Here is a 59,276-nt window from a genome sequence, read left to right as displayed (position 1 = left end):
CTTGCTAAATTACCACTTCTTAAATAAGTCTTTATTAATTTATCTCAATACTCCATCTCCGGACCGGCCTCACTTATTTAATTGAAAAGGTAACAATTAAACTACAGCGTAAAATAAATAAATTAAAGAAAAGAATTTAAATATTGATGCGATAAAAATCATTTTAATTTAGATACTAGAATTATGCATGACTTATACGTAGTCTAAATTACGGGTTCTACAATCCTCCCCCCTTAAAAGAAATTTCGTCCTCGAAATTAGAACTCACCGAATAGCTCTGGATAGCGACTCCTCATCTCTGGCTCAGACTCCCATGTAGCTTCCTCTTCTGAATGGTTAAGCCATTTGACTTTGACTCGTTGTACCAATTTGTTCCGAAGCTTCTTTTCATGTTTGTCTAAGATCTGCACTGGTCTCTCCTCATAAGACAGGTTTGGAGTAAGCTGCAATGGCTCGAAGTTCAGAACATGCGAAGGATTTGCCATGTACTTCCTCAGCATAGAGACGTGGAACACATTGTGTACTCCGGCTAGATTCGGCGGAAGAGCCACACGATAAGCTAGCGTCCCAACTCTGTCGAGGATCTCAAACGGTCCGATGAATCTCGGACTGAGCTTCCCTTTCTTTCCAAATCGCATGACACCTTTCATAGGTGCCACCTTCACAAAAACATGATCGCCCACTGCAAACTCTAAATCTCTCCTCCGCTGGTCTGCATAACTCTTCTGTCGACTCTGAGCAGTCCTCATCCTATCACAGATCCGGGCTACTACATCAACAGTCTGCTGAATAATCTCTGGACCCAATTCTGCTCTCTCTCCTACTTCATCCCAATGAACAGGAGATCTGCACTTGCGACCATACAATGCTTCATACGGAGCCGTACCTATAGACGACTGAAAGCTGTTGTTATAGGTGAACTCTACCAACGGCAAATTCGACTCCCAACTCCCAGAGAAATCAATAACACAAGCACGGAGAAGATCCTCTAAGATCTGAATAACTCGCTCTGACTGACCATCTGTCTGTGGGTGGAAAGCTGTGCTAAACAACAAATTCGTACCCATGGTCGAATGTAAACTCTTCCAAAACGAGGAAGTGAATCTAGGATCTCTGTCAGATACGATCGAAACTGGAATACCATGAAGTCGGACTATCTCCCGGATATATAACTCTGCATACTGAACCATGGTGAAAGTCGTCTTAATAGGCAAGAAGTGCGCTGATTTGGTAAGACGATCCACAATCACCCAGACGGCATTTGATCCTCTGATTGACTTCGGTAACCCGGTCACAAAGTCCATGGTAACATTCTCCCACTTCCACTCGGGGATAGGAAGAGGCTTGAGCAAACCTGTTGGTCTCTGATGCTCCGCCTTCACTAACTGACAAGTCAAACACTCGGATACAAATCGTCTGATGTCTTTCTTCATACCAGGCCACCAATACAACAACTGCAGATCTTTGTACATCTTCGTACTCCCAGGGTGAATAGAGTACGGGGACATGTGGGCCTCTGATAGAATATCTGCTCGAATAGAACCACTGCTAGGAACCCACATCCTGTCTCGGTATCTCACAATACCATCGCTGACTGAATACAAGACACTGCCCTTGGCTTCGTCTCTCTTCTTCCACTGTGCCAATTGTTCATCTTCTGACTGACCACTGCGAATACGGTCTAGAAGAGAGGACTGGATAGTCAAGGTAGATAGACGAAGAACTCTACCTCGAGGATAAGTCTCTAGATCAAACCTCTGCATCTCAGTCTGAAGAGGTCTCTGCATCGTCAAATGAGCCATCACTGCAACTTTTCTGCTCAATGCATCCGCAACTACATTAGCTTTACCCGGGTGGTAGCTAATGTCACAGTCATAATCCTTCACAAGCTCCAACCAACGCCTCTGACGAATGTTCAGCTCCTTCTGCGTAAAGAAATACTTGAGACTCTTGTGGTCGGTAAAGATCTGGCACTTTTCCCCATACAGATAATGCCTCCAAATCTTCAAGGCAAAAACCACGGCGGCCAACTCTAGATCATGGGTAGGGTAATTCTTCTCATGAGTTTTCAGCTGACGAGAAGCATATGCTATCACCTTCCCATGCTGCATCAATACAGCGCCCAAACCGAGCTTCGAAGCATCGGTATAGAGAACAAACTCACCGGGCCCTGACGGCATGGCCAAAACTGGCGCTGAGATAAGAGCTTGCTTCAAAGTATCGAAGCTCTTCTGACAGTCCTCGCTCCACACAAATTTAGCATTCTTCTTGGTCAATGATGTGAGTGGAACGGCAATAGAGGAGAATCCCTGAATGAACTTCCTGTAATATCCTGCTAGTCCCAGAAAACTGCGGATCTCAGATGCATTCTGCGGCACAACCCAATCTCTGACTGCTGCGACTTTCGCTGGGTCTACCTCAATACCACTGCTAGAAACAATGTGGCCTAAGAACGCCACCTTCTCTAACCAAAATTCGCACTTGCTGAACTTTGCGAATAACTTGTGCTTCAGCAAGGTCTGCAGCACTGTGGTCAGATGTCTGCTGTGATCCTCCTGATTCTTCGAGTAGACGAGAATGTCGTCTATGAATACTATCACAAACTGGTCAAGATACGGCTGAAATACGCGATTCATGAGATCCATGAAGATCGCTGGCGCATTCGTCAGCCCGAACGGCATCACAAGGAACTCATAATGGCCATAACGAGTCCTGAAAGCAGTCTTGGAAACATCCGCATCTCTGACCCTCAACTGGTGATAACCGGAACGCAGATCTATCTTGGAGAACACCGAAGCTCCCTGCAACTAATCAAATAGGTCCGCAATCCGCGGAAGTGGGTACTTGTTCTTCACTGTAACCCGGTTCAACTCCCGGTAATCAATACAAAGTCTCATCGTGCCATCCTTCTTCTTAACAAACATGACTGGCGCGCCCCAAGGTGAGAAGCTCGGGCGAATGAACTCCTTGTCAAGTAGCTCCTGAATCTGCTTCTTAAGCTCCGCCATCTCTGTTGGCGCTAATAGGTACGGCGCTTTGGATATCGGAGCCGTACCTGGCATAAGCTCAATAGAAAACTCCACCTCTCGCTCGGGTGGCATACCAGAGACGTCTTCAGGAAAAACGTCTAAGAAATCTCTAACAATCGGAACATCTGCGGCTGACTGACTGGGTGCCTCGGGGACAGCTATAAAAGTCGCTAAAAATGCCCGACACCCTCTATGCATGAGTTTCCTAGCCTGGACATAAGGAATAATGCGCGGTAAGGGGAAGTACCTGTCCGGCTCAAATAAGAACTGTGTCATCCCAGGCGGTCGGACTAGAACAGATCTCCGCTGGAAGTCTATCAACACTCTGTTCCGCAATAGCCAATCCATGCCTAGTATGATGTCAAACTCTGGCATCGGTAAGACAATCAGATCCGCGTAAACAAGGTTGCCATGAAGCTCCAGATCTAAGTCTCGAATCACATTGGTGGCTGTCATCTCCTCACCGGAAGGTAATACTACTGAATAAGCTATATCTAGCCCAACGGTCTTGACCTTGAGAAAATTAGCGAAGGTCTCAGAAATGAAGGAATGAGTAGCCCCTGAATCTATCAGGGCTTTCGTAGCTGACCCCGCTATAAAAATTCTCCCTGAAAGTTTGGAACATCAAGCTGAAACCAAAAATCTCAAGAACTATTCTACGGACATGCATAGGCCAAATTTCTTCTAACTAAAATTACCAAAGTAATACTGAGTAGAGCATGCAATCCTATAACAGTTTCTAAGTTCAAAATATAAATTCCGGTTCCCAGAACGGTGAAATTCAAATAATAACTTAAAGCTTAAAGGTACCTGTCATCAACATAGTATCGGGGTTCGTCTCCGTCGCATGGAGAGCAAACACTCTGCCCTGGGTAGGCAGGTTCTTCTAAGGGCAATACGGCAGCGTGTGGCCTGGGCTACCACACTTGTAACACTTCCCTGAGCCGAACATACATGCTCCAGGATGGCGGCGTGAGCACTTGGGACAGACTGGGTGCTCAAATGGCCTCGGGACTGCACGTCCCTGCTGCTGCTGCTGGGGTCCTCCTCTGAACCTGGGCGGGCCGTGATGTGGCCTCTTGTTCTGGTGTTGCTGCTGCTGAGGAGGAGGAGGGCGGTGTGGTACCTGAACTGGTCGCTTCCCCAAGCGATCCCTCTCAATGTCGATCAGATCCTGCTCTGCAGCCAGAGCTCTAGAAACAGCAACTTCATAGATAGTAGGGCCAGCCACCCTAACATCACGGCGCAAGATCGGTCGTAGTCCATCAAGTGCCTCAGCTTGGCACCCGCATCATTCGCAATCAGGGGCACGAAATGCCAGCCCCTCTCAAACTTACGGACAAACTCCGTGACAGCCAGCTCTCCCTGTCTCAGGGTCATGAACTCCCTGGTCAAACGTGAACGCACCTCATCAGTAAAATATTTGGAGTAAAATACCTCCGTGAAGCGTGTCCAAGTTAGCGTGGCCAAGTCCAGGGCTACTGACGCTCCTTCCCAACATAAGCGGGCATCTCCACTGAACAGATAGGTGGCACAGCGTACTCTGTCTGCATCTCCAAGCTCCATAAACTCAAAGATAACCTCGAGGGACTTGATCCAGCCCTCGGCAATCATGGGGTCTGTCGTCCCTGAAAACTCCTTAGGACGCATCTTCATGAATCTCTCATAAGTAGCCTCAGGCCCGGTCGGCCTAGCTGCCACAGCGGCATTGTTCCCCGCAAACTGTGCGAAGAACTGGTTCATCCCAGCCAACATCTGGGCATTCATATCAGGAGGAGGGGGTGGAGGTCCCTGCCTCTCTTGTCTCTGATCATTCCCGTCCTCACGACGGTGTACACCACCACCTCTCGGACGTCCAACCTGGCGTCTAGGAGGCATACTGTTCCATATAAAACCCATACGTAACTAACATGCATAATTCCATAATTTATTTTAAGTAAACACTGAAATAATTACAGAATCTGAATGTAAAATATTTCATGGAGGCATGCTGTTAAAATAATTCATGTTTTAAATAAAATGCCGAAAGGTAAAACTTACAGACCGAAGACGTGGCTTCGTGAGCTTCTCGTGGTCAGTAGTAGTGTAACCCTTTACAAGAACATAGGCTCTGATACCAACTGTAAAGGCCCGAAAATTCATGCTTGAAAATTTACGGAAAAATTTAAAATTTTCTTTTTAAAATAATTAAAATGTCTCGATCATAGGTTAAACTGATAAAAATGTTTGATATTGAAAATAGCAGCGGAAGAAATTTAATGTTTGCAAAGTAACAATTTAAAATAATTCAACAAGAGATAAAATGTTTGAGCATTAAAAACAAAATGGCAAGTGCTGAAACTGAGGTCCTCGGGTTCCACTACTGCCGACCCAAGCTAGCTCACTGGTCCCCGCCCTCGGCCCCGACAGCATCAGTACCTACAACAATCAAGTCTAGTGAGTCTAAAGACTCAACATGCATATATCGTAAATAACAAGTAAATAATATAGTAAAATTTGCATGAGATAAAAATATCATGTCATGAGGCATACGTGAAAATAACTTGTCATGAGCAATTATAATACGTGCATAACTGAACTGAAAATCGTAGTGAAAATGTTTGCTTCTTGGAGCCCTGTACTGAAAAAACATGAAATAATTTTCTGTTGAGATTATGGTCTACGCAAGTGGTCTCTGAACTGAACTGACCGGTAACTGGCGACCGGGCCTGTAACTGGCGACAAGACTTAGTAATGTACGTCTGATCAGACCACTGCCACAGTACTGGGTGAAACAACTGAACTGACCGGTAACTGGCGACAGGACTTAGTAATGCTCTCATAACCGGTAACTGACGACCGGACCGGTAACTGGCGACCGGATTTAATCAAGATAGTAAAGTGACCACAAGCAATATCGCATAAATCTCAAAATGAATATTTTTGCATGTAATATAATTAGATAACATCATTAAATATGAACAATTTTGATCTTCTTGCATTAAAATCATGTAATTGCGATAATTAAAAATACCTATATGACTTGATTGAAGAGTGAAAGAAGATATAAACATGCCTTAGTTAGTTTTGACAGAAAACAAACGAAATAACGACGCGGCACGGCGGAGTCGAAGTGCTCTTCACTTTCTCACTTAATTCCTTTAAATTAAGCATGCACCATAATTATTATAATAGTTTTAAAAAAAAATCGTAAACGTGATGCATGAGCATTTAAAAATATTATGATTTGTGCTCAGGGCGCTGCCAATACCAAAATCTCACCCCGGGTGCAAAATGACCATTTTGCCCCTGGAAACCCAAAAATTATCGTTTCCCCTGGACCTCTAAAATTGACCCGAAGCTTAACAAACTCCTTAAAATATCCCAAAACATTTTTTTTTAAAAGTATTCCTAGACGTAAACTCGAGCCCGTATCATAACTTATCTAATTCGTTTTAAAAACTTGGACCGGGGTCCCGGTTTTAATCCGAATAAATCCAAAACTCAACCAAATTTTTCCCAACTTTTTAATATAAATTAAAACACTAAATAGGTCCTAAATCCATGTCATTAGCTCCCCAAAACCCACGGCCAAATTTCCAGAAGTTTTTTTTTTTTTTTCAACTCTCGGCCCCCTCTTGCATATCCATCACCCAACACGTCACTACCCCTTAAATAATTTGGTTCGGTCCTACCCTCCATCACGTGTCCCTCACCGATCAGACAATTAACAATCTCCTAAACTAAGCTTAGCCGAAGCATAAATCTGTTGACAATTCCCGAAATTCCCAAAAATTCTCGGCCCTACCTTGTTTGCAATCTATTCATCATCTTCTCCAAAACTCACGTCCCTAGCCTACCCCGACTTACCAGCCATGAACCAGCAGTAAATCTATCTTCCCTAGACCATCCTAGGACACCTCTGAACCTGCTGAACCCACCAACACAGCCCCATGAACGCTGTTATTTTCTAAGAGCCGAGAAACATCCCAAAAATTCCTACCCGCGGCCTACCCGACTCAACCTGGCTCGATCAACTTTTCCATCGACTCCAGCATCTAAATCTCATCACCTTCGACCTTAACAGCTCTCTGTCAACCTATTACAGCAGCCCTTTACACCACAAGCCAGAAAAGTCGTGAGTGAACAACAAAATAATAAAAGAAATACATTATATCACCGAAATCTTTCATGCACAAGGGGGGATCGAAAGTTTTCTTCCATGTACACATTCAACAGCATATAAAGCGTGTGTGATGCATAAATAAGGATACAAAGCATGCCTGAAGATTATAAGAACAACCGATCGAAGGACCCGAGACGTGGGAAGAAGCTTGAGGTTGAAGGAAGAGAAGAAACCGAAATCTTATGCTGCTGCACTCACGAAGAGCTCAACCGATTGGAGGGGAGTGGGCGGCTGATACACCATTAGGTTTAGGGTAATTAGTGATTAAGGGTTAATTATATAGGTAAAATATTTGTTAATGGGCCACATTGTATTTTAAAAGTTTTTTTTTGAAAGAGTTACAAGCCCAATAAGTCCAAAAGTGAGCCCATTACATCTAACCGCAGTCCCGAAAATATTTCATGTTGGAAAGTTTTCGAAAATATTAGCCTAACCCTCAAAACGACTCCCGATTCGATAAAATTTATGTACCGATTAAAAATAAAATCTTACGGGTAAAAATACTCAAAAATTCCCATTTTAAAAAAATACACTTAAAACGCTCCCACTTAATTTATAAAAATAAATCGTGAAATAAAATAAATTTCCTGAAAATTCCCCGGTCTCCGACCCTCGTTCGAACGTGAAATGCAACTTAAAAATCTTAATGCACGAACTTTTGAAATGTAATGAAACAAATCCTATCATAAATGAATTATGCCTAAAATGCATAAAAATAATTAAACATAAATAAATGAAATGAACTTGCTAAATTACCACTTCTTAAATAAGTCTTTATTAATTTATCTCAATACTCTATCTCCGGACCGGCCTCACTTATTTAATTGAAAAGGTAACAATTAAACTACAGCGTAAAATAAATAAATTTAAAGAAAAGAATTTAAATATTGATGCGATAAAAATCATTTTAATTTAGATACTAGAATTATGCATGACTTATACGTAGTCTAAATTACGGGTTCTACATTCGCGCTCGAGCGGTAGAAAATGACTGCTCGAGCGCCGAGCTCTCTGGAAAATTGTCCCCAACATTTTTTTTGTTTTGTTTTTTGAAAAATGAAAACAAAACAATAAAAAAGAAATATAACATAACTAACATAACCAAAATATCGAATTAAATGAAAAATAAGAGAAAAAAGAGGTAGTTCTCAATTTATAGTCGAGAGCTTGACTGTCGGTCAGTTTTAGTTCGGATTGTCTTGGAACCGGATGATTCCAAGTTGTAGCTCAGCTGTGCCACCCATGTAGTGCTTCAATAGCTGGGCATTGACCGTAAATGTCCCATCCTTGCCATCTTGCAATTCAACAGCTCCCGATGGGTAAACTTTGGAAATCACGAATGGACCAGACCATCGTGACTTCAATTTTCCAGGAAAGATTCGCAATCGGGAGTTGTAGAGTAGGACGTTTTCACCTTCCTTGAATTCCCTCTCGACGATCCGCTTAATCATGAGCCTTCTTTGTTTTCTCTTTATATGACAGTGCAAGATCATATGACAGGTTCCGGAATTCTTCCAATTGATCCAGTTGCATCAGACGTCGTTCAACTGCAGCAGTAAAGTTATAGTTTAGTGCTTCTGTGGCCCAATATGCCCGATACTCTAACTCTACAGGTAGATGACACGCTTTTCCAAACAGTAACCTATATGGTGTAGTGCCTATAGGTGTTTTGAACGCAGTCCTATGTGCCCAGAGAGCATCATCTAACCTCACTGACCAGTCTTTCTGACTGACACCTGCAACTTTCTCCAAAATTCGTTTTATCTCTCGGTTCGACACTTCCACTTGACCACTCGTTTGGGGGTGATATGGGGTAGAGATCTTGTGTGTGACACCGTATTTTCTCAAAAGTTTGTCAAATAATTTGTTGCAAAAATGGGTGCCACCATCACTAATGATTGCTCTTGGTGTCCTAAACCTGTTAAAAATATTTTTCTTTAAAAATTTCAAGACCACTTGAGCATCATTAGTGGCATACGCTTCTGCCTCTACCCACTTAGACACATAATCAACCGCAACCAAGATATAATTTTCGTGAACGAACTGGGAAACGGTCCCATGAAATATATCCCCCAAATCAAAAACCTCATACTCAAGAATATTATTTAATGGCATTTCGTGACGGTTAGAGATGTTACCTGACCGCTGGCATTTATCACATGCTAGCACATAAGAACGAGCATCTTTAAATAGAGTTGGCCAATAAAAGCCATATTCAAGTACCTTCGATGCTGTCCTTGTTGGTCCAAAATGACCACCTACCTCACGGTCATGGCAATGGTTGAGAATTTGACAAAATTCTTCCTCTGCAACACACCTTCTTATCATGGCATCTGCACAAATCTTGAACAAAAATGATTCCTCCGAAAAATAATATTTCACGTCAGAAAAAAATTTCTTGGTGAAACGATAGATTTGGTGGAGGTGTGCCCGTGACAAGAAAGTTAGCAAAATTTGCATACCAAGGACAATGTTTAATCTCAAACAGTTTCTCATCAGGAAACCAATCATCAATAGCCTGATCTACACAATCATTATTAATAAGCTTTAGTCTAGACAAATGGTCCGCCACCACATTTTCTACACCTTTTTTATCCTTTATTTCGAGGTCAAACTCCTAGAGAAGTAATATCCACCTAAGCAATCGTGGTTTGGCCTCTTTCTTAGCAAGCAAATATTTGAGGGCAGAGTGGTTAGTAAACACAATTACTTTCGACAAAACAAGGTATGAATGGAATTGGTCAAGTACAAATACTACCGCAAGTAACTTTTTTTCGGTGGTAGCATAATTTAATTGTGCTTCATCTAGAGTCTTACTTGCATAGTATATATTGTGAAATACCTTGTTCCGCCTTTGACCTAGGACGGCACCAACCGCAGTATCACTGGCATCGCACATGATCTCGAAGGGTAGATCCCAATCAGGTGCCACCAAGACAGGAGCTGTCACCAAGCGCTCCTTCAAGTCCTCATATGCCTGTACACATTCAGAATGAAATCAAAAGGCATGTCTTTCATAAGTAAGGAAGATAGAGGTTTGGCAATTTTTAAAAAATCTCTGATAAAACTCCGAAAGAAACCGACATGGCCTAGAAAACTTCTAACTCCCTTTATGGATGTCGGAGGTGGTAAGTTCTTGATAACTTCTACTTTTGCCTTATCCACCTCTATTCCATTCTCCGAAATCTTGTGCCCTAGGACAATTCTCTCTTGTACCATGAAGTGGCACTTCTCCCAATTAAGCACCATGTTCGTCTCTTCGCACCTCCCCAACACGAATCTCAAATTCTGCAAATACTCATCAAACTTTGCACCAAAGATAGAAAAGTCATCCATAAATATTTCAAGAAAGGTTTCAATCATATCATGGAATATAGCAGTCATGCAGCGCTGAAATGTGGCAGGTACATTACATAGACAAAAAGGCATACTAAGAAAAGCAAAGGTTCCATGAGGACAAGTGAAAGTGGTTTTCTCTTGGTCTTCAGGTGAAATCGTGATTTGATTATACCCCGAATACCTATCTAGAAAACAATAAAACTTATGCCCCGTTAGTCTCTCAAACATTTGATCAATAAATGGAAGGGGAAAGTGGTCCTTACGGGTGGCATCATTCAACTTCCTATAGTCAATGCACACTCTCCACCCTGTAACAGTTCTCGTGGGAATAAGTTCATTTTTTCCATTAGTGATAACCGTAATCCCACCTTTCTTAGGCACACATTGAACATGACTCACCCATGCACTATCTGAAATAGGATAGATAATACCTGAATCAAGAAGCTTAATAGTTTCAGCCTTCACTACCTCTTGCATCATTGGATTGAGTCGTCTTTGAGGTTGCAAGAGGGTGAGTATTTTCTTCCATCAAGATTTTGTGCATGCAGATCGATGTACTGATTCCCTTTATGTCTGCTACCTTCCAGGCAAATGCCTTTTTGTGCTCTTTGAGAACTTGCAACAATCTTTCCTCCATAGCATCTGTCAAAGCAGCAGAAATAATGACAGGTAAAGTGTTGTTTTCACCTAGGTATACATACTTTAGGTGCGGAGGCAAGGGTTTGAGCTCAAGCGTTGGTGGTTCCTCGATGCTTGACTTTGGAGGAGTCAAATCTCTGCCCTCTCCTAAATCTTCCACTCTCATCCTCATTGGCTTCCTCCATGGATGGTTGGCATTAAAGTATGCTACTATTTCAGCTTTTTCTTCATCCAAGTCATCATCCTCCAATTCAGTTGTGAGTCTGGCTTCCAATGGGTCTTTCATGCCCTCCTGCACAAAATTACACACAAGCGAATCCACAACATCAATTCTAAAACAATTATCGGTGTGCAGTGTGTGCTTAAGAGCAGTAAAGACGTCAAAATTAATTTCTTCCTCGTCCACTTTTAATCTCAACTTCCCTTCTTGAATTTCAATCAGGGCCTTGCCAGTCGCAAGGAATGGTCTCCCCAAAATCAAGGGCATCTCCACGCCTTCCTCCATGTCAAGTACTACAAAATCTGCAAGAAATGTGAATTTTTCCACCTTTACCAGGACGTCCTCTATGACTCCTCGCGGGTATTTGACAGATATGTCTGCTAGTTGCAAGGACGTCCTTGTTGGCTTAGATTTTCCTAATCCGAGTTTCCTGAATACAGATAACGGCATAAGATTTATACTTGCTACAAGATCACACAAGGCTGTACGAAAAACAATATCACCAATCACGCAAGGAATAGAAAAACTCCCTGGGTCTTTTAGTTTCGGTGGTATCTTGTTTTACTAATGCAGAGCTGTTCTCAGTCAAGTTTACCGTCATATGATCCTTCACCTTCCGCTTGTTAGCTAAAATGTCTTTCAGGAATTTAGCATAGCTCGGCATTTGCATCAGAGCATCAGCAAAAGGAATATTAATGTTCACTTTTTTGAATACCTCTAAGAACTTACCGAATTGCACATCCAATTTCGCTTTTTTTAATGCTGTAAGGAAAGGTGGGGGAATTGTAATTGTAGATTATGTAGTGGGTGCGGGTGTAGATGTGGGGACCCGAACCTAATTCATTTCTTAATCATTATTAATATCAAATGAAATCAATTAAGTAATGTGGGGACATCAAATTTCTGTTTAAATGCAAATACAGAAACGTAATGTACTCGATCTGATATACATGTCAATACAAAAGTACAAGTCTTGTACAGTGTTTATTAATTTCAAACTCAATTTCAGTCAATATCTCACGTATTGAAAATCAATCTATTCTAAGTCCAGATCTCCACGCTAATTGTAATCTCTCATCTTCTTCCTGATCCTGATCCTGCCCCACCTGTTGTCATGCACACATACAAACAAGACAACAGCCGGATAACTTCGGTGAGAATATAATCTCAGTATAAATAATGTAAACATGCAGTCATATAAAAGCATATATAAAAGCATGAAACACATATCAATAGCATGTATCAAATCTGAAAGACATGTATCGATATCAAGTAATACATAAAACTCTAGACTCGTCACTTCAGACTCTACTCATTTCTAATCTAGGGATCCCGGTTGAATAAGAACGCAACGTTCTCCCACCTACTTTCCCCAGCCAGATGGTGGTACGTCCTTATTCCCAGACTTTGGCTATCTAAATCGAATATCTGCAATAGAAGTCTATCTACTCCTAAGCACATCGATATATACCCAAAAGTCCAGTGATTTGGCGGTTCTGCCAAAGACTAGGCATATCTGCCCAAGACTCTAACTCATGCTTTGCTATAATCAATAGAATAAGCATATCAATATCACACATTGCAACATATCAAGGCAATGGCAATTCAGTATGTGATTTTGGGAAACTCAAGCTAAATCAAACTCGAGTTGTGCAATCCCGAATCAACATTGATTTATACCTTTCGTTCTGTAAATCTGACTCTGTCGAAGTCTCGGATTCAAAGCCTATCAATACTCAATCTGGCAATGACAATATTGAGGAGTATAATATCAATACACCGCTTAAATCAATACTGGATATAATTAGAACTAAATCAGATTCTATTTCAGCGGCATAACTGCACAATCTCAATGTACCCCACAATACAAATATCAACTGATATCAATCTTAACTCGTAATCGATAAAAACACAAATCTGATACCAAATCTCAATCCAATCAACTGAGAAAATCATAACAATTCTGTATGGTATCCGTTCTTCAATCTGGTTTCGATTATACGATGTCAAACATATCGTAAACACCATATATGAATCATATCCGATTCCTTCAATAGCATAATATCAAATCATATCAGAACATAATAAAACTTACGTTCAGTTGAAGCTCTCGTCGATAGAAGCACAGTACTGAAGTCGGATTACAAATCAGATGGACGAATCGAAATATAAAGGAGTAAGTTCTACGAACTTTTCTCGTTCATTTCCTTTCTTTTTCTGCCAAAAGAATGAAGTGTATATGTATATATATAACCAACTTGCATGTCTATGAAACATGGCTCAATTTTCTTGAATTCCAGTCGGCGCTCGGGCGGTCAAGAAGTACTGCTCGGGCGCGGAATGTTCTGTCCAAATTTTTTCTTATTGCACATTGGCGATCGGGCGGTCACAAACTACCGCTCGTGTGCCGCATCTTCTGCCCGAAACATATTCTTGTTGAACTCTGGCGCTCGGGCGGTCATTTCCTGCCGCTCGGGCGCCAATAGTTCTATCCAAAAATTACATAATTCATATTCTTTGCCCAATCTGATCTCAGAATGGTCCGTCTATAATAACATCAATTCAAAATCAATAATCTCAGCTTAACAAAATCAAAATCTCGGGCATTACAGTAGATTTAGAAGATTAACCTGTAGATGTATCAACCGCTCCCTCTCGTTGATCTTCTTTTTCAAGCACTTTTCCGCTCCTCAACACTATGGCTTTCACATTCTCTTTCGGGTTGGTTTCCGTGTTGCTTGGCAAGGTGCCTGGTTCTCTGCTCGTGATCATTTTAGCCTACTGACCTATCTGATTCTCCAAGCCCTTTAGTGATGCATCCTGGTTTTGTAGTCTAGTCTCGGTTGCTGAAATGAACTTAGACATCATTTGCTCCAAACTAGATTTCTCATCTCGAGGCTCACGTCGATACATCGGTTGCTTACTGTATTGTTGTCCTCCTTGTGGTCGAGTCTGACTGCCTTGACCACCCCATGAGAATTTGGGGTGTTGTCTCCATCCAAGATTGTATTTATTTGAATAAGGATCATTCCTCGGACGGTTTTGAACCCCCACTTGATTCACCAATGCCTCCTCGTTCACATAAAAAGGACCACTGTCTTGACAGTCCTTAACATACTGTTCTCCTCCGCATTTTTCACAAAATATCTCTTGCAGGCGCATTGTTGTCCCATTTGCGTTCATGCTGTCTATTTTCCTGTTAAGTGCTTCTAATTGTGCATTGACAGATGAAAAATTAGTTACCTGATGTACTCCTGCATTCCTTCGCTGAGTGTTCCTCTCAGATTGAGGGTGATAGGTGCTAGCAGCCATCTCCTCCAGTAACTCGTATCCTTTCTCGACCGTTTTCCTCAACAGATTTCCACAGGCCGCAGAATCTATCATGGTACAGTTAGAGGAAATTAACCCATAGTAAAAAGTTTGGACAACTAACCCAAGAGGTAACTCATGGTGTGGGCATCTTCGCAATAAATCTTTGTAGCCTTCCCAAGTCTCATAGAGTGACTCCTGCTCAATTTGAGAGAAGGTGGTTATGTGTGCTCGCAGCTTCATGGTTTTTGATGGAGGAAAGTATTTCAAGATGAATGCCTTGGCCATATCTTCCCAAGTTGTGATTGAACCTACAGGCAAACAATTCAACCACGATTTAGCTTTATCACGCAAAGAGAACGAAAATAAACGTAGTCTAACAGCATCATCTTAAACTCCATTAAATTAAAAATATCGCAAATTTCTAAGAATTTGGCGATGTGAGTGTTCGGATCATCTAGCGCATTTCCCCCAAGTTGGACAGTGTTCTGGATCATTTGAATTATGGCTGGTTTGATCTCAAACTGGTTTGCCCTGACGGTTGGTCGCACTATGCTTGGATGTGCTCCATCAAGCGACGGTTGCGCATACTCAAGCATGGGTATGCGCCTTGGCTCTTCGACCCTTAGATCTTCGTGATGCTCCTCCTCACGCTCGTTCATGTTCATTATGTCTTAAAGCCTCTGCTGTTGTCGTCTCCTGCGTAAGGTTCTTTCAATCTCGGGATCGAATATCTCTACTTCAGAATCTAGAGACCTTGGCATGCACAAGAGAGATACTTGTGAAGAAATCGAAGGTGTCAAACAAAGTAAAATAGAGAATACTAGAAATGACTAAAAATAAAATTATGAATTAACAGTCCCCGACAACGGCGCCAAAAACTTGATCGAGCAAAACTTGCACTGTGGAATTCTTAATAAAAATATGATTTTGTATGCTCAAAAATTAATCACAAGTGCACGATGTCAAGAAATAGTATAACGTACGTGAGTACGAGTATCGTTCCACTGGATACTGTATTTGACAATTATTATTTTTCAGTTATTAAATCTCTAGCAAAGAAAATTGATTGATTTATTATTACTACTATGATCAAATAAACAAGCAAATAAAACTATTCAAGAATTGATTAACGAAATCTAATATTTAAAATGGTTGATTAAAAATTCAATGAGAAATGAATTTCTTGGGAATATCGGTTCACCTACCTCTCGTTAATTAATTAATTCGTTCGATAATGAATGAATGCTTCCGACAAGATTTCCTATTCAATTGAACACACTCTCTCGAGTTATGCCAAACTAATTCTACTCAATGAAGTAATTAAATGTCTTTAATTATTTATCAACAGTGAATCGCATGTCGATCTATGAAATCTCCTAGTTTTCGCCCTACCGGACAATGACTATCGGTGCGTATCCAATTTCATATATCTATGTAAATCGTAGATCCATGGATTATACTACTCGTTCCTATCACAAGTTATTCTCTCGAACTCACTCACAATATAAAATTGTTATTAAAGTTAGCTATGCTTTAACAACACGATAAAACAATAGTATAATTAAGAATAAATCAGAAATCGATATGTGAATTACTTTAAATCAAAGTTCGGGATAGGATCTCCTTAAATCCCAAAAAATAATTATGTTTAGCTACTCGAATTCATAATAGACATAAACAAAACAATATTTAAAAGATAAAAACTAAATTAGAAATACTAGATTTGACAAAAATTGCGAGGAACGACGTTCAAAAATCTTCGAATCTTCAACTCCAAGCGCAAAATTCTTTCCCAAGCTTGCGGCGGCTCTCCAAAGAAGTCTGAATGAATAAAAAACGTCCAAAGATCCATTCCATATCATCCACATCACAAGACTAAGGTGAGGAATCGGCAAAGAATTTTTTCCAAAAATAGGTGGCGCTCGGGCGGTAGAACATTACCGCTCCAGCGCCACATATTCTGTAATTTTTCTTGAGGAATGCAGCATTCGTGCTTGGGCGGTAGAATATTACCGCTCGAGCGCCACATGTTCTGGACATTTTTTCTTCGGAGGAGAAATCTCGCGCTCGGGCCGTAGAATATTACCGCCCGAGCGCCACATCTTCTGTAATTTGGCTTGTGAGTCACTTCTCGTGCCCGGGCGGTAAATTTCTACCGCTCGAGCTCCAGTCTTTCTGCCCATTTTTGCACCTTTGCTCCGATTTCGGTTTTCCGGTCATTTTACCTGCAAATTTCTCACGCCCAAGTGAGAAATGATCAAATGCATATGCTTACTCTAAAACGAACAAAATGTAAATGAAATGTACGCCTGCACAATGCAAACACACACAAACTAATGCAATAAAACATGTAAAAACCACACATATCATCTAGACATTAACGGCGTACATTAATCACATGCCGTCAATATTATTATTCACGACATGCATATTAGCAAGCTGCGACAAATGGGCGAATTTTTTAATTAGCGACGGTTTTGGTTAAACCATCGCTAATTTAAAAGTTGCGACGGTTTAAAACAAATCGTCGCTGATTTTAAATCCACGACGATTAGATAAAAAAAAAACCGTCGCTAAATCAACCGTCTCTAATATCCGTATTAACAACTGTCGCTAATTTTAAATCAGCGACGGTTTAATTAAAAACCTTCGCTAATAGCGATGGTTAAACAAAAAACCATCGCCAATTGTCTATAAATATCTACATTTTCGATCCATTTCCTCCATACCACTTCACAACACATACAATTTTTCTCTTTTAGACGATTTTAGTTTCGACTTAGGATACGTTTTTTCGTTTCAATTTTTGGTTAATTTTTTAAGTTTTAGTTAAGATCATAAAAATTATTATCATATTCTGATTGTAAATTTTTTTAAAAAATTATTAAATTATATAAATAATTAATTTAATAATTTTTTTAACGAAAAAATTAGCGACGGTCTTTGAACTATCGCGAAATGTAGCGACAACCGTCGCTAAATTTAAAGACCGTTGCTAATTTTAGATATTTTATGAATATTAACGGTGTGGATAATTGAATTAACGACGTACATTTGCACGCTGCGGATAATAGTATTATCAGCGTGCACATGTACGCCGCAGATAATCTTGAACTTTCAACAGCTTGAAGTTGTGCAGCGTGCAATGTGCACCGCGGAAAGAGAATGTGCACGCTGCTAAAAACCATTGTTGTTGTAATGAAGGAACGTAAAACTATATTTCTTAACAATCATGGAAATAAATTACATATATCCTAAAATATAAATAGCAAAAATAATCAAAACACAATAATGCAAATATCTGTGGCCAAAATTCGGAGCAACAGAACAATCAATAAACATTTTTTATGAATGTAATCTTCAAATGTCTCCAACATGTAACGACAACATAGTAAAATTACGATGCTTAGTCTCTACGAATTCTTCAGAAAATTTTCTTGTCTATTGTTTGTCTCGCTTCTTTAGCAGCTTTGACCGACTGCATCTACTGTGTATCAATTATTCTTTAATATATATAGGCATGTCAGGATTTTGATAGGCTTGAATAGATTCCTACAAAATAAATAAACGAGTTTCTTATTAGGCTTGTCAGGATTATGATAATTGTTTGAGTTTAGATTTTTCGTTTTACTTTTACTTCATGAAATTAATTCTTTATTAACAAAAAAAATATGCACGTCGTGAATAAACCTTAATGAAATGTGTGTATCACCCATCGTGAATAATCTTCATACAAACACCTCAATAGTGCGCATGTTGCGAAAAATCATAATACAAACACCTCATCAGCAGAGCACACTGTTTGTCGTAAATAACATTTACTGTGGCACACTTTCACGCTATGAATGATCTGAATATAAACACCTTATTAACCGCACACTTTGCACGCTGCGAATAATACTAAATACGGCGTGTCATGCACGTCGTGCTAAATATGAATTGCAGCACATAGCGCAAGTCGAGAATAATACTAATGGCAGCTTACAGTCAACGCCGAAAATACTATCAATTGCAGCGTATATTGCACACCGCAAAAAGTATTAACTGCAGCACACGGTGAACGTTGTGGATATATTCAGACTTTCAACAGCTTGTGATTGTACAAGTCGCAATGTAAGATGTGGATAGCATATATGCATGCCTGCGAAAACCCATATTTGTTGTAGTGATCAAATATAGATTTTAAGAAACTAAATTTTCTAGAAAGACAAAACTCTTATGCACAATCTTATCAAAAGAATTTAGGAGATAAATTTTTGTCTTGCCATGTTTTCTTTCAGGTTTATACTTTACTATGAGACTTATCATTTCCGAAGTTTATTTACTAAACAAAGTCGGTGTCGAATACTCAGGGCGCGGGATGTGACAGTTCGGTCCAAACAATGAATAATTAACTATCATGCCGAATATAAATGTTTTTAAGCTATATTCGGCTTACAGTATTTTTTCCTTATTGTTTGTAGGCCTCCAAGTTCTAATGTATAAATGACCAGTTTTGAGAAAAAATTTAAATCCGTAATACCTTTATCGCTACAAAAAATTCGTGACGGAAAAGCCGTTACTAATGTTGTGTTCCGTTGCTAATTCTGAACATTGGAAGTAACATAACGTCCACACACCTACGTACATTTCCTAACACAAATTTAGTATGATCAAGAAATTTGTTTGGACTGTATGAAGGAGTGAGGAGTCCAATAGATTAGATATTTTTCTTGTAATAACGAGTCGTATATCTCATGCTGCAATCTATATATGACTGAAATAAAATAAGGTCACAATAACTTTTTGCTCAAACTCATCCAAAAAAGGACTATTCATAGCTTTCCACTGACCATAATCGTAGGCTCGAATTCTAGTATCGCGTGATCCTTCCGTAGGTTCACAATTTGGTCCTCCGGCAGTGTAACCGAGACAGTTCGCCCTAATCCGGGTTCTCTTGCAGGCATCACCATAATCAAACCTTGCCCTTCCTCATTCCCCACACTACAACTCACATGCACCGGCACATTCCCTTTGTCAAATCTCGCGGCATACGCGAGCGACTGCCCGTTATCCACATCAAGTATGTGTTCCATGTTAATGAATGTTAACTCGGAATCACACATCCCATAAGGTTTGTTATCTCCCTTCAGATCCGCGACGTGTGAGTGGATGGAACTAGCCACTTCTCCGATATCACTGATGGTCAAATCCTCCTCGTCTACCGAGAGTGATGAGAAACGCACTGCATTCCCAAAATAACTAAGTGGAACGGACTTAGGACCACGATTTCTCGAGTCCATGCATATCGAAAGCGAGCATTTCCGGCCATCAAAAGATATCGGCTTCTGCCAACTCGTGATGCGCAACCATAGCAAAGCCACTAGGGCGTCGAAGGGATCGACATTTGGGCACTGGTTTCGAACTAGTGACATGCATTTTTCGACAGAGTTGCTGGAGAACAACATTGTTAGAGTTGCCATTTTTCGAGGGATTGTATGGTTCGGCACGGTTTCTAGTGGAGGGATCCAGTGGACCGTGGAGGCGTCGAGAGTTGGAAGATAGGGGGATGGAGGAGCGGCTGGCCGCGGTGAACATCGGCCCAAGATTTGATCAGTAGGATTGCACTTGTTATGTCTGCATGCATGTGATTGCATCTGAGGGCAATAGCCATGCCTCCACATTCAAAATTGGTTATCTGCATATGAATATTCAAAGTAATAATATTAAAATTATTGTTTCACTTAATGTTTTATTTAAATTAGGAATTTCAATAATAAAAGAAAAATATTTTGCATGCTAGGTGAATTAGAAATTTACAAAAATAATTTTTATTTTTAGTTAGATGAAAGAAGAGATGTTTTTATGATCGGCTTGCTTAAAAAAGATCAAAATTAATTACTTCTCTTAGTCATATAAAAAATTATTGTCAAACAAAGATTTTATAAACTCTTTTTGGTAGAACATAATTTCGATTACATAAAAGATCAAAATTGTAAAAATCAACATAAAAACGAGGAGGCCATATTTAGAAATCGAATTATATGGAAAGTTATCTACCAAATTTGTCCCATTTAATTCTACCCTAGCCAGCAATATCAAAATTATATTAATAATAACAATAAATTAAACATTTAATCATAGTATCCATTTTTTAACCCAATTTTCCCTAATTAATTCGACCCTATGTCAACAATTAAATTGTCCACAAAATAAAATAAAAAACATAGTATCCATATTTACCTGGATCCGAAAGGGAGACCAGAAGCTCGGATTTTGGGGCATGTCCTCCCACACCATCAGATCTTGTTCCTCCTCGGCATCCGCAGATCTCAGCCATTCATCCATCGCGGTATCCACCTTGGCCCTAAGCATCCTAACCCCAGCATCATTACACTTGATCTGCCACCCGCCATCTTCCGAGTCACGGGTCAAACGACCCGTAACCACCGGGTATTCATTCAGCAACTGGGACAACGAGACCCGGAGATTATCGAGCTGGTCCGACATCGGCCCGTGGATAAATGGGTTGGACTCGTAGTAGAAAATAGCTTGGACCTTCCGTAAGCCCATCTCCTGATCCAGCTTCGAGAATTTGTGGACCTTCCCGGGCTCGATGGCCTTGCTCGAGACCACACTCAAAAGTGACGTCATCTTCACCCTGCTGCACTTTCTCGATCCTTCCATCTTCGGGGAAACTTTTTTCACGTAAATTTGCGTGTGTAAGTGTGTGGATTTTGTCGAGATAATGTTTGAAGATCGATGGGGATGGATTTAATAGGGGTGGATGGGGATGGTGTTGGTTGGAGGTTATTTAATGAGTGAATTGATTGTGTATGCTGACCTTGTGGACCCTTTGATCAAGGCTCGCCAATTAAGATCTTGTTACATTTAGTTTTTATACATCTTTTATGATAAATGATCGGATATTTGATCGTCGATCGGAATAGAAAGTTGGTGTGATTGTTAGAAAGAACTGTCAGAGAATAATGGTTGTATCGATAGTATAGCTATTGTAGTTTACGTAGTTTCTGGTCGATATATATTTTAGACTTTGTCGGTTGGCTTGATTGACGAAGACGATGTGAATAATTGTCATTCCCACTTATTTGATCAATAATCTCGTCAGGTTACAAAATGCAATTGAGAAAACTATAATGCAATTCCTTCTCTAGCTAGGACCTATAATTGTATAATAAATTATGAAATAGCAAATTATTTAACAATAATTCCATTGTTGTATGTGTTCAATAAATCAACTTGTGGCTTGTGTTTATTCACTTTTTTTGAAAAAATAATCTTTATTTTAATAATTTTTACGGTTTATCCAATTATAAATTTTAGTTTATTTCTATACTAATGCAAGTTGTATAGATAAAATTATTGAATACACTATAAGTATCATGAGGTTCACAAGTTATGTGGACCATGAAATTCGTTAGTATGTGTATTGTATATTCTAAATTTATTTTTAGTCGATTCAGCCGCTTGAAACAAAGATAAAGGTCGCTCGAACTCGAGACTAACATCTCCGATGCTAACGTCACGTTTCATTGGTATGAGCATGAAGATGTCCAATCATGAAGATAAAATAATCATATGATGATTACGCTGAACAATCCTCCCTCGAAATTTTCAAGTGGTTATTACTTATAGAGTGGATTAGCATGTAGTCATGTTTGTACAATATTAGTCATTTGACCCGGGACAGCATGAAAGCTCTACATACTAAAACTGCACTTTGATTCATTTCTCCATGGGGGTCATCAGGTGACGAGATTGGATATAGCTCGACAAACGTAAGAGTCGATGAATTGTAGTCGGAAATTCACAGCTCATCTACGAGCGTTGATATCCTATTTAATCCGATGAGTTAATTAGTGCAATGAATCTCTGGCCATAGTTAACATGTGCATTATGAAAAGCTTTTTCCTTATTTGCAAATACGATTCCACTATGATTACTCAAAATATATCACAACGTTATCAAGTTTATTTGCAACTCTCGATATATCAATGTTTGCAGAGTCGAAAAGCAGCAGTTATTACTTATTTATCTCTTCAAAAACCGTTGCAGTCCGAGACACAATGGTTTGAGCTTACTATGTATGCTAGGGGCGAGACCCCTAATCTTGCCACCTTGACAGGTCAGTCGACTTTGAGAGACTGAATCAGTGAGGGACAGTCTACTGATGAACAATTGCAAAAGTGGATATTGAGAGATGAAGCAAATGGCTGGAAGTTATATTCTGAAGTGAATTATATAGTTCGTTATTGAGATCGTTTATGGGTTCCTAGTGACGACTCTTTGAGGGAGCTCATTATGAAGGAAGCTCATGACACACCATATTCCATTCATCTGGGAAGCACGGAGATGTACAAAGATTTGCAGTTGTTATTGTTGGAAACTTAATTTCAGTGATTTGACAAACCAAGCATCGAACTTATTGGATTAACTGATCAAATGCAAACAAGCTTAACTGATTAAATTCTTACAACTGTTAGTAGTCATTAGCTGAAGATTAATGCGTACCAGCTAAATCTTATCTACGTCGAACTGATCAGTTGGAAACTGATCAGTTGAAGCAGCATCTAACTGACTGATCAGTTGGGAATTGATCAGTTGAAACAATCAGTTATGAGTTTTCCAACAGAGTATCCTTCAGCTGATCTCCCAGCTGTACACGTCATCAGTTGAGCACGTCAACCGACAAAGAGTACAACAGACTGCAACTAGTAGTGGAACGCCACATTTCAGAGATTGCAGTGTACAATTTTCAGAGAATATTGACGTGGCAATCAACGGATATAAAGATTCAAATGTTATTTAATATTACCGTTGAGAGGGAAGCCAATAAATAGGTAAAGAAGGCAACTGAGAAAATAACTCGAACAACTATTCTACTTAAGCTTGCTGTTACTCTGCTAAAATCACCACTCGTATTCAAATATCAAGAGCTTACTCTTATCAGATTTATCAATAGAAATCAAGGCTACATTTACTAGCTTGTTAGCACTTTGAAATCTTTGTTAGATTCATTCAGTTGTGTTATATTCAGTCACGCACTGTAATGTTTTTTGTGAACTAAGAGTTTTAGTATTGGCAGTGTTAAGTCCAAACTGAAGTGGGTCAGTACAACGTTTGTATTTGATCAAAGTATTTTAGTGAAAATCCTATCTGCGTGATAGAAGGGGTGACGTAGGAGTTATTTATTCTCCGAACATCCAGAAACAAATCGTGTGCATTTTATTTCAGTTACTATCCGTTATTCTATCTTTCAGTCAGTTTACCTCCACAACTATTTTTCAGTTAAACTGATTGTTATCGGCTGACGAGATACCAAGTGTCGGTTTGTCATTAAACTGAACCCAATATTCGAAAAGAATTTATAATCAGTGAGTGTCTATTCAACCCCCTTTCTAAACACTTATCACCTTTTAACCGATCCTTTCAAGTGGTATCAGAGTGGTTGTATCTCGTCTCAGAATATTTCTACTCAAACTATTCATAATGTCTTCCTTCAACAAGATCCCAATGTTTTCCAGAGAAGACTTCGATGATTGGAAAATCAGGATGCAGGCTCACTTAGCGGCACAAGACGATGATATGTGGTACGTCATCACTGACGGACCAACGAGGATTCTGAAAGCCAACACAGCAGTTGCAATCACCGGTGGGGCACCTCATAGAATTGAAAAGCCCAGAGATGAATGGACTACTTAGGACAAAAGAAAAGCAAATTTGGATAATGTGGCAAAGGATATACTATACAAAACGCTGGATAAAATAACTTTCAGCAAGATCAAAATGTGTAAGACAGTTAAATAAATTTCGGAAAAGCTGATCCAGCTTTGTGAAGGAAATGAACAAACCAAAGAGAATAAACTTTCTGTTGCTGTTCAGAAGTTTGACAATATCAAGATGAGAACTGGAGAATTGATGCATGAGTATGATGAAAGAGTCAGCTGTATCATCAATGAACTAAATGCACTTGGAAAAGTGTATACCAACAAAGAAGTTGCCTTAAAAGTTATCAGAGGTCTTCCCAAGGAGTGGGACGTTAAGACCATGGCAATGAGGGAGTCAAAGAATCTAAACAAGGTTGAGCTTCATGACCTATTTTCTGATCTAAAGGCCTATGAGTTTGAGCTGCAAACTCGAGAAGGAGAATCCTCTACTCCAGCAGCCACAACTGCCTTAGCTGCTGTAAAAACAGAACCAACTGGTTCAGTCGAGAAAGTTGCTGATCAACTGAGCAATGACGCTATGTCATTGTTCATCAAAAAATTTGGAAGATTTATAAGGAAAAATCAAGGGAACTTCCAAAAGCATTATCAGAGAAACAATTCTAAAGAGGAATCAAACGCTTGCTACAACTGTGGCAAACCCGGTCACTTCATTGCTGACTGTCCCAAACCTAAGAAGGACAGTCAAGGCTCGACTGAAAGAAAAAGAAGTCATATGAGCACAAGAGGAGACCCAAGGATGATAAGAAGTCTTTCAGGAAGAAGCATGAGGTGCACTTAACTGAAGAGAGTAAATCAAAATGGGCAAAAACTGACAGCGAAGAGTCAGAGCCAGAAACCTTATGCCGTTCCAGTGATGGTGAAGAGGAAGTGAAGTGTCTAATGGCTGGTGATACAGAAGTGTAGTCAAGCAGTCAACAGGTATTTGACTTCATCTCAACTAATTTCACTAGAGAAGAACTCATTTCAACTCTTCATGACATGATTAACGAGTACCACAAGCTTCCCTTATCTTTTGAAAAGGCCAGAGGAAAGCAAAATGATCCCACAGACAATAAAACTAAAATTGATGTATCAGTTGATGTGTTGAGTCTAAAAGGGGAAATTGTTGAGCTCAATGCTGAAAGAACCATGAATCAGTCAATGATTCAGAAGTAGATGCTTGAAAATTCAAAGCAAACTGAGCTCATTCAGGCTTGGAACAAATCATCTGTTGCATTAAATGAAATACAAAACTCACAGAAATCAGTTACTGATAAATCTGGTTTAGGGTTCAGTGTCCAAGATGAAATGTCTTTCAATGATACTCGACCAAAACTGAATATGGATAAAGGGAAATACATTCACTTTGTCAAATCAGTTGTGGTACAAGAACAAACTGGGCCAAGTAAACTGGTTGAACAGCCTACTGAAAGTACAAACAAGGCTAGAAGATATGGTATTGATTATAGCCCAAAAGTTTTAACTGACTCATGCAGTCAGTCGTCAAAAATATTCAGCAGGAATTATTCAAATGGCTACTCCAATTACTATAACAACAAGTCAGTTCAGAAAAGATATCGGCTGAACAATCAGTTGAACAAAGCTATATCACATGTTGTCTCATCTGCACACTACACACCAAGCACACACAAATCAAGAAAGACCATCTGGAATACAGCAACTGGACAGTCAGTCGGACTAATCCAAGTCTGGATTTCTAAAGGACTAATCAGTTTAGGACCCAAATAGAAATGGGTACCAAAATTATATAAAGTGTGTGATTGCAGGTAATAGGTATAAGCAAAGAATCAATCTGGTACTTGGATAGTGGAATCTCACGACATATGACATGAGATGCAAATTTGCTATCTCAACTGATCAAGTACACTGGACCAAATATCAGTTTTGGAGATAATTCCAAAGTTAAAACTGTGGGTAAGGGTAAGCTTATCCATGATAACTTTATCATTAATGATGTTTTATTAGTTGAGAATCTCAAGTATAATCTGATTAGCACTAGTCAGTTATGCGGTAATGGATTCTCAGTTCAGTTTGACAAACATTCTTGTTCATTCAGAGATGCAACTGATGAGGTCATCTTAACTGGCAAACGGTGTGGAAACACTTACAAAGTCAGTTGGAATGATCAACCTTATGCACCAGTATGTTTTATTGCTTCAAAATCTTCTAAAAACTGGTTGTGGCACAAGAGATTAAACCACCTGAACTTTAAATCTATTGCATATCTGAGTAATCACGAGTTTGTCACTGGTTTGCCCAAAATGGATTTTACCAAAGATAAAATTTTCTCAGCATGTCAATTTGGTAAACAAGTAAAATCTTCTTTTAAGAACAATGGTCGTAATTCTTCTTCCCGATGCTTAGAGCTGTTACATATGGATCTATTTGGTCCAATACCAGTCATGAGCTTAGGAGGAATGAAATACACCTTGGTGGTTGTAGATGATTTTTCAAGATTTACTTGGGTTATTTTTCTCAAATCCAAATACCAAACTGCTGCCCAACTGATCAAGCTTTTCAAAAGACTATTAAATGAGAAATCAGTTGGAATTGATAGAATCAGATCTGATCGAAGAACTGAATTCATCAATCAAATTCTTTCAAAAATTTTAGAAAATGCTAGAATTAGGCATGAACTCTCAGCAGCTAGAACTCCTCAGCAAAATGGTGTAGCTGAGAGGAGAAATCGGACCCTTAAAGAAGCTGCTAGAACAATGCTTGCTGATTCTGGTACTTCTCAAAGGTTTTGGGCAGAGGTAGTAAACACTGCGTGTTATACTCAGAACATATCGATGATTAATAAAAATCATTTGAAAACACCTTATGAGATCTGGCATGGACGAAAAAGTGTGGTTTCTTACTTCAAAATATTCGGCTGCAGATGTTTTATTCTTGACAATGGCAAAAATCATTTGATGATAAATCTGCAGAGGGAATATTTCTGGTATATACTTCAGTTAGCAAAGCTTATAGAGTCTTTAACAAGAGCACACTAAATGTTGAAGAGTCTATACATGTTTTTTATGAAACTGTACTAACTGATAAGCCAACTGATCCAGTTGAGCTAGTAGATCGATTTACAAATATCAGTTTGGAGGATGATCATGAAGAAGAGAATCATATCAATCGAAACATCCTTCAAACACCTGAACCTGAAATTGTGGATCAATCAGTTGAACAGGAAGTAGTTCCTGAAAATCAGTTGGAAGAGCAAAGAAATGATATTCAGTTACCAACTGAAAGAGCTCCAACAAAAACTGAAAACATTCAGTTGCCTACAGAAGTAGTTGATGATACAGAAGCAACAAACACTGAACTCATATGGAAGAAATCACATCCTCCAAAATTGGTGATAGGTAATCCATTTGGCCCGGTAAGAACAAGAAATCAAATGCTTTATCTATTTATTCATTCAGCTTTTGTATCGCAATTGGAACCGAAGAAAACTGATGAAGCTCTTGCTGATCCAAACTGGACAAATGCAATGCAAGAAGAGCTAAATCAGTTTACCCATAACAATGCCTGGAACCTAGTTCCAAGACCAGTTTCAAAAACTGTTATAGGTACAAAATGGGTATACAGGAATAAACTGAACGGAGATGGTTCAGTTGTGCGCAACAAGGCGAGACTGGTAGCACAAGGATATAGGCAAGAAGAAAAAATTGACTATGATGAAACATATGCACCAGTTGCAAGACTGGAAGCTATCCGAATATTCCTTGCCTATGCATCATTCAAGAACTTCAAATTCTACCAGATGGACGTAAAGAGTGCATTCATGAATGGTCAATTGCAAGAGGAAGTCTATGTTGAACAACCTCCAGGTTTTATCAATCATCATTTTCCTGATCATGTCTACCATTTGAACAAAGCCTTATATAGTCTTAAACAAGCTCCAAGAGCTTGGTATGAAACTCTTTCAAAATTTCTAACTGATCATGATTTTTCTGTTGGATCAGTTGATAAGACATTGTTCAAATTTTCAAAGAATAATCACGTTTTACTTGTTCAAATTTATATTGATGACAACATATTTGGGTCAACTAATCCCAAATTATGCGAGAAATTTGCTAAGTTGATGCAGGAAAAATTTGAAATGAGCATGATGGGTGAACTGACATTCTTTCTTGGACTACAAGTGAAGCAACTGGAGACAGACACTTTTATAAGTCAGACTAAATACACGAAGGAGTTGCTGAAGAAATTTGGCATGGAATCGTGTTCAGCTGCAAGTACTCCCATGAGCTCATCAGTGAAACTGGACACTGATCAAGGGGGAATATCAATTGAGACGACATTTTACAGAGGTTTAATAGGTTCATTATTGTACATAACTGCCAGTTGTCCTGATATTGTATTTGTTGTCTGTATGTGTGCTAGATTTCAGGCAAACCCTAAGCAATCACATTTTTCAGCTGCCAAACGTATTTTAAAATATCTTAAAGGCACACAAAATGTTGGGCTATGGTATTCTAAAGACTCCGCTTTCAATTTAATTGGATATTCATATGCAGATTACGCAGGATGTGCGCTTGATCGTAAAAATACAAGTGGATCATGTCAGTTTCTAGGAGACAAACTGATCTCTTGGTTCAGCAAGAAGCAAACATCCATAGCAACTTACACAACTGAAGCAGAACACCTTGCTACTGGAAGCTGCTGTGCTCAACTGCTCTTGGTTCAGCAACAACTGAGAGATTATAGATTTGAGGCTAAAGAATCGCCCATATTCTATGACAATACAAGCATGATTGCTATTACCTACAATCCAGTTCTTCACTCGAGGACCAAGCACATAGATGTCAGGCATCACTTCATCAGAGATCATGCCTTGAAGAAGGACGTAAGACTGGAATATGTCTCAACTGAACAGCAAGCAGCTGATATCTTCACCAAACCATTGCCCGAGACTAAGTTTTCTTACTTTCGCAATATACTTGGATTAATTGATTTATCCTAATCAGTTTTACTGTTGATATATCAGTTGTTAATTAATTTTTGTCATCTATCAGTTCTATTGTTATTTACTGTTCATTCAGTTCGTCTTTTATCCATTTGAATTTCAACTGATGTCAGTTCATCTTTTGTCAGTTATTATGTTCAGTTCGTGATTTAATTATCAACTGATGAGATTGATTCTTACAGGAAAATAAAAGACAAAGATAAACGAGATAAACATCTTATTTATTTAAAGAAATTAGCATGGATTACATCGAAAAATTCTTCTTCCACAAAAGACCTCCAATTGGTCAACCAGCGGGTTAAATCTCCAATGGAAGTCTTAAGGAAGATATCGGAGTCAGCTATACGCTCTAGGATCCTCTTTTTTTCTGGAGCATTAGCTGGTAGACATAGTCATCTTCGAAGGTGTCCACCGTATCAGCAACGTGCAAGCATTCCCGATATTTCTCCAGTTTTGCCACCAGTTTGGGGGTGGTAGCCATTCCACAATCCTGAAAAAACTGGAGTCCTTGAAGCTCCTCCCAGTATCGAAGGATTTTGTGGAAGACTTCATCTTCCATATCAGTTTTTCTTTTCTCAAGAGCTGAGTTCATAAATTCTTCCGCCATATCTGGAGTCTTCGAGCTACCTGCACCTGCCATTATAGATTTTGATTGTTATTTGCTGATATGATTAAAACTAACCGAGCTATTCTCATTTATAGCCCAGGGTCAAGGAAGATGAAAGGAAAAAGTCATTACGACAGACGATTAACCTGCTAAGCATAAGATTTAATTTGATTCGTCTTGCTTAAATTCTCGTAATATTTATATGCATTTATTAAAGGGGAATATTATGTTAACTGAGAAGACAGCAGTTAGTAAATCTTCAACTGAAAAGACACATTTTTACAACTGATCGTTCAACTGATTATTTCACTAATATTCTCACATAAGTTAACAAATTAACCATTTTTTTTAATTCCAAATCTAGTGACATGACTGATTATCAAAGCATTAAATACTATCTTTCAACAAATGATAGGTTGAAACGTGGACCCTTTCAATCCATGTATTTTCAACACACGATTTTGCCACATTTACACACGTCTTTTATTCAAAATTTCTTGGACTGACACGTGTCCAATAATTCGAACAGTCACATACATAAGTACTTTGCCCGCTCCATTTCAGTTCTTCTTCCTTACGCTTACCTAAAATTCTCAGAGCAAAAGCAAATTCAAGCTTTCTTTTTCGCAGGAAATCATTCAATTCTAATGGCAAATCAAATTCCCGCTCACATGTTGAATTCTATGGCTATCAATTTTGAATCAGTTCTATCAGTCGGAGAGGCTGATGTCAAGAACGTCTTTCTGAAGCTAGAATCAGCTGGGATGAGGACGTTTTTGGGGCAATCTTCACAGGAGATCTACCCCAAGGAACGTCAGGATTTCTACTCTAATGGGAATATCAATTCTGATGGAAGCATCTTCACTACTGTCAATGGTCAATTGTTGACCATTTCTGAAGATTCTTTTGGAAAAATGTTCTTATTGCCTTCTGATGGGCTGGCACACCTTGCTGAAGTAAAAGAATCTGATGTAGAAGAGATGCAAAGTCTACTCTCTGCTGATGGACATAAGATCAAAGTTTCCGATCCAAAAAAGGAACTGAAGCACGAAGTTCAGTTGCTAGTTGATATTATAGCCAAGGGGCTATTGGCAAAGGCAGGATCATTGGCTGCTCTAACCCTGGAGAAATTTCAAGCCATTACTGTTATCATGGCTGGACGAAGACTTAATTGGAAGCACCTTATCTTCAACATCTTGAAGAATATGTTTCAATCAACCAAGCAGTCCAAAGGATTCGCAGTACAGCTGAGTTACTTGATGAAAGTCAAAGGAGTGGTGGCTGATGATACAGAGAGATCATTAAAATTCAAAGTCTTCCACGCCAAGAATGTTCAGCCACCAAAGACTAAACTGGAAATCTCTCGTGATCAGTTTGTTAAGATCAAAAAAGAGATTGGGACGCAGTTGGATGTTCCCAAGTCAGTCAAGAAGGGAAGAATTTTGGCTCAACTGAAAACAATCAAGAGAAAACTGATTGTCAATGAATCAGATTCTGAGGAAACACCTTTTCAGTTGATTACAAAGAAACAAAGGACGCGGAAAATAAAGCCTATTCAGGCTATTCCTTTGAAAGCCATTCCAGCTGATGTTTCAGCTAAAGATCAGTTACCTCCACCAACTGATCCATCCAAAAAGGTCATCAGCACAACTGGTAAAAAGAAGGAATCAACAAAAGTTCCACCCTCTTTGATCAATATCAATAGACCAACCATTTTTGCTTCTGCTCTACTGAAAGGAATCAGAATTCAGAAACGAGTGGACGCTACTCACTCTGGACTGAACATTCCACACATTATTTCCGATGAGAAAGGCAAGGGCAAGTTGATCGAAGATCCCAGGCCTTCAAATGCAATTCAGACTCACATTAACCTCATCTGGGAATAGTCAACGCTTTGCTGAATCAAAACTGGAATTTTATGATGCTTGGACGAGGTTCAGAACTCACACATTTTCCAAACAGTTGAAAAAGAAGTCTAAACTGGATACATTCATCAAATTGGACGCAACAGTTCTCAAAATGGTCAAAGCTGCTACCATTTTTCAGGCATTGGGGAGAAAGAACTATTTCTTTGATCAAATAAGAGCCAAGAAGTTGGGCCAACTGATTTAAAATCTCAAAAGCAACTACATTCCCACAAGTCCAACTACTTATAATGATCGAGCTGTGCTCACTCAGTTGGACACAGATATAAGGTGTCATTGCCACCGATGCTTTTTGGAGTACACAATGTGTTTCATATCTCGATGCTGCGAAAGTATATGTTAAACCCATCACATGTACTAAATCATAAACCTCTGCAATTAACTCTAAATATGACTTATGAAGAAAGACTTATCCAAATCTTGGGTAGGCAAGAAAGAAGACTCCGAAACAAAGTTAATAGTGCAATGAATCTCTAGATATACCAATGTTTGCAGATTCGATCGTATCGTGATATGTGTGTTGAAGGGACCTTAGTGTACAATAATCGCAACTTATTGGTTCTTGCAAACGCTATCAATGATACCAAGGGAATCATGGAGCGATGCTACTAGATGCACTTACCATGAACAGATATGTGCAATTTGACTTGAGTTGTAGCTCCCTTGTATGTTGTTACTCGAGCATTACTCTTGTTATCGTACCTTTTATTGGCTCCCATTATCCTGCTGTTATTGAGTTATGTTCATGCATTGCATATTTTATTTTATTATATGTTTATGTATGCTTTATGATAATCGTTATTTTTGTTTAACGGTTTCATACCAGAATTCTAACATCAGTATTTTATACTTGGGGGCTATTGTGGTTTCTGTTGGGCACTATGGTAGGTCACACGAGTAGTTTTGCAACATCAGGTGGAGGTTCTGGCCGTTGAGCTCTTGATTGAGATAAAATTCGGTTCTCAGGGCTGAAATCTCCCAGTTAGTCCACTCTTATTATTTTGGAGTCTGGTCCGTTTTATGTCAGAGTTCATTGACCGGAAAGATGGCCCATGTATTTGTATGGTGATTTGTAATTATTATGGTGCATTGAAACCTATTTTATATTATTGTGAGCCTTACGGGCTATATTTGAATTGCTGCCCGTGAATTGTTGTTTTGTGCTTGGTCGGTAGTTGTGTATGATTGTTTATGAATACTGCGACGTTGTTCTTGATTTATTTTTCTTTTACAGGTATTTTAATTTCTTTGGTATGTCTTATTTACGGGAAGGTCATGCCGAAATTTTTTCAGGTCCTGAAGTTCATTTTAAAGTTTTTTAAAACTTTTTTTTCCGTTCTAGATTTAAATAAATCAATATTGCTTGATAATTAATTGTAATTATAATAACCAGGCCTCACAAATATACATATATAATTAAAATTATTAAATTATAAATCTTTGCTTTAAATAAATTTTATTTGTTTTACAAACTATAACCCAGTAATAAATCTTTGCTTTATATATATATAAACCAAAAGTTCTAAAAAACATGAAACATGACAATGCATCACGATCAAGTTTCGACCTTCACAAGTTTAAGCGGATTTAGAACAAGATTAAATGTGAAAAACTATTTTTATTTTTTGGTATAATTTTAATTGTATTAAGTTGATTAATAGATTAAAAAACATTTAAACTTACAAATTTTAAGAATAAATGCAAACTGATACTCACTGAAAATTTAGGGTTCGGTTCCAGCGGGTGATACTAATGCAAGTGCAGACTTCGAATTTAATCTGGGCCTGAAATCACGAAGAAGACTTTTAGAAAGGGTCCTGGACGATGTCCCGACGTAGCCCCTCCGAGCAGCTAAGGGTGCTGTTAAAAGTCAATATAGTGAATGAATAAATTAGACATCCAAACCTGGTATTTATAGGAGAATTCATGGGCCTGTCATCAGCCTTCTACCCAAAATCTGGTTTGACCTAATTTTAGTGAGCCCATTCATGGGATATCACTAGTCTCCCCCTCCCAAGTCGTAAGTTCGAAATTCAATTAATTGTGTTTTCCTCCCTTTACGATATGTGAGTTGTGTCTTCTTCCAATGCTGCTCGTTAGTATCCAAAAATTTGGAAACAAATTAAATCACCTTTCTACTCTGAAGGGCCAGATCTATGTGGCGATTATCCATTCCCCACTTTATTCTCATTTCCCCAACACAGCATTTCCTCCGCACTTCATTCACCAGCTCTCCCTCGCCTACACCTCACTTGCGTGCTAGCCCTAGTGCAGCTTCACCACCACTTCGCCCTCGCCAGCACCTCCTCGCGCAAGCATGTCCCTCCTTCCCTGCCAGTCCTCGCCCATCCTCCCATGGACTCTCGCCTATAATCGATATCATCATCTCGCCCTCCACAGCCTCGCCCCTTCTCGTGCACTCGCCATGCGCCATCCCTCGCTAGCACTTGCCTGTCTTTCCCCTTGCAGCGCCTTCACCTCGCCTCGCCATTGCCCCTTGCCCCGCGCCTTGCCAACATCTCCCCTCCCACGCTCGCCCTACTGAGCCTCGCCCTCACCTCACCTCTCCTACTCTTCACCTCTCCTGCCAAATCCCACGTCCCCTTCTCGCCCACCTCGCCCATTGCAGTCTCGCCCATCTATCCATCGCTGCCTCACCTCCCGCCTAGCAGCATCACCCATTCCCGAACGCCCCTGCGCATCCCCTCGCCACCTCCTTGAGTGTTAACCCAGCAAGCAGCACCGCCCCTCCTCGAACGCCCCCGCGCATCCCCTCGCCACCTCCCCGAGTGCTTGCCCCGTGCAGCCTCTCTCCCACACGCTTCTTCGAGTGCTCTTGCCCTTCACTCCGCCCACCACTTGCTCGTTCACTTGGTCTTATTCCTCGAGGGTTTTCCCATGATTTTTTCGAGTAAGTTTTCTCTTGCGCTTGTTTAGTTACCCTTAACACCCATGTTTTCATCTAATTTTGAATTCACTTCCTCGAGCGATTCCGAGAGGTCTAGCGAGTCTGACGAGAGTATGACTTCCTTAGAAGATCCTGAATTTACCCTCAATTCCCATGAGGAGAAGGTCGTCACCCATAGTCGTCCGGGTAAGGAAATTCATCATGTGAACCAACAGATGAATATATCCATCAATAATCTATGGTATGGCCATCTATCGTCCCACATCTGTCCTACTAGCGAGTCAAAAGTTAGGGCTTCGTGGCACATTACCTCTTCCCACAAAATCATCATTCCTACCCCCGAAGACCGACCCTATCTAGCCTCCAAAGTTTGTTATATTTTTTTCCAACATCACTTAGATGTGGGTCTCTGTTTTCTCCTAAGCAATTTTTCTCCAGGAGTTGAGTAGTTATTATCAAGTGCATCTAGGTCAGCTCATCCCCAACGCTTTCTGCTCGATATGCAGCTTTATCGTGCTATTTAGATCTCTAGACCTTCCTCTAGATTGCACCACATTTTCCTATTTTTTGGTCTTAGCAAAATCGAAGGAGGTGCCCTTCTATGTAACATCTTGATCCAGTGATCGAGCAAAACTTGCAATGTGATATCCTCAATAAAAATATGTTTTTGTATGCTCAAAATTTAATCGCAAGTGCACGATGTCAAGTAATAGAATAGTGTACGTGAGTACGAGTATCGTTCCACTGAAGACTGTGTTTAACAATTATTATTCCAGTTATTAAAACTTTAGCAAAGAAATTTGAGTGATTGTTTTATAACTAATAAAATTTAATAAAACTAAATAAACAAGTTCAAGAATTTAATGATGAGATATGAATGCTAGATCAATTGATTAAATTTCAATGATAAATGAATTTGTTGGGAATTCTGGTTCACCTACCCCGTATTAATTAGTTAATTCATTCGATCGTGGTTGTATGCTTTCGACAGGATTTCCTATTCTATTGAACACACCCTCTCGAGCTATGCCAAACTAATTCGACTCAATGAAGTAATTAAATATCTTTAATTATTTATCAAGGGTGAATCGCATTTCGATTTATGAAATCCCATAATTTTCGACACTTAGGAATATGATTATCGGCACGTATCCAATCTCATATATCTATGTAAATTGTAGATCCGTGGATTATACTACTCGATCCTATCACTCGTTATTCTCCCGAACTCACTCGTGATATGAGAACGTGTTAAAGTTAGCTACGCTTTAACAACACAATAAAATAATATTATAACCAAGACTCACGCAACAATCGAATATAAATTAATTCAAATCAAAGTTTGGGGTAGGATCCCCTTGAATCCCAACAAATATTAACGTTTAGCTACTAAAGTTCATCATTGAAAATCACAAAACAAAGTTCAAATGACAGAAACTAAATAAGAAATACTAGAGTTGGCGAAAAACGCGAAGAACGACGCTCGGAAAACTTCAAATCTTCAATCCAAGCGCAAAGTGCTCTTCAAAAGCTTGTGGCTACTCAAGAATCCAGTCCGAATGCCCTCAAAGTCGTCCCAAAAACCTTACCATATGATTCTCCCTCCAAAAATAAGGAATGGAATCGCGCATGATATTTTCCAAAAATAGGTGGCGCTCGGGCGGTAGAAAAGTACCACTCGAGCGCCACACCTTCTATAAAGATGCTTGGGAAGTGCGGCATTCGCGCTCGGGCGGTAGAAAACTACCGCTCGAGCGCCGACTCTTCTGTAAAAATCCTTCAGCTATTCATCTTTCGCGCCCGGACGGTAGAAAAGTACCGCTTGGGCGCCACTCATTCTGTCCCTGGCATTCTATTTTGTACACTTTGCTCTCTTTTTGGTTTTCCGACCATTTTTCCTGCAAATTCATCACCCAATAGTGAGACATGATAATATGCAAATGAGTACTCTAAAATGAACAAAATATAAATGAAATGCATGCATGCACAATGCAAACACAACTAAAACTAATGCAATAAAGCGCGTAAAAACCACACCTATCAACCCCCTCATACTAACCTTTTGCTTGCCCTCAAGTAAAATAGGTTACAACCCACAACCAAAATACGAATAAACACAAAATGAAAGAATTAAACTAACAAAACTGATGGTGAAGTAGCAAACTGACATCTCCTGCCTCCGCGGGTTTTTGAACCACATCTAATTAGTCAAATCACAACATTCATCAATACCCCTTTTAAAGCACCTTATAGCATTTTGATTTTACCAGAAAGTGTGGTCGTGTGTGTACTGTGGGTCTCACTAGCTCGTGCTTTAGACAGTTTTGTTTGCAAATCATGTGAGTCACCAAATCAATAGTTCAATGCAAGTTTCCCTATCCTGAGTTCTGTTTCTAGTCGTGACCAACAAGTGAACACAAAGCGGCAAAATTTTAAGGTTGTACAACAGGAATTAGGGAGTCAATATCATGAGGTTTCAAACGGCTCAAAAAGATGGGACGTACACTGATCATTTTCATTATGCACTTGTCAGAATTTTTATCTGACATTCCTCAACGCCTTACATCTCCATCTATTTAGCCTTGGGATATGATTTCATCCCTTTTTGGCTCCCCCCCACACCTTACATCCCCTTTTTCATTCACAACACATTTGTTGGATATATATTTTCTTTTTCTTTTTCTTAGTGCATAATTTTCTCAAGTGTACGCCCTAGATTTTTTGAGTATATGGAACGTTTGTTTATTTGGCTTATGTGGCTTAGGGATAACTCTTGAGGTATTATGCACAACTTGGGACGAAAGTTATTCCGGTGGATGCAAGTGATATACTCTATTTCATGTCACTGGTCGGTCACGACTGTGAACAAAAATTCACTCAAGTTCGACTTGCATCTCATGCTTTTCCAGTTTCTCCCACAGATTCTTAAACTCGACTGTCGTTAACACTACTCATAACACCCACGATGTGTGCATAATGTGTGCATATGGAAATTGTAATTCACTGGGGTATTCATAACGAGTGATAAGACTAAGTAGTATGCCGTTCGTTTAACCCAACATCATCACTGGCTACCAATTTACTAATGTCACCATCAACTAACTAGATGACAACAAAAACTTGATCGAGCAAAACTTGCACTGTGATATCCTCAATAAAAATATGTTTTTGTATGCTCAAAATTTAATCGCAAGTGCACGATGTCAAGTAATAGAATAGTGTACGTGAGTACGAGTATCGTTCCACTGAAGACTGTGTTTAACAATTATTATTCCAGTTATTAAAACTTTAGCAAAGAAATTTGAGTGATTGTTTTATAACTAATAAAATTTAATAAAACTAAATAAACAAGTTCAAGAATTTAATGATGAGATATGAATGCTAGATCAATTGATTAAATTTCAATGATAAATGAATTTGTTGGGAATCCTGGTTCACCTACCCCGTATTAATTAGTTAATTCATTCGATCGTGGTTGTATGCTTTCGACAGGATTTCCTATTCTATTGAACACACCCTCTCGAGCTATGCCAAACTAATTCGACTCAATGAAGAATTTAAATATCTTTAATTATTTATCAATGGTGAATCGCATTTCGATTTATGAAATCCTATAATTTTCGACCCTTAGGACTATGATTATCTGCACGTATCCAATCTCATATATCTATGTAAATTGTAGATCCGTGGATTATACTACTCGATCCTATCACTCGTTATTCTCTCGAACTCACTCGTGATATGAGAACGTGTTAAAGTTAGCTATGCTTTAACGACACAATAAAATAATAGTATAACCAAGACTCACGCAACAATCGAATATAAATTAATTCAAATCAAAGTTTGGGGTAGGATCCCCTTGAATCCCAACAAATATTAACGTTTAGCTACTAAAGTTCGTCATTGAAAATCACAAAACAAAGTTCAAATGACAGAAACTAAATAAGAAATACTAGAGTTGGCGAAAAACGCGAAGAACGACGCTCGGAAAACTTCGAATCTTCAATCCAAGCACAAAGTTCTCTCCAAAAGCTTGTGGCTGCTCAAGAATCCAGTCCGAATGCCCTCAAAGTCGTCCCAAAAACCATACCATATGATTCTCCCTCCGAAAATAAGGAATGGAATCGCGCATGATATTTTCCAAAAATAGGTGGCGCTCGGGCGGTAGAAAAGTACCGCTCGAGCGCCAGACCTTCTGTAAAGATGCTTGGGAAGTGCGGCATTCGCGCTCGGGCGGTAGAAAACTACCGCTCGAGCGCCGACTCTTCTGTAAAAATCCTTCAGCTATTCATATTTCGCGCCCGGGCGGTAGAAAAGTACCGCTTGGGCGCCACTCATTCTGTCCCTGGCATTCTATTTTGTACACTTTGCTCTCTTTTGGGTTTTCCGATCATTTTTCCTGCAAATTCATCACCCAATAGTGAGACATGATAATATGCAAATGAGTACTCTAAAATGAACAAAATGTAAATGAAATGCATGCATGCACAATGCTAACACAACTAAAACTAATGCAATAAAGCGCGTAAAAACCACACCTATCAACCCCCTCATACTAACCTTTTGCTTGCCCTCAAGCAAAATAGGTTACAACCCACAACCAAAATACGAAATAAACACAAAATAAAATAATTAAACTAACGAAACTGATGGTGAAGTAGCAAACTGACATCTCCTGCCTCAGCGGGTTTGTGAACCACATCCAATTAGTCAAATCACAACATTCATCAATACCCCTTTAAAGCACCTTATAGCATTTTGATTTTACCAGAAAGTGTGGTCGTGTGTGTACTGTGGGTCTCACTAGCTCGTGCTTTAGACAGTTTTGTTTGCAAATCATGTGAGTCACCAAATCAACAGTTCAATGCAAGTTTCCCTATCCTGAGTGCTGTTTCTAGTCGTGACCAACAAGTGAACACAAAGCGGCAAAATTTCAAGGTTGTACAACAAGAAGTAGGGAGTCAATATCATGAGGTTTCAAACGGCTCAAAAAGATGGGACGTACACTGATCATTTTCATTATGCACTTGTCAGAACTTTTATCTGACATTCCTCAACGCCTTACATCTCCATCTATTTAGCCTTGGGATAGGATTTCATCCCTTTTTGGCTCCCCCCACACCTTACATCCCCTTTTTCATTCACAACACATTTTTTGGATATATATATTTTTTCTTTTTCTTAGTGCATAATTTTCTCAAGTGTACGCCCTAGATTTTTGAGTATATGGAACGTTTGTTTATTTGGCTTATGTGGCTTAGGGATAACTCTTGAGGTATTATGCACAATTGGGACGAAAGTTATTCCGGTGGATGCAAGTGATATACTCTATTTCATGTCGCTGGTCGGTCACGACTGTCAACAAAAATTCACTCAAGTTCGACTTGCATCTCATGCTTTTCCAGTTTCTCCCACGGATTCTTAAACTTGACTGTCGTTAACACTACTCATAACACCCACGATGTGTGCATAATGTGTGCATATGGAAATTGTCAATTCACTGGGGTATTCATAACGAGTGATAAGACTAAGTAGTATGCCGTTCGTTTAACCCAACATCATCACTGGCTTCCAATTTACTAATGTCACCATCAACTAACTAGATGACCCCCTCATACGAAGGGTGTGCAATGTCCCCATTGCACCAAACATACGGACACAAAAAAAAAAACAACGAGATGCAGAACAAAGATAGCAATGCAAACTAAATAACCGAGCGAACAAAAATATGAAAACACAAATAATGCAGTAGAAAAAAATTTGAGAAAGAGAAGGGGAACAAGTAAACTCCCCTGATCAAGTCTCATCCTCATCATGCTCCGGCGGTTGCACTCCTGCGGCATCCCCATGCTGAAAATAATCATACTGGAACTGTAATGGGGGGGAGGTAGCGGAGTCGGTGGGATGGTCCCCGGGTCAACGCCCCCGTGCACAAGCAAAGAGCGCATCATGGATTCAATGTGAGATAAATGGTCCGTGACATAGGAGTTGAACTGACTCTGATGTGCTTGGAAGGCTAGATTTTCATCCATCTTATCATTCTGAGTTCGCCTGCGGGGTTGTGGTGGGAGGCGGCGTGGGACAGCAGTGCTAGATCCACCGGCTTCCTCCTCCTGAGTGGGGAAGTCCGCTCGTCGTTTCGCTCTTTTTCTCTGTTCATCCTCCTGACAAATTGGCTTCATCGGTTGAAGCCACTCCTCGTCGTCCCGGAAAAGTACCCCAGCCCGTGCACACGGTTCAGATACGATCGTCGGAAAGAAAAGCCCAATGTGGCTGTTGTGAGCACTCAACATGATCTGAGAGGTTATAAGTCTGCCCACATTGATGTTGTATCCTTGGGTCAACGCAAACAGTAGCACCGCTCTTTCCTTCTGAACCTCGCTCTTATGCGAGACTGGCATCATCCGCCGGGCCACAAATAAATACCACATGGCAGCAGTGGTGCGCAAATACTTCTCGTCGAAACAACTCGGGGGTCCCCCTAGTGGTTTCCATGTAGCCCCCGGAAGACACAAAGTCTCGATAATCTTAGTGTAGTTGGGCTCAACAATCAATGCCTGGTAGTTGGAGTCGTAAACCTCCGCTGTTTCTAGGAGGGCGTTAATCGTAGCCGAATCAAACGGCACAAGCTTGCCTCTAACAAAAGCTCTCCCATCAGTTCGCTCACAAGCATTTGCATAAAACTCCCTAACTACCGACACCACTGCAGCTTGAGGTTGCTCACTAAATTTTTCCCATCCCCTTCGATCCAAGGCCAAAAGGGGCTCTAAATATCTATCCTCAAATTGGCGACGAAATCCCCTTTCGGGAATGGGGTTTCGGTGAAGCTTTGCATGATCATATCTATTCCGAGCCACCTCACTTACAAAGCGGGTTCTATCAAATGAAGAAGAGGAAGAGGAAGAACCGGGGTTACCTCTTTGCTTCTTGGGAGCCATTGTGTTTGAAGAGTTGAAGAAGAAGATGGTGGCCGGAGAAGAAGACCCGATTGATGGAATATATGTGTGTTCCTACGAAGAAATTTCACCTTGCCGATGAGTTGAGGAGGAATCGACAACCTGCACAAGAAAATCGGAAAAAAAAATTGAGAGGAGTTAGGGATTTGGAGAGGGAGATTGGGAATTTTCGTTCAGAATAAAGAAAGGGGAAAGGGGTTTCATCTTTTAAAAGCCGTCGCGCTCGAGCGGTAGAAAACTACCGCTCGAGCGCGAACCTCTCTGGAGTTTTTGTCCAGAGGTAAGCGCGCGCGCTCGGGCGGTAGAAAACTACCGCTCGAGCGCCAACCTCTCGGGAATTATTATCCCGAGGTAGGCGTTCGCGCTCGGGCGGTACAAAATTACCGCTCGAGCGCGAACCTCTCTGCCCATTACAAATTTTTTTTTGTTTGTTTTTTTTTTTTGAAAATAGAACAAAACCAACGCAAGAAATAATAAACAAATTGACACGAAAGAAAAATTAAATCCAATGCAAGAGAGAAGGGAAGAAAAATAGTTCTCAATTTATAGTCGAGAGCTTGACTGTCGGTCCGTCTCAGTTCGGCATGTCTTGGAACCGGGTGATTCCAAGTTGTGACTCAATTGTGCCACCCATGTAGTGCTTCAGGCGCTGGGCATTGACCGTAAATGTCCCATCCTTCCCATCTTTCGATATCACGAATGGACCAAACCATCGTGATTTCAACTTTCCGGGAAAAAGTCGCAACCGGGAGTTGTAGAGCCGGACACTTTCACCTTCTTTGAATTCTCTCTCAATGATCCGCTTGTCATGGGCTTTCTTCGTTTTTTCCTTGTAGGTTAGTGCGAGATCATATGCTAGATTTCGGATTCCCTCCAACTGATCTAGTTGAAGCAAACGTCGTTCACCTGCATCAGTAAAGTTAAAGTTTAGTGCTTTTGTTGCCCAATATGCCCGATGCTCTAATTCGACAGGTAAGTGACATGCTTTACCAAACAATAATCTGTACGGTGTCGTGCCTATTGGTGTTTTGAAAGCAGTCCTATATCCCCAAATAGCATCATCTAACCTCACCGACCAATCTTTCCGACTCACACCTACCACTTTTTCCAGAATCCGCTAAATTTCTCGGTTAGACACTTCCACTTGACCACTTGTCTGGGGATGATAAGGGGTAGATATCTTATGTGTGACACCGTATTTGCTCAAAAGTTTTTCAAAGAGTTTGTTGCAAAAATGAGTGCCACCATCACTAATGATTGCTCGGGGTGTTCCAAATCGGTTAAAAATGTTTTTCTTCAAAAGTTTTAAGACCACTTGAGCATCATTAGTGACTTACGCTTCCGCCTCTACCCACTTAGACACATAATCCACCGCAACAAAAATGTATTTTTTCGTGAAAGAACTAGGAAACGGTCCCATGAAGTCTATCCCCCACACATCAAAAACCTCACACTCAATGATATTATTTAAAGGCATTTCATGACGGTTAGAGATGTTACCTGACCGCTGACATTTATCACAATGTAGCACATAAGAACGAGCATCTTTAAAGAGCGTTGGCCAATAAAAGCCACATTCAAGTACCTTGGATGCCGTCCTTGTTGGTCCGAAATGACCACCTACCTCACGGTCATGGCACTGGTTGAGAATTTGATCAAACTCTTCCTCTGCAACACACCGTCTAACCATGGAATCTGCACAAACCTTAAACAAGAACGGTTCATCCCAAAAATAGTATTTCACGTCAGAAAAGAATTTTTTTCGTTGGTGAAACGATAGGTTTGGTGGAGGTGTGCCTGTGACAAGAAAGTTAGCGAAATTTGCATACCAAGGACAATTTCGCACCTCAAATAGTTGCTCATCAGGTAACCGATCATTGATAGCACGATCGACAGAATCATCACAAATAAATTCTAATCTAGACAAGTGATCTACTACCACATTCTCAACCCCTTTCTTATCTTTGATTTCTAAGTCAAACTCTTGCAATAATAAAATCCAACGAAGTAAGCGTGGCTTTGCATCTTTTTTAGCAAGTAAGTATTTAAGGGCAGAATGATCAGTGAATACAATTACTTTGGACAAAACAAGGTATGAATGAAATTTGTCAAGTGCGAATACTACTGCAAGTAATTCCTTTTCAGTTGTTGCATAATTCAATTGAGCCTCATTTAAGGTCTTACTTGCATAGTAAATTGTGTGAAATACCTTGTTTTGCCACTGGCCAAGTACGGCCCCCACTGCAGTGTCGCTGGCGTCGCACATGATCTCGAAAGGTAGATCCCAATCCGATGCTACCAAGACAGGAGCCGTCACCAAGCGCTCCTTCAAATTCTTGTATGCCTGTAAACAATCAGAATTGAAATCAAATGGCACATCTTTCATAAGTAAGGAAGATAGAGGTTTGGCAATTTTTGAAAAATCTTTTATAAAACGCCGATAAAAACCGGCATGGCCTAGAAAACTTCTAACTCCCTTTATGGACGCCGGAGGTGGTAAGTTCTTGATGACTTCAACTTTCGCCTTATCCACCTCTATTCCGTGCTCTGAAATCTTGTGCCCTAGGACAATTCCCTCTTGTACCATGAAATGACACTTTTCCCAATTAAGCACCAAATTTGTCTCCTCACATCTCAACAACACCACCTTCAAGTTCTGCAAACAGTCATAAAAAAAAGGGCCGAAAATAGAGAAGTCATCCATAAAAATTTCAAGAAAAGTTTCTATCATATCATGGAATATAGCTGTCATGCAACGTTGAAATGTGGCAGGGGCATTACAAAGACCAAACGGCATGCGGCGAAAAGCGAAAGTTCCATAAGGACAAGTGAAAGTGGTTTTCTCTTGGTCCTCAGGTGCAATGGTGATTTGATTATACCCCGAATACCCATCTAGAAAACAATAAAACTCATGACCCGCTAACCTCTCAAGCATTTGATCAATAAAGGGAAGGGGAAAGTGGTCTTTTCGGGTGGCATCATTCAATTTCCTATAATCAATGCACACACGCCATCCCGTAACAGTTCTGGTGGGTATTAGTTCATTATTATCATTTGCAATCACAGTAATCCCACCCTTCTTTGGCACACACTGAACCGAACTTACCCATGCACTATCAAATATAGGATAGATAATACCTGCATCGAGAAGCTTAATCGTTTCTGCCTTTACTACCTCTTGCATCTTTGGATTTAATCTTCTCTGAGGTTGCACAAGAGGTGAATACTTGTCTTCTATCAAGATCTTGTGCATGCAGACTGATGGATTGATCCCTTTGATATCCGCCACCTTCCACGCAAATGCACTCTTGTTTTCACAACCTCCAACAGTTTGTCTTCCACCACATCTGTCAGAGCAGCAGAAATAATGACAGGTAAAGTGTTATTCTCACCTAAGTAAACGTACTTGAGGTGTGGAGGCAACGGCTTTAGCTCAAGTGTTGGTGGCTCCTCGATGCTTGACCTTTGAGGGGTCAAATCTCTTCGTTCTCCTAGATCCTCCAGTCGCATCCTCATTGGCTTTCTCAATCTCAACTTCCCTTCTTGCACATCTATCAGTGCCTTGCCAGTTGCAAGGAACGGTCTCCCCAAAATTAGAGGCATCTCTGTATCTTCCTCCATGTCGAGAACCACGAAATCCGCAGGAAAAATGAATTTATCTACTTTCACTAGCACATCCTCAATCACTCCGCGGGGGTACTTGACAGATCTGTCAGCCAGTTGCAAGGACATCCTCGTCGGCTTAGGCTCTCCCAACCCAAGTTTCCTAAACACAGAAAATGGCATAAGATTAATACTTGCACCAAGATCACATAATGCTTTATGAAAAACAACATCACCAATCATGCAAGGAATAGAGAAACTCCCTGGTTCTTTTAGCTTCGGTGGGATTTTGTTTTGCACCAAAGCGGAGCAATTTTCAGTTAAGTTCACTGTCATGTGACCCTCCAACTTCCTCTTATTTGCTAAAATGTCTTTCAAAAATTTAGCATAACTAGGCATTTGCATTAAAGCATCGGCGAAGGGAGTATTGATATGCAATTTTTTAAATACCTCGAGAAACTTACCAAATTGTGCATCTAGTTTGATTTTTTCAATGCAGCAGGAAAAGGAGGAGGTATAACAATTTTTGGTTGTGCAGTGGTTGCTGGTGTGGAGTTAGAGGACTTACCTTTGGATGTCTCAGTCAGTTCATCCGGTATTTGAGTTTTTTCCTTTCCCTTCGACTCCAAAATTTTCCCACTCTTCAACTCAATGGCCTTCACTTGCTCTTTTGGATTAGTCTCGGTATTATTTGGCAAGGTGCCCGGCTCTCTACTTGCTATCATCTTGGCCAACTGTCCAATTTGATTTTCGAGCCCTTTTATCGATGCATCTTGGTTTTGAAGTCTAGTTTCAGTGGATGAAATAAACTTAGACATCATTTGTTCCAAGTTGGACTTTTCTTCTCTAGGAGGATCAGATCTGTACATCGGTTGTTTACCAAATTGTTGTCCTCCTTGCGGTCGATTTTGACTGTTTGGACCGCCCCATGAGAAGTTTGGATGTTGCCTCCACCCAGGATTGTATGTGTTCGAATAAGGTTCAAGCCTTGGTCGATTTTGGACTCCCACTTGATTCACTGGTGCCTCATTTTGCACATAGAATGGATTGTCATCTTGACAGTCCTTCGCATAGTGTTCCCCTCCACACTTTTCACAGAAAAATCTCTTGAAGACGCATCGCCGTGCCACCCACATTCAAGCCGTCTATTTTCCTGTTTAAAGCATCAAGTTGTGCAGTAATAGCAGAAAAATCAGTTACCTGGTGCACTCATGCACTCTTCCGCTGGTTGTTTCTTTCAGATTGAGGATGATAGCTGCTAGCAACCATCTCCTCTAACAATTCATATCCTTCCTCCGCGGTCTTTCTCAACAGGTTTCCACAAGCAGCCGCATCTATCGTAGTACGGTTAGGAGTAAGCAAACCATAATAAAATGTTTGAACGACTAACCCAAGTGGTAACTCGTGATGTGGGCATCTTCGTAGTAGATCCTTGAAGCGTTCCCATGCCTCATATAGAGATTCCTGATCAAATTGAGCAACTGTTGTAATGTCTGCCCGCAGCTTCATGGTCTTGGAGGGAGGGAAGTATTTGATGAGAAAAGATTTCGCCATGTCGTCCCACGTAGCGATCGACCCTACAGGCAAACAATTTAACCATGCCTTAGCTTTATCACGTAAAGAGAAAGGAAATAAACGCAACCTAACAGCATCATCAGAAACTCCATTGAATTTAAAAGTATCGCAGTTTCAAGAAAATCCGCGATGTGCGTGTTCGGATCATCTACTGCAGTTCCTCCGAATTGGACTGTGTTCTGAATCATCTGGATTATGGCTGGCTTGATTTCAAAGTGATTTGCCCGCACGATAGGCCTCACAATGCTAGGGCGTGCACCCTCCAAAGAAGGTTGGGCATACTCCAGCGTTGGTATGCGACGCGGTATCTCAACTTGTCTATTTTCACGCTGTTCATCTCCACGTTCTTGCTCGTGTCTTTCCATCAGTTCTTTAAGTCTTTGTTGTTGTCTCCGCCTTCGGAAAGTTCTTTTAATTTCAGGATCAAACCCAAGCTCCACGTCAAGTGACTTTAACATGCACTGGAAGGGATATCTGTAATAAAAAATATGGAGTGTTAGCTCAAGAGAAATACAATAATGCTAAAGAAAATAACGAAAAATAAAATTGTAGACTAACAATCCCCGGCAACGGTGCCAAAAACTTGATCGAGCAAAACTTGCACTGTGATATCCTCAATAAAAATATGTTTTGTATGCTCAAAATTTAATCGCAAGTGCATGATGTCAAGTAATAGAATAGTGTACGTGAGTACGAGTATCGTTCCACTGAAGAGTGTGTTTAACAATTATTATTCCAGTTATTAAAACTTTAGCAACGAAATTTGAGTGATTGTTTTATAACTAATAAGATTTAATAAAACTAAATAAATAAGTTCAAGAATTTAATGATGAGATATGAATGCTAGATCAATTGATTAAATTTCAATGATAAATGAATTTGTTGGGAATTCTGGTTCACCTACCCCGTATTAATTCGTTAATTCGTTCGATCGTGGTTGTATGCTTTCGACAGGATTTCCTATTCTATTGAACACACCCTCTCGAGCTATGCCAAACTAATTCGACTTAATGAAGTAATTAAATATCTTTAATTATTTATCAAGGGTGAATCGCATTTCGATTTATGAAATCCCATAATTTTCGACCCTTAGGACTATGATTATCAGCACGTATCCAATCTCATATATCTATGTAAATTGTATATCCGTGGATTATACTACTCGATCCCATCACTCGTTATTCTCTCGAACTCACTCGTGATATGAGAACGTGTTAAAGTTAGCTACGCTTTAACGACACAATAAAATAATAGTATAACCAAGACTCACGCAACAATCAAATATAAATTAATTCAAATCAAAGTTTGGGGTAGGATCCCCTTGAATCCCAAAAAATATTAACGTTTAGCTACTAAAGTTCATCATTGAAAATCACAAAACAAAGTTCAAATGACAGAAACTAAATAAGAAATACTAGAGTTGACGAAAAACGCGAAGAACGACGCTCGGAAAACTTCAAATCTTCAATCCAAGCGCAAAGTGCTCTCCAAAAGCTTGTGGCTGCTCAAGAATCCAATCTGAATGCCCTCAAAGTCGTCCCAAAAACCTTACCATATGATTCTCCCTCCGAAAATAAGGAATGGAATCGCGCATGATATTTTCCAAAAATATGTGGCGCTCGGGCGGTAGAAAAGTACCGCTCGAGCGCCACACCTTCTGTAAAGATGCTTGGGAAGTGCGGCATTCGCGCTCGGGCGGTAGAAAACTACCGCTCGAGCGCCGACTCTTCTATAAAAATCCTTCAGCTATTTATCTTTCGCGCCCGGGCGGTAGAGAAGTACCGCTCGGGCGCCACTCATTCTGTCCCTGGCATTCTATTTTGTACACTTTGCTCTCTTTTTGGTTTTCCGACCATTTTTCCTGCAAATTCATCACCCAATAGTGAGACATGATAATATGCAAATGAGTACTCTAAAATGAACAAAATGTAAATGAAATGCATGCATGCACAATGCAAACACAACTAAAACTAATGCAATAAAGCGCGTAAAAACCACACCTATCATCCAGCCATATGATTTTTGATGTGGCTCCTAGCCACGTGAAGGACTGGAAAAAATACTCCTTCTTTAACCAGCCTCCCAAATAGTTGACTTGTTCCACGGAGTGGTACCCTATTTTCACCAAGCCAAAGCTTTCCAAGGGTTTCAAGAAAGATGATATATATCTGCGCATAATGAGTGTACTAGGAGATTGATGCTTTATTATTCTCCATCTCTTATCTGAATATCTCCTGTGCTATGCCGGGTTAAGTCCAGCAAAAATTAAGCTGAAGGGGGATGCCGGTAGATATTCTCATCTTTTTACACTTCTTGTTTCGTTTTTACGTATTATGCTCTTAATAACATTTCTCATCTGGTTCATTATTTTTATTCGCAGATAATAGGGTCATGAATGCCATATTTCTCCGGGAGCTTACGAAGAAAGGAAAGGCTGTGGGTTTATCATCACCACCCTAGAAGCCAGTTATTCCAGCAGCCACGACAAACATGAAGGGAAATTACCTACTGCTGCGGTGAAGCCTGCTGGCTCACCTACCGCCGCGAAGAAAAAGGCAGGCTCATCTTTCTCCACCCAGAAGCGAGCCTCCTCTCCACCTCCTAAAGCATAGTCCCCTCCGCATTCTGGCGAAAATAAGACGTCCACTGATCCGAGAACCTCAGTCCAACAAAAGGGTAAGCGAAAAATTTCTGAGATCTCAATCACATCGGCTTCTTCTCAAGAGGTGTCCAGATCAGATGATGAACATCCTTCTGGGCCGTGATACATCTTTGGTATACTCCCAGAATTGGTTATTGTTGGACAAGGTCCCACTCACATAGCTCAGAAATTATTATTTCAGCTCCCTTCCCACGCAGATGCAGCGTTTTTGAATTCACTAGGATGGTCTGATCTTGCCCGCCGGACATGCGGCAATCTCACTAAGGTATATTTCTCCCTTTAACCCTTAACTTGATATTCAATATACAATTGATTTTCTTCTCTTCCTCTTATTTTCGTCTTCTCTATTCAAGGCATCATGTATCTAAGAGAGTTGTTCGAGCGAGCTGAAGTTATCAGGTCAAACGCCTGCTACGATTTACGCGAGGGTAAGGCTCTTCGCGACCAACTCCAGACGACTACCGACGAGGCTAAAGCGACACAAGCTAAGAAGCTTTCAGAGTCCCAAGCTCGACACGAAGAGCTTCTGAAGAAGAAAGACGAGTAGGTTCAGCGACTGAGAAAAGACCACACGAAAGAGATCCAGAAGTAGGAGGAGTCGAAGACTTCCCGATCTGAAGCAGCACAAGCCCGCGGGGTCTCAAAGACATCTTGACCCCGCCCCTCCCTTCTCTGCTCTCCTACCCTCTGATTTATCCATGGAGGGCCTCGCCCTCGCCTAGGGGACGAACGAGAACTCGACCGAATCTCGGATTAGGATCCTACTTGTCTATCAAGCGGAGGAAACCTAGTACAGTTCTCAACCCTCTGCGATTTATCCCACCTCCCTCCTGACTCCCTCACCTCCATCACCTTGTCACGATTCCTATTCAGAGGAACATGGGACGAGAATTGTCCTCTTTCTCTAGCTTTATCCTCCTCTTTCATCCGCACCTCTCTTCCTACCTCTTTTTTTCTCTCCCTCGACCCTACTTCCCCCTGGCCGCTTTTTGTTGCGTTATTTACCGCTCGCAAGCTCACGGTTGTCAAGTTTTAATATATGTGAGTAAAGTATCGTTCCCATGAGGAGTGTGTATGTAAAAATATATCAGTGCTTGTAATTAAAATAGTCACGACTTTATTTAGAAGAATCAATAAAAGTGTTTGAATAATTAAAACGAACTAATCAAAAATAAGTATTAATCTAATCACAGAATTGAGAGAATAGCTGTTGGAAACTGAATTTCGGAAGTTTGACAAACTGAGCATTGAATAGATTGAACTAACTGATCAAGAAGACTGATAGTAACTGATCTAAAATATGCAAACTATCGGTTGCCCATAACTGAAGATTAATGTGAAGATAATCGAAGGCAACTGAACCAGCTGACTGAACTACGCAGACAACTGACTGATCAGTTTCCAACTGATCAGTTGCTATAAACAGTTGAGAGCTTATCAGTTATAGCCTATCAGCTGATCTTTTCAGGTGTACACGTCATCAGCGAAAAAGACGTAGCTCAACCACCGACAGATTGTACAAAGAACAGCAGGAACACCGTATTTCAGATATGCTACTGTCTACGATTGTCAGATGAACGTTGACGTGGCAAACAACGGATAGAAAGATTCAAATCGCATTCAATGTTACCATTGGAAGCGAAGCTTATAAAAAATAGAGAAGATCAGCTGAGAACATACCGAGCACTACTCTATTAATTGAGTTGTTACTCTGCTGAAATCTTAGCAAGCTCTCTATTCATATTCCAAGGATTTCAAAGCTCACGCTTATCATATACATTCATAGCATTCAAGGCTATACTTCAAGCTTACAAGCACAAAACATTCATTGTTGTAATATTTGATCTTGAAAAGATCAGTTGTGCTAAGTGATTTCAGTCAAGTTGAGTACTGTAAATCGTTTTGTAACTAAGAATTTCAGTTTGGAATTGTTAAGTTCAAGACTGAAGTGGGTTTGTACAATTGTTTGTATTGATCAAAGTCTTTTAGTAAATATCATATCTTCAAGATTGAAGGGGTGACGTAGGAGTGTTTGAAATCTCCGAACATCCGTAAAATCTTGTGTGTTCTTATTTCAGCTTTGATTCTATCTATCAGTCAATTTATTTCCGCACTATTATTGTAACTGATTGATATCGACTGACAAGATTCCCAAGTTTCAGTTTAGCACCAAACTTACTCAATATTCGAAAAAGTTGTGAAAATTGTGAGTGTTTATTCAACCCTCCCCCTTTCTAAACACTCTTTCACCCATTAATCAATCCTATCAATAGCAATAAGAGAAAGTTTCTAGATTAGTGATTTCATTAAGTTTCCACGATAATTATTCCCGATTGGATTTATATCCATGAATTCCGATTATTTAATGGTCAATAAGACTTAATTATTTTATTCTCCCTTTCCTAAGTGAAGAATAAATTGCATCATTCAAACTCCGATTCAAACATTCCTAATAAAAATATAAGTTTAAATGATATATACGAATGATGATCTTACCTAGGCCTCGCTAAAGTTATACGTCTTCCGAATGATATAAACACTAAAATATTTGTCTCTAATGATCTATAATCTCAGTCCTTCACCCGAGTTGTAGAATTAATCAGACAAAAAACAATTTATGGTCAATAAAATGAAGTCGAATAAAAACAAATAAACACAATTAAACATGAAGAAATTCAATCATATACATAACCGAGTAAAAATTATCGTATCCACGTAGCGTGATCATCCTCTAGAATAGAAAATTAGTTCATGACAAAATCTATACAAAAACAACGTATGTTTGACAGTCTAGACATCTTGACACAAGAAATGAAAAAAGCGAAAGAAATAGATGCAAATCAGAAGTGACGTCTCTGTCCCCAGATCCGTCGTTCTTCGTCTTCATGATCCAGTCTTGCACTCCAGATCGTCTCCCACGTGTGCTCTACGTCTCTCGTTCCATTTTTCTCCCAAAACGACTGTCTCTCTTCTGAAAACCCTATTCCCCTTTTTATCTTTTTGTTCGGGCCTGTGAGATGAAGCCCAATTCTCGAGTCTCCACGTCATTAGCGCGATGCTGATGTAGTGGCGCCTAGACGCCCGCTAGGTCGAGGGTGTGGCACCGAGGCGCTTGCTTCGCAGCGCCTAAGCGCTAACAATTCAGCAGCCTAGCGCTGCCACGCTGATAGTCAGCGCCTAGGTGCTCTTCACTCGGAATTTCTGGTGCTGTGGAGCTGGTGCTCATCGCCTAAGCGCTCGTTTTCTTCATGTGAACTTTGGCGCTGCGGATCCAGTTCATTGGCGTTGTGGCTCCAATTCAACAACCATTCGACATCAAAAATGCCCCTAATTGCCATCATTCGTCCAATAGTGGTTTATCTCATGCTCGAAAAAAAAACAACAAATACCAAGCGTAATTCTGTCTGAAGCCAACATAATTCAAATGGATTCTCACATAAATTAAATGCAATTCTTGCACTTATCATTGCTTCATCCTCTTGTGTCGTTGGTCATCTTCTAAATACACACATACTTTTCCGCCTAAGTTAACAGATCGTACGGAGGTTTCTTGACATCCTTGGGTAATGGCACTTATCATGATGTCAGAGATAGCCGCTGGTATCTCCAGCGCTGCATTGTTGAAGAGATAGATGAATTCTCGCAAAGTTTCAGTTTCTTGCTGCTTCATCACGAACAGGCTCAGGTAATTTTTCTGATGCCTCTTGCTGCTAGCAAATCGGTACAAGAAAGTCGTGGAAAAATCCTCGAAAGACTATATGCAGTTGGGCTGCAGTGTATTAAACCATTGTTGGGTTGATCTCACCAACGTGCCTAGGAATACCCTGCACCTAACTTCATCTGAGTACTGATGTAACGAAACCGCATTCTCAAATCTTCCCAAGTGTCCATCTGAGTATTGATAACCTTATAATATTCTTTTATGGGTTTAATTACAATATAAGTTGGTTTATTTTTAAAAAATTCATATATCCGAATTAGTGGAATAATAGTTTAGTTAGAAATTTGATGTTCTTAAGTTTAATCGTTGTTTGAATTTTCTATGAATAATATTAATATATACATTAAACATATATGTTTAAAAACATAAATACTTTTATAGGATTATGGTTTGTTAATAAAATTTTAAAAATTTGAACACTTTTATTTATATATATCTATATTTTCATAAAAAAAAACTAGATACACTTGAATCATAATAAAAACAAAAAGTGAAAGTGTAACGAACCGTACTATTTTATACTTAAAATTTGCGGAAAAATTTAAAATTTCTTGAATACGAAAATAAAATCAATACGGTCGTCACTACATCATCCATTCACCAATAAAAATCTTGTTAAAAGAAAAGCTTGCTCCGAACATCTCGCATCAAAACATAAAATCAGAGTATTAATATTTTCCTGCTTAAAATCTTAAAATAACGTGGGCGGTCCTCGGGTCTAGCCTTCTGCTCAGTCCAAGCCGACTCCTTGGTCCCCACCCCTTGTCTCATCATGATCATCCTCACCTGCATCGATCAAGTCTAGTGAGTTTAAAGACTCAACACGTGTAAACTGGAATAGCAAGTAGTACATAATAAAACCACATGCAACTTTAAAATAGGACATACGTACTTGAAGCTTGAACTTGCGAAATGAACTTGAACTTCCATACATACATAGACGTGCCATAACCAAAAAACTGTTGGAACTTTTCAAGGTCGCAATCTTGATTTTGATGTTAACAAACTTGTTATTGTGTTTCTAACATATTTACTCAAGTGTGAAGTTGCAAACACAAGAAGCAAGCTGAAACTGAATTTTGTTCAAACTGAATTTCTGGCGAGCTTTGGTTTTGCAAAGATATCTCTCAATTGGATGATCCAAATGACAATCCGCGAATTGGACTGATTAGAAAACTCAATTTGGAACAAATCGTATTTCACGTTAGTTGGGCAAAATCGGATGTTATCAAGGGCTAACTGATCGCTGAAGTGACGAACTGATTGCACGAAAACAGCAATCAGTTGTGTTTGAGCAGCTGCCGTATTTTGGTCAAATCTCTCAGCTCGGTTATCGAAACGAAGCGATTCAGTATGCGTTGGAAAGATAAGACAAAAATCTACCAATCATTCTTATAAGTCAAAGTCTGAATCGAAGCTTACGATGCTGATAAATGACGATGAAGTTACTGGTTCTACACAAACTGAAATCAGCTAGGCTGATTTCAACATACCAGCTGAAACTGAACCAGCTGAAGACCAGTTGAACCAGTCCAACTGAACCAGTTGAACTGAACCAGACCAACTGAACCAGTCCGACTGAATGACCAGTTGAATTGACCAGAGTTGACCATGTTGACCAGAGTTGACCGGTCGGGAAAATGTCCAGCAAGACGAATTTGACCAGTTGCAATTCCAGAAACATTACAGAAACTTTCCAACGGTCATATTCTTGTGTCTAACGTATATATCAGTGTTGGAGCCTATAAATACAACATCTTAGATCAAACAAGAGCTTTGGAAGCGGATTCAAAGCATGGGCAGTTAGCATGAAGAAATCACCTAGTTGAGAGCACAAGCCCTTGTGTGAGGATACATTTGAGATGTACACCGTAACTGATAAATTCCTCACACATGATCACTCATACATATACAAGACAGTTGAACTTCAAAGATTAGTTGAGTGAGTCTTGCACAAAGACAATAAACTTGTGTATGTAGTCTTTGCATATGAGACATTAAACAATATGCTGATTGTGAGGTGCTGCCTACAATCTTGAGTGCTAGGAGTTCTAGTTGGGTGCTGCCCTTCCGGATCGGGTTTGTACAAAGAGTTGTATGAATCAAAGTCTTCTAGTGAATTCTTCCCAAGGGGAAGAAGGGGTGACGTAGGAGTGTTGAAATTTCCGAACATCCATAAACAAATTCGTGTCTATTTGTTTATTGCATTTACTTATCATTTCCATTAGTTTTAAAGATGCATTGTTGAAGCATTTTATGTGTTCTTCAAATACCAAAATATTGCATACCAAGTGTTTGATAAAATGCTTCAACTGAAATATTTTTACTCATTCAACTTGCATATATTTTAAATGATTTACAAAATATTTAATCGGTTTCTACGAAGGATTATTTCAAGTATCTTCCGCTTGGTTTTTAACCAAACTCGATTTAATTCATCGGTGTTCAATATTTCAAGAACCGAGCTATTGTAGCTCAACGGTGATCCCCCTAACTGATCCTAACAAGTGGTATCAGAGCGGGTGTTCTTGAAAGAACATTGAAACTGATTTTGATGTTTAAAATTCGAAATTTCAGATTTTTTACATATATATATGCAAAACTGAATTTTCGCGCAGCTTGCAGCGACCGTGGGAGAAATGGCATATCTCCTTGCTCGAATGTCCAAATGACGAACCGCTTTTTTCGTTGCAAACTAGACTCGTAGAGGTTTACAGTGGTATAAAATTTGCAGCCTAGTTATGCTCCAGAAAATACAGTTTATTCGTTGAAGGCAGAGCATATGTGCTGCGGCAGAAAATGAGTCATGGAGAAAATTGGTTAGTTATCCCTCTTCTTTTATTTTTTTTCAAAATTTCAAAAATATAGGGGGAGAACTCATTAAGATTTTAATGGACTTATTATTTTTAAATATTGAGGGGGAGAAAATTTTGTTTAAAATGTTTTGAAAATATGACTTTTTGATTCACACAAAAAGGGGGAGAAATATGTTAGTTGAGTTGATTGTTTATCCAAGTTTTGTGATCATCAAAAAGGGGGAGATTGTTGGAACTTTTCAAGGTCGCAATCTTGATTTTGATGTTAACAAAACTTGTTATTTTGTTTCTAACATATTTACTCAAGTGTGAAGTTGCAAACACAAGAAGCAAGCTGAAACTGAATTTTGTTCAAACTGAATTTCTGGCGAGCTTTGGTTTTTCGAAGATATCTCTCAATTGAATGATCCAAATGACAATCCGCGAATTGGACTGATTAGAAAACTCAATTTGGAACAAATCGTATTTCACGTTAGTTGGGCAAAATCGGATGTTATCAAGGGCTAACTGATCGCTGAAGTGACGAACTGATTGCACGAAAACAACAATCAGTTGTGTTTGAGCAGCTGCCGTATTTTGGTCATATCTACTCAGCTCGGTTATCGAAACGAAGCGATTCAGTATGCGTTGGAAAGATAAGACAAAAATCTACAAATCATTTTTATAAGTCAAAGTCTGAATCGAAGCTTACGATGCTGATAAATGACGATGAAGTTACTGGTTCTGCACAAACTGAAATCAGCTAGGCTGATTTCAGCATACCAGCTGAAACTGAACCAGCTGAAGACCAGTTGAACCAGTCCAACTGAACCAGTTGAACTGAACCAGACCAACTGAACCAGTCCGACTGAATGACCAGTTGAGTTGACCAGAGTTGACCAGTTGACCAGTCGGGAAAATGTCCAGCAAGACGAATTTGACCGTTGCAATTCCAGAAACATTACAGAAACTTTCCAACGGTCATATTCTTGTGTCTAACGTATATATCAGTGTTGGAGCATATAAATACAACATCTTGAAGATCAAACAAGAGCTTTGGAAGCGGATTCAAAGCATGGACAGTTAGCATGAAGAAATCAGCTAGTTGAGAGCACAAGCCCTTGTGTGAGGATACATTTGAGATGTACACCGTAACTGATAAATTCCTCACACACGATCACTCACACATATACAAGAGAGTTGAACTTCAAAGATTAGTTGAGTGAGTCTTGCACAAAGACAATAAACTTGTGTATGTAGTCTTTGCATATGAGACATTAAACAATATGCTGATTGTGAGGTGCTGCCTACAATCTTGAGTGCTAGGAGTTCTAGTTGGGTGCTACCCTTCCGGATCGGGTTTGTACAAAGAGTTGTATGAATCAAAGTCTTCTAGTGAATCCTTCCCAAGGGGAAGAAGGGGTGACGTAGGAGTGTTGAAATCTCCGAACATCCATAAACAAATTTGTGTCTATTTGTTTATTGCATTTACTTATCATTTCCATTAGTTTTAAAGATGCATTGTTGAAGCATTTTATGTGTTCTTCAAATACCAAAATATTGCATACCAAGTGTTTGATAAAATGCTTCAACTGAAATATTTTTACTCATTCAACTTGCATATATTTTAAATGCTTTACAAAATATTTAATCGGTTTCTACGAAGGATTATTTCGAGTATCTTCCGCTTGGTTTTTATCCAAACTCGATTTAATTCATCGGTGTTCAATATTTCAAGAACCGAGCTATTGTAACTCAACGGTGATCCCCCTAACCGATCCTAACAAAAACTTTCATAAACATGCTTGCATACTTGATCATTCTTAAACATACATGACTTCATTTGGCGTAGAGGCATATTTAAAAGCAAGTGACCCATACATAATAAACGCCTGATCAGACAAACCACAGTATTGGGCTGACAGGGACGTATCCACTGTCACATACATGAGATCCCCGTTCATAATTTAACGGGCTGGTTGGTTCCCGTTCATAATTTAACGCTTTCCAACCACGATCTAAACCCGTTCATAATTTAACGGGCGGATTGGTCCCCGTTCATAATTTAACGCTTTCCAATCACGATCTAAACCCGTTCATAATTTAACTGGCGGATTGGTCCCCGTTCATAATTTAACGCTTCCCAATCCTAAACGTAATTTTGGTCACAAGACATTTAGCATATCTCAAAAACTTAAAATACTTTCTTGCACGTCAACATGCTTACTTGACGTTGAGGGATTCGTTGGATTTCATTTGGGGCCGCTGCTGCACACTAACATGAATTTCAACACTTATCTTGCATAACTTAGACGTAGGTACTCGAGCTCACCAACGAAGTGCATAAATAGCTTATGACATTCTAAATCACTCGGGACTTGACCTCGTTTAATCATACTAACCAGGACATCAAACCCCGAAACAAACTCTAAGATGCCGTGTGAACATTTCCCAACCATAAAAGACATGAACTCACTATTAGAACTTGAAAAAAAGGGCAAAACAAAACATCCCCACAGAATGGGCCGCGCTCGGGCGGTAATATATTACCGCTCGGGCGCCAGGTCTACTGGACGCCTACATTGAACAGAAGGAGTGGCGCTCGGGCGGTAAGAAATTACCGCTCGGGCGCCGAGCTTACGAAAAAGAAACTCTACAACAGAAAGGGTGGCGCTCGGGCTGTAAGAAAGTACCGCTCGGGCGCCGAGTGCACTGTGCTCCACGACTTAGAAACTTAGTCTCCCCAAATTCGATCTCACCGACAGTGAACAACGCTTTGAGACTCGTCCTAGGGTACTATGGCACTGACTCGACTCCACCTAACCTTCCAAACGTCTTCCAGAACAACCACACAATTATAAGTACACAATAAACCCGTAAACACGGTCTTTGACAACAAAACGGTTATGAACGACTACTTAATCTCCCAAGTGCCTAACGACACGAAACGAATTGTCAATAACCATCCCCACATTAATAACAATATACCTATACGCAGCAGTGATCACCGTCGATCTCCAACGAAGCATGCAACAATAAAACTTCACGAACACAATTTACGTAAAGTCGTAGTTTGAGCAGTCCCACGAAAAACGCCATAACTCACTCAATTTTTATCCAATAATTCGA

At 39.8% G+C, this 59,276-nt stretch overlaps 1 long non-coding RNA gene, 1 other non-coding gene and 1 pseudogene across 2 annotated transcripts; 1 reads left to right on the top strand and 2 right to left on the bottom strand.

The window, feature by feature from the left end:
- Window positions 1-5,237: 5,237 nt before the first annotated feature.
- Window positions 5,238-6,010, bottom strand: LOC140831766 (uncharacterized). The gene is made up of 2 exons (XR_012117926.1): window positions 5,719-6,010; window positions 5,238-5,447 (listed from the first exon to the last, which is right to left on the bottom strand). It is a non-coding gene; the product is annotated as an uncharacterized lncRNA (long non-coding RNA).
- Window positions 6,011-19,493: 13,483 nt separating this feature from the next.
- Window positions 19,494-21,448, bottom strand: LOC140833040 (protein ECERIFERUM 2-like; annotated as a pseudogene).
- A 25,345-nt stretch (window positions 21,449-46,793) lies between these two features.
- On the top strand, window positions 46,794-46,899 carry LOC140833203 (small nucleolar RNA R71). The gene has a single exon (XR_012118336.1). It is a non-coding gene; the product is annotated as a small nucleolar RNA R71 (small nucleolar RNA).
- The last annotated feature ends 12,377 nt before the right edge of the window (window positions 46,900-59,276 follow it).

Source organism: Primulina eburnea, chromosome 5 (genome assembly GCF_022965805.1).
Source record: "Primulina eburnea isolate SZY01 chromosome 5, ASM2296580v1, whole genome shotgun sequence".
NCBI lineage: Eukaryota > Viridiplantae > Streptophyta > Magnoliopsida > Lamiales > Gesneriaceae > Primulina > Primulina eburnea.
This window is presented reverse-complemented; position numbering and strand designations above follow the sequence as displayed.